The sequence below is a fragment of the Nothoprocta perdicaria genome, unplaced genomic scaffold, assembly GCF_003342845.1.
Source record: "Nothoprocta perdicaria isolate Ctin4 unplaced genomic scaffold, notPer1 scaffold_46, whole genome shotgun sequence".
Classification (NCBI taxonomy): Eukaryota; Metazoa; Chordata; class Aves; order Tinamiformes; family Tinamidae; genus Nothoprocta; species Nothoprocta perdicaria.
Window position 1 is genome coordinate 2,156,527 of NW_020455710.1, and position 71,358 is coordinate 2,227,884.

At 47.3% G+C, this 71,358-nt stretch overlaps 2 protein-coding genes and 1 long non-coding RNA gene across 4 annotated transcripts in view; all 3 read right to left on the reverse strand.

Moving 5' to 3' along the window:
• Window positions 1–10,593, reverse strand: part of MMD (monocyte to macrophage differentiation associated) — a 14,727-nt gene extending 4,134 nt beyond the window's left edge. Inside the window, exons 1-3 of the mRNA XM_026046741.1 lie at window positions 10,406–10,593; window positions 5,852–5,933; window positions 383–543 (exon numbers count right to left, since the gene is read on the reverse strand). Of these exons, the coding sequence (XP_025902526.1) occupies window positions 383–543; window positions 5,852–5,933; window positions 10,406–10,434 (272 nt within the window). The 5' untranslated portion in view covers window positions 10,435–10,593. The remainder of the gene's footprint in view (window positions 1–382; window positions 544–5,851; window positions 5,934–10,405) is intronic.
• A 30,672-nt stretch (window positions 10,594–41,265) lies between these two features.
• On the reverse strand, window positions 41,266–58,196 carry LOC112953701. The gene is made up of 2 exons (XR_003250603.1): window positions 58,140–58,196; window positions 41,266–43,550 (listed from the first exon to the last, which is right to left on the reverse strand). It is a non-coding gene; the product is annotated as an uncharacterized LOC112953701 (long non-coding RNA).
• Window positions 58,197–64,864: 6,668 nt separating this feature from the next.
• On the reverse strand, window positions 64,865–70,364 carry TMEM100 (transmembrane protein 100). 2 transcript variants are annotated; one of them, XM_026046917.1, is made up of 3 exons: window positions 70,312–70,364; window positions 65,774–66,759; window positions 64,865–65,422 (listed from the first exon to the last, which is right to left on the reverse strand). In XM_026046917.1, the coding sequence occupies exon 2, from the start codon at window positions 66,695–66,697 to the stop codon at window positions 66,293–66,295; it is 405 nt and encodes a 134-aa protein (XP_025902702.1). In that variant the 5' UTR covers window positions 66,698–66,759; window positions 70,312–70,364; the 3' UTR covers window positions 64,865–65,422; window positions 65,774–66,292. The 2 variants fall into 2 exon arrangements, with proteins under 2 accessions (XP_025902702.1, XP_025902701.1); XM_026046916.1 differs by having other exon boundaries at window positions 70,308–70,355.
• Between the last annotated feature and the right edge of the window lie 994 nt (window positions 70,365–71,358).

Consider the following 71,358-nt stretch of genomic DNA (forward strand, 5'->3'; position numbering starts at 1 on the left):
GAAAGAGAGAGAACAAATCACTAAGATTGAATTCTTAACATGAGCTGTTTTCTTGCATACTTTGGAATTATTTTAGGAAAAATGGTGCCATTTCTGCAGCCCCTCAAAGGCACTTTGAGGTTGTCTAGCTGCCTTCAACTTTTTTGGGGGGTGCACCAAATACATCACCATCTATATTCATGTTTAGCTTACTATTTCTTGTAAATGGCTTAATATTTCCTGTAATGTTTTCTTAACAATTCAGTACAAGCTACCACTCCAACCTCCTTTAAAAACCATTAGTTCTTGGCTACTTAAGAAACCTTAATAAATAAATCATGGAACATGAAAAAAAAAATAAAAAAAAAGAAAATAAATTATATAACAAAAGCTATTGTGATACCTTAAGTGGCTCTTTTTCCAGGAAACTATATGGAACACTGTGGACACGATGAAGAGCGCGCAGAGGCCCATGCCATACATCCATGCCGTTATCTTCTCCCATCGGTCATCAGAAAGGCGGTGGAGAAGAGCACTGCCCACAATGGCAGGAACAATGAGGAACTAAGGGAACAAAAGGCTTTTGTTAAGGTCTTCTCTCCCAGCCACCAGGATACCACCCACAGGCGAGCGACAGCAGGGTAGTATGCAATATAAAACCATATAATAATATCCAGATGGCATGCTATTAATTGGATCAAAATTTTTGTGTTGCTGTTTGTTGATACTGCCCAAGTCTTTAATATCTGTGTATCTTAGACACCTGTTTGTGGGTAGTTTCTACTCCTACTGAGTTTAGGGTAGGTCACTTGCTTCCCTAGGCATTATACTTTGCACAAACACAAGCAGTTGCTAAGTCTTACTAATTTATTTTCAGTGTGCTTCACATTTTAAAAACGGCTTGAGCTTACTTTAGGCTGGTATCTAGGCCATCTCTTTTGCATAAAGACTGAGCAAGGAACTAAACAAAGAAATTTAAAGCTCCAATGGAAAAAAAAAACATTTAGAGCATGCAGGTGAGAAAAGAAAAAAATAGCAAAGGTTTGCAGATCTTGGGTTTTAATCTGAACAGATCCTTAATGCCTTAAAAACCATAACCTTCATGTAATGTATCCCAGTCTGTTTTCCTCACCACCTGCCTCTCAAAGCAGTTCTGGTTCACGCTTTCCTTAGCATGCTCGTGGGAAGTGGGCTGCAGGCTTTGCATAATTACTTGGAAATGCATGCAACACCACCACTGCTTTCCAGGATACAGTCATCTACCTTTGTCCCTTCAAAACAACAAACTAGGAAAGCAAAACAAGAACATCCAACATGCATCTAGAGAAAGGAAACTGCTGGCTCCAACATTTCTACTCATCCACTAGGAAAACAGATCTTTTGCCAGTTTTCTAAGTTATAGAACTCTAATACAGAAGCAATTGAAAGGAAATTTGTATGTTTGAAGATGTTAATTAGTTTACTTGAACTGTAAATAGAATCCATAGTTTAAACTATGCTTGAGTCTCGCATGTTTATTAACTATAAAGGTAGACCCGGGAACATGTAAATGAGTTTAGCAGTTCTGCTTTGCATTACAGGTCTGATAGCCAGGAGTGCAAAGTTCCAGCCTCAGCTGCACTATCCCTCTCCTTTATTTACTTGGAAATGAGAAGATATTGATGTTCTGCTCAGTTACAGCTTAAAAGGTGTAGAGTATACTGAATGAGTCTGAAAAGCTGCTGGTTAATCCAAAGAAACAGTTAAAAAACCACTTTTTCTTCTGTATGGTTAAGTGCATCAACTGTAGCTTCACACTGCTGTTGCATCTCCTTCCTTTTTTGCAAAGTTGGGTACATAAGATGCAGAACGATACAAACAAGAAACATGAAATCCCTAAAGCTGCAGTAACTGGACCAGAAGCAAAGACTTGAAGCTTTGCAGCTAGACCTGTAGCCTGCAGACAGGCACTTTTTTCCCCCAGCACATCTTCCACATAAAGTCATAGCATTAAAAATGAACAATTGTTCTATCACCTCTTCCTTCCCACCTTCAGAGAGAAGGGTGAAATTCATCTCTTCTCTGCCTTCTTCTGAGTCTAAAGAAAATTTGCTTCTCTAGAGCACCACTCTACTAAAAAGGGAGAGATTTACCGTTTTTTTTCCCCCTAAGTATTCTATCTGGAAACAAGCATACTTGGCTTCCATGTCCTGATATGCATCGTGGGAACAGTTAGACTAAACAAGAGATGTTTTATTACTCCTCTTCTGACCAAAAAAGCTGAATTAAAAACAAAAAGAGAAACAGAGAAAAATGGTCTGTCCAGCCAGTTTGGTGAAAGTTCTTCAGATATTAATGCCATACCAGATAACATATGATACAGAATGCACTCCATTTTAGCTACTATAGATCTTCTGCAAGTCAGATAACATTTTAGTGAACAAGATAGATTTCCCATCTTCATTTGATAAAACATCTTGAGCGCAAGACCAGAATTTTCATCTTCAGAATGGAGAAGCAATCAATGGATCATTTAGAAGAAAAAGTAATTACCAATAAAGCAATCAAATAATTAGAATGACTCAAATGAGTGATAGCACTGTGCCATTTTATAGGAATGAAAGAGTATTCCTAAGCTGCCAAAATTCCCGGCAATAAAATTAGCTTAAAGTCACAAAAAGCTTTGCTTATTTCATTATGAAATGAGAGTGTTCCAAATGAATACTGTCAATATTAATATGCTGTGAACAAAACCAGAACTACGATGCGCCAATTTACTAATTCTAGCACTTTCATTAATACTTGCTAACTAAGAAATGGAGTTGGCAGAGAGATTTACAGAACATGAGAATAAGGCAACAATTTCACTGATTTTTCTGTAGAAAAGCCAAAAAAAAAAGAGAGCCTTAAGTTATAGCTTCCCTTTGCAAAACGTAGGAAGGCAAAGGATTAATATATATTTATGTTCCTATTGTATTTTTAAGAGGTGATTTAGGCACCACCTCCATGTGATTCAGTTTGGGAAACGGACCACCACTATTGCAAACAGCTGCTGTAAAAATAGCCTTAATGCACAAAAAATGCTGTAACAGTAAGCCCTAATTAACCTGATCAACCATAATTCAGTGAAATTGCACTCTCTGGTTATTATCTTATGGCTACGTAGGAGTACATTTCTGACATCTTTGTTCCAATTATTTGGTGTTGCCGGATATACAGGTGCTTTACTCAGTACCCTTTTCTCACCTCGTGGCTTAATTATCCATAAAATATTTTGCTTTTGTGTATAATGACAAGAGCAAATTAAGTTATTTGGTTTGCCACAGGGTTATGCAGGAAATTTAGTCACCAACGTGACCTTTGATGTGCAAGCCACTGTAGCAAAACCCAGCATTGCCCTTCCCTTTCATGTGCAATTTATTGAGGAGGAAACGCTAACAGCAGAAAGATAACCCTGCACTTCCTCTTCGGAGCAGGAAGGCAGTGGAAAAATCAACAAAGCACCAGAATCCCACGTGGTGCTAGAGGGAACGATGGAGGAGTGCTCGGCTCAGGGGATCTGCTCCAGGAGAGCAGCCCTGAAGCCAAGTTCAGTGTCTGTGTCTGCAAATTTTCTTTTCTTGGATATGGAGACAGGTATCATGGAGCAGGACATCTGCGGTGCAGAAGAATGGAGAAGCTGCGAGTATTGGTCAGACAAAGTGGAGAATTGTTACTGCAAGTGAAATACCTGTGACATTCTGAGGACCCTTCCTTCCACCCTTCAATGGAAAGGGCCTCCTGGTAAATGTCCAGGTCTCACTCCGGGAGCATTTAATGCCTTTTTCCCCCCTCCTCGCATGTACTACATGAATCAATACAGATCATAATTTATTTTAAGAATATTCCTTCCTTTTAAGGCAGAAAAAAAGAAACATTTAGAGCTGTGAAAAACAAACTGCAAGTTTTAATTAACATAACAGAGCATGTCTTTTGTTTGACAAGCCCTACGGGTACTAGGGAGCTTTGGATGAAATAGCCACCCCCACACACACTTTGCTTTAGCTTACCTTACAGCTCAAATGGTTATGACTCCTGCTTCTCATACGCAGTTTCCTTCCTGTTCCTCTAAATAGAGGTGTCTTTTCTGTCTCTACATTCATCTGCTTAGCTGCCCTTCCTGTCTCCTAGTGTCTAAAGATGATTCACTGCTTCTTTTAAAGCTAAAAATCAAGACATTTTAAACAACTTCACATTTCTACCTAGAAAGGCTATTTTAGTACGCTACATGCAATTAGCTTTTAAGTGATGTGACAGAAAGCTAGACAAGATCGCGTATCCTAATTTCTTAACTAGTATTTTTGAGGCAGCTGCCAACACCGATGGCTGTGTATTTCAAATTCAAAAGCTAGAAGAGACAGACACCTACCCAAGGAGTAGAGCCATGCTCATAAAAGAACAAATTGCCTGCTTTTTGAGCTGTGAATAGGGCTTTGAAAAACAGCTAGAGAGCAGATTGCTAAACACTGTTTTGTTGAAGTCGCATCAATGTCTAATTGAAAACTCATACTATAATCTAGCAGCAAGGACTCAATCCACAAGCCTTTTTTTTTTTTTTTTAATCCCCTCCCTCTCTTCTCTTTTCTTCCTCCCTCCTCTCTCCTCCAGCTAGATGAGGCCTAGAAGAGTTAAGGAGGATAGAAACTGTTGCCAGACATTTTGAAATCTAACTCTTTGGCCAGAGCAAACAGGATTTGCACAAGGATTAAAAGATAAACTATGTATTTGTGCTAACTAACAGCAGGTTGCTTCATTTCAAGCAAGTGTATTTTTATCTAACGCTGTAGATGAGACCCCCTGGCTTAAAAATACACAGAAGCCTCAGTTATTTTCTTACGCACAAACCCAGGCAATTCAGTTTTGCCAGCACCAGAGCTATGCATTGATAATTTATAAGATACACAAGAAGAATCTTTAGTTCTAGAATGAGATCTACTTCTAAAGAGCCCCATCCCATGCAGTTCCTGGAGAAATCATATTTGCAATTTGCTCTGGAGACACCAGAGAAATCAAAGAATGAGGCCAAAGTCAAACATACTCCATATGTTTGGAGTTAAACACGAGATCAGTGAGAAGCACCCATTGCCTGTATAAAAGGGCAAATGTCAGTCTAAAAGAACCCCCCCCCCCCCATTTTTAGAGCCCTTTGTCTAAGTGCAAGACTGCAAATTAAGCCTCCCAATTAACACACCAACCCCCACACCACTGGCCTGTTTTCATTATTTAGTGTATATATCACATGTTCAAATATATGGGTCCTTATATTATAGGAAGGAGGGCAGACTAGGTTTTTTAAAATGGGGCTGTTTAACATTTGTGATCAGCATTGTTAGCATCCGTCTCTGAAAAATTTAAATTGATCCTTTGCGAGCACTGATATTATTAAACATGAGAATTAAGCCCGTATAGCTCTGCTAGCTGATACCCATAATCTTACATAAAACTTTGCCCCTTTAATGTGGGAAAAACAAACTCATACTTCCATTAGAGAATTCCCACAATATATGCAAGCACAATCTTGCAAAACTATTACATGCTCACGTTCATTTTCTTGTAGTTCTCCTTTGACTGGCACAAGGGAAAACCATCCAGCGAAAAACAGGCAACTAACTTTGGTAAAGAGGAACCTTATGAAGCATTTAGAGGTTCTGGAGAATCCAAACATGGACTAGCTATCACTAAACATCTAATTAGTGTTACATTTACTGGTTTTTTAATAGCTGAAGCTTGCTGAACAAAACTAGAGAGGTCAAAATATGACTGCACTTGGGCAAAGGTAAGCATTTAGTCATCCAAACCCACAAGAATTTGCCAAACATCTAGCTGAAAAAGCAGACAAAAAAAAATTACTTACTGCGTGTGTGTAGCAGTTAGCAGCATGTTCATAGCAAGTGGGTTTGTAGCGGCTGTTTGCTGGAGCTGGGTGGTTCATGAACCTGTAGAATAATTAAGGAGTACTGTTAGGAAACAGGATAAACCATACTTTTAGTGTACCATAAAGCTGTAATTCCAACCTAGTAATATTAAGTACAGACACGTTTAAGGTAGCTGTTACTTAAGTTGTAAACTCCCCCAGATAACCTCTCTTAACAGAAAAATGTTAAATAAATTTCTGAGACTGTGTGTAGTGAGTGGTCATTTTCAAACAATTAATGCTACTCAATTAACAGAAATTGTACACAAAAAGTCAGGCCATTTCTCAGTCAAATCAAAGTCAAAGCTATAAACTATTCCAGCTACGGTACCATGTTGTCCCAGCACAAGCTGCTGGGAGACGAACTCCTACTGTATCCCAGTCCACGTCAGACTACGATGAGATTATTCACTGACAATTAGGTAAACAACTAACACACAACAAATTTCAGAATATATTTGTATGCTCAAAATGACTATGTTAACTGGATTAATGCACAGAGACTATCAGGAAAAAAAGAAAAAGAAAAAAGGAAAGAAAAAAGCACTTTAAATCAAAACCAAGCCTATTTTTAAGACACCCATAAAATGACCAGGGCAAAGCCAGGGTAAAAGCAACAGCCAGAGTCTCATAATTTGAGGAAACAGTTCCTCACCTCTCCGATACAAGATACCTAGCTTACAAATCGGTCAGAAAAGCTTGGTTTTTCTAAAGTAATCCGTAAAAAATCATTAAAGTTTCTAAAGGGTCCTACTAAAGTCACACAGCATCACAATCTCCAATGGAGTTGTAGCAATTTCAAGTAACAATTCCATCCATTACTGATACAAAGGGTAACAAAAAATGCAAGTTTTATTCATAGAGGCCACATGTCGCTGCTAGCAAACAGATGATTTCCAAGGGAATTAATATATATTGTCAAAAACCAGCAGCACAGGGTTCAGCAGATTTACACCTTGCTCTCATCTCGAGGAGGACAGCAAAAAGCAGCCACATTCATGGGCTTGCAGGACATTGGGCTGCAGTTTTGCTGCCCAGCGTGCACCGATCTTCAGCAGCTCTCACGAGGGAGAAACATCTGAGCATCCAAAAATGGAGCTTTCAGGTCACTCGGCTCTGCTTCCAAGTTAGGAAATCGGTTAAAAATAAAAGCATCTGTTGGCTCAGTCGAGTGGCCAGATTTAAACTGCACTTGCTCAACTCCATAGCCTGGAAGCGGCAGGAAGCCTCCCCCCGACCACAGACAGGTTCTCACTCTGTTTCTCCAAAGGCTCTGGGTTGGTACCCTCCAAAAGACATAAATTCATCCTCTATATTAGCTTTACAATTCCAGTCATTCAGATTTTGTGTAAGGTCACCATCTGAAAAAGATAACTAGAAATAACTGAAGGTTGTACCCTAAGGGGACATGCTATTATCCATTAGAAGATTCCTTTAAGAAAGTCTTTTTCCTTTTCATTTAGATTTATCAAGCACAGAAGATAATGGCTCTTTCTTAAGCTGTCTCAACAGGACCTGGGGTAAGATTTTAAGACCAAATGACAACAAAACAGTTCACAAAATTCCATTTATTGTTTGGACCTACGATTCTCCCCAATTTAAAGACAATGTTACTAGTGGTACAGCAGAACATAACGATATCAACAAAGCTATCTTTTTTTTCTCTCTGATATCAACACAAAGAATCTTTGTCTTTTTTCCCCCCTTTGCTTGTTTGTGCCAACATAGGAATGATGCAAACATTCACGCATCTGTGTCACAACTTCACCCCGGCAGAGAAAATGCGCAGATTATTTCAGAAAGCTCCAGTGCTGATTATTTACTAAAACAGACCAATAAAAATTAGCAACATGATTAGCAAAAGGAGAATATCACTAGAATGGAGGATATTACTAGAACCCCATAAGAGATGGGACTTGCTTCTCCTTCACCAGAGAACCACTGTGGAATGAGACTATTAGGAAGAATTCATCTATCTCCTTCATCTAAATCATAAAAACAAAGACTGACCCCCCCACAATGTTTCCATTTTCTGCAACATGATTACAGCAGCACAGAACATTGTTTTCCCTCCTATTTAATAACAAAGGAAGGTGAGACTATGTTCCTTAAAGGAAAATTTGATACACAGTTTTCAGATACTGTTTAAACCCAAATATTCTCTGCAACACATCAACTAAGGCTATTATCAAATGCAAGGCAATCTGATGAAGTCCCAGCGATACAGATGACAATTTACAGGAAACCTCTTTAACCAAAGGCTTTCATTTCTCTAGCAGATTCATAAATATCTGCCCTAGGGAAGCCAGAGCCATTCACCCGCAGCTGCAGCTCCCCAGAAAGCACAGACACTTTTCCATTTACCATTCTGAGGACTTAAGAGCCTCATCTTCAGCATAAAACATTAGCTCCCGCAGTCCCAGGATACAATACGGCTACAGTGGCACATCCACATCTGCTGGGTAGATTTAACTAGTTTGAGCACCAAAACGAAGCCTTTTCAGCCCAAGACGCTCAGCTGCCACACACCAACACACACCCCGGGACCCGCCACCGCTTATCCCAGCTCTCCACAATCAGCTCCTAGCACTTGTTTTATTTATTTTTCTTTCAGTGTCTTACTGAGAATCACAAAAAAAGAAAAAGATACAGATGCCTCCAAGTTTCCTTACTTATTTCATAAGCTTGATGTATTTTAATTTTTCTGCACTAGAATTTGAGATTTATGAAGCTAACAGAGTAAAAGTAGTTACAGAAAGACAAGGCGAGGATGTTTTTGCCTATAAGGGAGTCAGGTCTCAATCCCAGTGCATTTTTAAAGCTCAGGATCTACTTGAGCCCAAGAAGGACCAAGTGCTTTATAATTTCAAAGCATAAATCATTATTATTTTTTAATAGGTATGTTCCCAATAGAAGTGGAAAAGGGATATTGGGAAAGATGCATAATTTCATTTGAAACAAAAAGAAAACAAACCAAGAAGGTGATCCTAACACTCCTGCCTTTGCAGTGTTTGAACTTCGATCTTGAAATACACCTAAAAACATCTACATACATCTAAAGATACAGGCAAATACATTTTTAGGGTGAGATCATTGAACCTCAAACCCCAGCTCATTTCCAAGGGGACAGGGGCTCTACGTTTCAAAGCAACTTCTGAATTAAGAGATCACAGGATTTAGGAGAAAAAGGAGCAGGACAATCTGAGAGATGATTCATCTTTGTTAGCACACCTAGCCCAGTTTAGAAAAGTAAATAATTAAAATCCCCATCTAATGCACACATTTGCGTGGCGCGTGTTTTCTAGCATCACACCACTAGTTTCTACCGTCTGCTGAACGAATTATTCTTTGGAGCATGAAACTAAATGTCTATTTCTTTTCACCAAAATGAAAAACAAATGCACAGAGTCTCAAGGATCTGGATTTTTGAGTCTTTGCAGGATGCATTTTTCCCTTATTCAGTTCAAAAGGCCCCATACTTCCCTTCCAACTTAAAAAATACATTGCTTCCTTTCGTGCCATTTGTTTTTGTGCTTTCCAGCGGCAGGAGAAGACATCTAAGACCCCATCAGCTATAAATAACAGCATATGAAACACAGGGGGAAGACAACTCCACAAAAACAACAGTAACATACACTAAAGGGGGTGACACATTTGGATGTCAAACTAATTAGTTATATTGTATGCTGGCTTTGTTTTTGAGGGTGTGGGGGAGAAAGCAAATTAAGAAAATTAAGAGAAAAAAAATCAGTACTGTGTTTTCACGATGACCACGCAAGTAGAATTTTGAAAAGGAACAAACAGGCTTTGAAAAGGCTTAATATCTTCGGCCGAAATATTTCCTCTTTGCAAACTGGACCACTCGCAAGGCGAAGGCACGTTCCCCAAGAGGGGGTATCTCGTCCCCGTTAACAAAGCCAATCCAAACGGTGCAAACGCCGCAGAGCAGAGCCCAAACGCCCCCGGGGGGGCCCGGCGGGACGGGCAGCTCCGCGGGGAGAAGGTCCCTGCAGCCCCCCAGAGCTCCCCGGGCAAGCCCCAAAGCGGAGTGAACCCCGAGCGCAGCCCTGGTTTTCCCCCCATTTTGCCTCCTTGCAGCGCCGTTTCCCCCCGAGTCCCGGCGCGCGGCACGAGGGGAAGGGCCGGAGTCCCCTGCGGGGCAGCCTGCCACTGCAAAGCCACCCGAAACACCTGAAAGCCGCTTAGAAATATATGTTTTATAGACACCCGCATGTGTTCACGCGCAGGTTTACGCGAGGACAAGGCCGCGCCGCCGAGCCCCGCACGAGGAGCATCCCCGGCTCGAGCTGCCGCCGGATGCGCGAACCTTCACCCAGTTCAACATTTAATAATAAGAGAAATAAAAATTAAATTAAAGGGAGACCGTGGGACAGAACCCAAGCCCTGTCTGCCGCTGCGGAGCCCTGAGGGAGCCGCCCGCCCGCCGCGATGGCAGGGTCGCCGGTGCCGCGGCGGGGCCCGGGGCCGCCTCACCTCCTGAAGCGCTCCTGGAGCCGCCGCATGGGTCCGGGCCGCCCGCGCCCAGGCGGCGGCGGGCGGGGGGTCTGGCCGGGAGGCTGCGGGCGGCTCCGGAGGCGGCGAGCGCCGGGGTCCGGGCCCTCATTGGCGTGCGAGCCGCGTTGGCGCGCAGCGTCCCGGCCGGCCGGGAGAGCGCGGGAGAGCGCGGGGGCCGCCGGCGGGCACGGGCCGCTTTAACCCGCCGCCCGGCTCCCCGCAGCCCGCCCGGCCGCCGCTCGGGCCCGCCCCGGCCCGCCCATGGCGGCGCGGCCCGCCCCCCGCGCGGACATGGCGGCGCCGCCGCCGCCGGCAGGGGCGCCATGTTGTGGCGCGAGGGGGGGGTCCGGCCATGTTGTGGCGCGGCCCCCGCGGCCCCTCTCGCGCCGTGCAGAGGGGTCTTTCCGTCACCCCCGCCGCGGAAACGCCAGCAGCGGCGCCGCGCTCGATGCGGGGAGAAGGACAAGAGCGGCGGCCGCGGGCAGGGGCCAGTGGAAGGAGAGGAGCGATGGCCGATAAAGGCCTTGAGAACCGCACGGAGTGGTGGACACCATGTGGCCCTGTCCACCCTGCGGCCTGGCCTGTGTCACCGGGAGCCCACAGCCTCCCGCACCCATCCCAACACCGGGAATGACAACACATGGCAGCACCCACCCTGCTTTAAAATCAGTGGCCTTGGCCACAGTGGTGCTGATAACGTGGCCGCCCCGCTCACACCAACTGTGAGCCGCCCAAGCACCCAAATCTACTACATCTATAAGTACATATAGTTATCTATAAGCTCTTGCAGGCAAAAGACCGCTATGTCTGGGGAGAAATAGCACCAAACACATTGGAAACACAGGAGGAAGAGCGTGGTGTTGCCATGAAGGCCACAATTAGAGCATTAATTAGAATACTGTGTCATAGTCCAGCTTCTGCCCTCCAACCCAACATCTGTTTAAAACCCAAGAATCTGTTTAAAATGGGATTTTGTACAGTTCCACTCCTTAATGCAAATAAAGTCCATCTGGTATGCGTGTACTTTATGTGATGACCGAGGCAGATGGGATGCACCAAATGTCCCTGCAGCAGTTGATAACAATAGTCATACACAAAAACATGATGATTAGGCTAAATCCTTGCAAATGTTTCCCCCTTTACAAAAACCTCCCATTTTGGAGGCAAACAAACCATCAGCTGGTAACAACTTTCCATATTGCCCCAGAATGGCTTATCCCTCCATTCCCCCAGTTTCAGGTCAGGCTGATCTTTTTGGCTGTACATTGCAGATGTTGGTCTCGCACAGCGGCCTGCTGCAATCCCAGCTGGGAGCCGGCCAGAAGTCTGCTGCCCACAGACACTTGCTCAACTTCATTTATAGGAGAAAGGAGAATTTGCTGCTGAGAAAAAGGAGAGCTCCTGAAATGCAGAGTCAAGCTAGTTTCAGGGCGCTTTTCCTGAGATTTAGGGTACCTAAAAATACTTTCCATTAGTCTCAGCGAAGTATCACTGTTTACATAGATGGGTACAGCGTGTTACCTGATTTAACAATGTCACTGCTAATTAAAGTTTTGTATTATAAGGATATGTCCCGCTTACGTTATCTGCTAACCTAAAAGGAGCAAAATTTGAGACTCCACTGAAGAGCCCAGCCAAACATTCCTTGCTGTGTTTGCACCTCCGATGCTTCCGCAGCGAGGCTTTGTGTTGCGGTAGACCTTGCAGGAGGACGGTCACTTCCCTCCCCAATATTGCACACTCTGTCTTGTGTTCCTCTGCTGCTGACCAGTAATTTGCTCTCTCAGGCTGTAAAAATGTCCAGGAGCTTAAGATGTTACAACCATGATGGAAGGCTGACTTGTTTGTGGTTCTGGTAAAAGGCAGGGGTCTGACTCGTGTAAAATGAATATACTGAGACATGGAGTCATTGCTCTTTGCCTTCATTTCTCTTCTCTGCTCCTCTTTACCCATCTCTTATCTCTCTCAAACCACTCTAATTTTCATTTCCTTCCCTATTGCTTTTGATGTTTGATCTAGATCCTGTCTGCAAATGTGTCACCTACTTAGACCTTGTCTGCTCAATGTTTCCAAAGCCCATTTCTCGTTTTTTTTTTTTTTTTTTTTTTTTTTTTTTTCCCTGTGGTCACATGGCACTCCATGTTTATGGTAGTACACGGATGATCAGCATTGCTTGTGCTAGCATCTGGACAAACACGATCAGGTACAGATCCCTCTGAAAGGAGCTTGGAATCTGAAGGAGTTAGGTTACAGGCTAGAGAACAGCGGCTAGGGAAATAGGAGCCATAGCTGGATGCATTTGATCTATTTTTAATGGTTTAAAAATAGTTAAATTGCTAAGAATCTCACTATGCTTCATTGTTTACCAAAGCACCAGTGACATAACTAAAATACACCTATCTTAGTATGCTTTGCATTATACGTGGTCTCAATTTAAGGTTAGAGACACTTTATCTTTGCAAAACCTATGCCTCTACTTTCAGATGCATTCCCAATTCCAAGCACACACAAATCATGACACCTTTAAAACAATTTATGTAGCTTCCTGTTGTTGGAGCATCGAAGATTTGCAGGTTTAAGATAGAATTTAAGTCCTGGCTTAAAACTTTTTAATATAGAAATAGCATTCAATTCATAATGCATGACCAAGTGTATAGGTAGACCACCAAACACCGTGGAAGCTGCGCTAAGACCAGAAGATTGTGGCAATATTTGTATTGAACTGACTGTCTGCGTCTCTTAATGACACCACTAAATTACTCAGCATGCATATTTTTAAGTGGTCCTGGCCAATACCACCTTTTTAGTACCTGTGACTCTTGCTGGACTCATCTCTGTAATTGCTTTTTATGATCTAATGACTCAGAGCTTTTTTTTTTTCCTCTAAAAATCAGAACAAATGAAACTCCATATTATAGGCTATGTGGCTATTAAATTCTAAAAATAGCATTAAGCTCAAAATTTAAGACGCAAAACTCTTGTTAGTTTGATTACTTACTTACAAAGTGTAAAACAAAACAAAAATCTCATATACCAAGTGATCATTTGATTCAAAAATATTCTCAGCATTAGAAATGTGTCATGTTAGGTTACAAGAGTCAGGTTACAAGAAGGTGGAAGAGCTTTCCTTGCTGGACGCATTGCAGCTGTGGGCTAGTTTCTTTTGGAGAAAGATGCAAAGGGTTGAAAACAAACACCCACGGGCTTGTTGGTTCAAAATTAAACTTATTACGTTTTTGTTGGGTGAAAAAAAAATGTTGTTCTGGTCAGTGGTATGAAGTATTTCTGAGATGGATCATATGAAATGAACTAGGCAACTCCCCTTTAATCCCAATGGAAGGTGTTTGCATGACAAATCTGCTACTAATTGCAATTCTTGACGGTCTCAGCAGGGTACTCAGGTGCTACGTGAACTATGTGATTTGCTCTTATTATTTCTAGGTCAAATTTTACCCATGCAGAATCTCCTGCAGATCCTTCTCGGGTACTATCGACTTGTCTAGCGATAGAGAACTTTGTTTTCTCCTCTCCTATTCCAGCATTTCGCATGTGTTTAAACTGACAGGCATAAACACACAAAATTCTCATCCATACATCAAATTCTTTTATGAGATGATAGCCACAGGGACACAGAAATGGGCTCTGTAGTTTGAGTAATGGCAGTTTTCACTGCATTGCAAAACTGTCCTCAAACCACTCCAATGAACAAACAGAACTTGCCCCAAACTTCCTTTTCTCCAGCCAAGACAAAATTTCCAAGTGCCACATGAGACATGAGCAGCAACTTAAATTCTTTGGGGAAGCTATAGTAATAAAATGAAGTATCTTGTACAAAAGCCGAAGTTTCTTCTAGCTGTTCGACACAGGTTATTATTATAAGCCCACATGATAACTATTCTCCTCATTTGTTAAGCAGGTGACAGAGAAGCAAACATTTACAAGCAGCTCCGTGTGTGTGTGCCACGACGATGCTGCCAAGTGCTCCTAGGTACTTACTTGCTGAGCTGCCAGGGGGAACAGGCTCCCTTTGGAAGCAGTGGGATATCAGGCTACAGCTCTGGGAGCTCTTCGGCCAGCAAAAACAGCCCAGAGATGAACAGAGGAGCCCGGGTCCCTTAATGAAACCTGGGGAACGAGTCTGACGGGTGAAACTCCTCTCCACTCCCAGGTTGCATGGGAGGAGGGATGGAGCCTGTCTGGTAAATGAGGGCAGGCAGAAGAAATTCCTTTCTGCCTCTTTGTTACTGCCTTGTAGTTATTAGAACATGAGAATGTGGCCTATCTGTTTTTAGAGTGACCACACTAATGGAGGAGGATGGTGATTTGAGCGAGGTTTGATTTGGAAGCCTTAGAATTAAATCTCTTTCTGTGCCTTGGATGGAGAGAACGAATATAGGGAGCTGTCCTCCTCGGTGTCATGCTGCAGAAATGCAGCTCATGTCTTTTTTCTTGCTGCAAACTGACCTAGATTCCTGCTTTATCTGACAGGTCTCCCTGAATGTAGTTCAAAGGAGAAGCTCCTGTCTTAAACACATAGCAATGCTCCTGTGAAATGAGCAGCCCTCCCTCGCTCAGCCTTCCTCCAATCTCATTAATAACGTCATCCCACTAAAGGCAAGCTCATAAATAGCTTTCCAAACACTAATGGAATTAGTTCTGGCCCAGACACCTTTTGCAGAGGGACACGAGTAGGAGAGACAGGCTGGCCCTTCGGCGCGGACATCCCCCCCGCACAGGAATTAATGTTCAAACACTGACTTACACCTGATGTCACAGCACTCCTGCTGCCAGCACCAACCTTGAAATGGGATTAAAATATTACCTGGTAACATAATAGAACAGATTTACTACAAGTAAAACAAGTGATTTTAGAGAGATGGGCCTTGCACTAGATTAGATTAGGCTAGATAATGACATTTCAGATAGTGCTTAGGGTTTTTTTCTGTCAGTATTTCTGACAAAAGTATATTTTTTCATGACCGCAAAGCCACAAGATGTTGTAAGGTCCATAAACAATTATCCTATGGCATAATGCAAAGGCCCTTGAAGTCAATAGGAATCTTTAACATGAGAACAATTTGTGGGGAACACATAATATTACTGTCAGGTCTCAGAAGACAGAAATATTTCAGAATTATTTGACTAAAACATCTGTGAACTGGCCCACTACATCCCATTGAGATGACGGGCTGAATTATCAACGTTTAAAATGTGGTGTGAGAGCTAGAAGTGTATAACAAAAATAAAACGTAAACATGTCACAGGATGTAGGCTCTGATGGTTAGAAAACCTGAACTAAAATGTAGAGAGAACGGGCACTGGGTGTGTTCAGATTGCAGGGCTTCAAATCAGTGAGGGTGAAACTCCAAAACAAGGGTCAGGTATGATACAAACATGTGATATAAACACCACACAGTGTGATTGTCTAATTTTAGGTGACTCAGGAAGACAAGCGTGCTCTTGTAGGTAGTAAAATTAGGTGCATTTCAAATCAACCATTTTGAAAATCAAGGAAGGTCAATTGAATTGACCTCCAACTTTTCCAGCACAGAAGAATGCTGAAAAGATGCTTATTTTTTTGTACATGCAACGTTGTTACAGCCCCATGGCATACTTGGCTTTGGGAGCACAGCTTGTAATACACGAGTTGTTGCGACTGTTTCTAAATTATTGATATTTCTGCTCTGTTTGATTAGAAACCTTGGGTTCATCTGGATTCTCGATGTTCTGCAAATCTATTTCAATCAGCAACATTTTCTAGAAGGGCTACAGCAGCGTGTTTGTTACAAAGACAACTTTCCCTTGCAGTAAGGAAATCAAATTTGTCCTCGTTGAATGTTACATATTCAGCCTTTCCCTGAGATGAAGAAGCTCATCCAAGGCCGGTGGGCACTTTGGCTACCCAAAACCAGATCCCGTCTTTGGAGGAGGAGGAGGGAGAAGCGGCACACGGGAGCCTTCGTGCCGGCCTTGGCCCTGCAGCCTGAGTCATCATGTGAAGCCAGTCCCTTAATGAGCACAGAGAACTTACATTTCAAAAAATATAGAAAAATCCAGCATTTGGCTATTTCTTCTGCAGTATTTCCCTGGGGAAGCTCTAGTCATAAAGGCAGCAAACCTCAAAGCCACGTAGAAAGGATGAACGTCATTTTCTCCAGCCTTTAATAGTCATACTCCTGATCTCTAGAGGTCCCTTCCAACCTTAACCATTCTGTGATTCTGTAATACCTTTAAAAATGATGATGAGGGATTTTAATCTGGCCTTCAAACCTGAATGGTATTCCCTAGAATAGCTACTTTCCTCGGATTGAATCATTCATATAAGCTGTGCCATCAGGCAAACAGGAGTTTGCTAAAATTCTCTCATAAACAGAATTTTCTACGCAAGGTCAATGACAAACTCATAATGAAGTAAATATATGTTTACCTCCTTTCCACAGGCAAAGCAGACCACCTTTAATGCACATATAGGTCATTCCTATGCAAGAACTTTTATCCTTTTTTTTCTTGCTGCCGTTGCTATTTCTCCCTGTGAATGTGCGTGTTGCTCGTGCTCGCTCTCAATTCCTCATCTTTGGCATCACAATCAATGAAGTGAAATAAGCTCTTACTTAATGGGACTGACATTAAAATCCATTTAAGTTGACGGAAAGACTCTCATCGTTTCCTATCAGCTTTAAGCCTGAAGTGAGCAGAGGAAGCAAAATCTAGTCCATCATTTGTCAGCAGAGAAGAAATGATTTCCTCATGACATTTGAGCTACATAGAAATTTTAGACATATTTAGCAAACAGAACCAATTGATTTCTTGTCAGTGGTTGAATGATTAAAATTCTGCTCTAACTGGGTAGTCTCTTCAGGTAGCTATGAGGAGGTTGCTTGATTTATGTCATCTTTAACTGATTGTATTTTAGCTTACAATAGAACCTAGTGATGTCGATATTGTATTATTCTAACACAGAGAAATAGAGAAATCAAATACAATCTATACAAATCAAGAAGAATGGGAGTTACCTGGCTTGTGAGTTTGATGTGTTGAGATAAGGTTTTCTTCAGGGTATTTGTAGAAGTAACGTGGGGCTTTCAAGGATAAGACCCAAACCCTGTGAGCTCTTGGTGGGAAGCACTGGAGAGGTGCCAGCTGGTGGCCAGGTTGAGGCGCCAAGAGTTTTATTTGCTCAGGTGGCCAACACGATCATGAAATGGATGTTACTGCAACTGGTGACCCTCATGAGACTTTGCTTCACCAGCCAGGCACCTTGCACCCAACCTTACAAGCGCGTTATTAACTACCTTATCTTTGGTGGAAGGAATACACCTTCAGGATGACCTGGTTGCATTCAGCAGGGGTTAGCTTGCTCCGGAAGGCAAGATAAGGGCCACATGTGGCCAGATGTGCGTTCACACAGAGGGGGGGCTGCCAGCTGCACTGTGCGGGCTGCGGTCATTTAACAGAGGTTGGAATTTGTGCTGTGGCCACTCTGACCTTTACCAGGATGAACTGCTGAAAGGCTGTAGGAAACCAAGGCCTCACAAGTGAGGAGGTTTTAGGTGCCAGCTCGACGACGAGTGGGTAACCAGCAATCCACATCCCTCGGGCTGTTTCCATAGCCCAGTGCAAATTCCAGCCCTCTGCACCCCCGCGCTCAGAGAGCAACATTTTCAAGGAAAAGATAAGCTAGCTTAACAAAACCAAGGAATAAGCAGACAACGTCCATGCCAGAGAGCTGGAGAGGAGATATCTCTGTGTACAGGGCAGGGCTCTCCGAAGGTCGCCCGCGCCGAGCCCACCCCAGGAGCAGGGCAGCCCCGGCGCTCAGCCGGCTCCTCCTGCTCCACACACCCCGTGTTTTTCCCTGTGCCTCAAGGATGCAAAATCGCAAGGCCGCGTTTTGGGCACTGGAATCCGAAGCCTTGGACGACGGCCACAGTTTCAAAACAGGCCTCCTCGGGACCTCTCCCGGGGCTGGGACGCGGCGCGGGCGCTGGATGCAAGCCCAGGAGCTCCCGGGCTGTGCGGTGCCCGTGCCCGCTGGCTGAGCTCCACGCGTGTCCTGCTGGGTTTTAGCGTGGGATTTATGTCTCACCAAACACTATAATGTTACAAAACACCAGAATTAAAGTTGGCTCTCAGTTTTTCTGGGTATGTCTAATATAGCATGGTGTTCAATATCATAATATTGTTTTTTTCCCTAGGAAAAATGTTGCACTGGATGGACAGTGTTCACTGTAGCAGCGGTTATTCCATCTTTCATTGACTTTTTGCATTTTGATAGGTAGCCTAAGGTTTCATTCAAGCTGGGAAGGAGAATTCTTACAAATAGCACCATGATAACTTGATCCTGGGTCCTAGATGAGCAGTCCTCATCCAATATACGAACTGAAAATCCTCCTGTGACATTCTTTGCATTTGGAAATCGTTTTTCCTCTGGAAAGCGCAGTACCTATTGTAAAACTATTGCCCGAGCAGGGCACATTGCAGGACAGGAGGTCTGCAACAACAGCAAGGCAAAGCTGGAGCAAGCCTTTTGCAACAGGGCAGCGGAACCTTAAATGGAGATGTTGATCACGCTCATCCCTCTGCTGCCAAGGAGCAGAGAACAAATATTTATACAACCACCTTCACAAAGCCCATTCCCATAACCCTGCTCTCTCTCCCCATCCCCCTGCAATAAAAAACTGCCAAAAAGCTTTGCTCTGCACTAAACCTTGCTGCAGGAGATAAGCCCAGCTGCAGGGGCAGTCGCGCGCTCAGCACCACACAGGGCAGGAATGACCCGGCCCTTCTGCTCGGCTGCGCTCGCAGGTGATGTTGGCTGCTGAGCGGCGCAGCCTTGCAGCCCAAATCCTGCCTTTGCTGCGAGCTGAAACGGGAAAACCCAACCGGAGCGGGCCAGAGGATCCGCTCAGGTCACAGCTGACCCACTGCGGTGGGGCTGGGAGGAGGAGAGATGGTGGTGAGATGGAGCAGGGATGCAAGGGATAAAGGAGGGATGCAAAGGATAAAGGAGGGATGCAAGGCATGGAGGAGAGATGCAAGGGACGGAAGAAGGATGCAAGGGATGGAGGGAGGATGCAAGGCACGCAGGAGGGAAGCAAGGCACGCAGGAGGGATGCAAGGGGTGGATGAGCGATGGAGAGGGTTGGAGGAGGGCTGGAGAAGGCCTTCACAGCCCGGCTGTGCCCGCGAGCGCTTCCCCCTGGCACCAGCCCAGGCAGATCTGTCCGGCAGCGGCTCCGCGGGCTCTCCGCCAGCCCGACCTCGGCCGGCCCCCCGGCTCCAGCTCTGCAGGCTGCCCCGGAGCAGCAGCTTTGTCCTCAGGCCTCGTTTTGACCATGGTACCATTAACGCGCCCAGCTCCAGAGCTGCAAAAGCCCCGGGGGGATGAGGCTGGCGTGGCTGGAACTACAGGGCAGCCAGGTGAGCGCAACCCTCCTCCTGGCCAGGGAATGCTTGGCTTGGCCACCGGCTGCAAAACGCAGCTCTTTCCCCAGGGCAGCTCATACCTGCTTTGAGAAATGACACCCGCTCTTCCTGCAGATTTTCACCTGGTTTCATAAAAACCTGTCACCGTTTTCACCTTGCAGCCCAGCTGCTCAGCTCTGCATTGGGACGACTCGCTGTGAGCGCCTGCAAATGCGCTGGAGCAGCCCCAAGGAAACGGTGTCTCTCCCAGACTGCAGTGTGGGTTATTTTTTGTTCATTTCACCCGCTATCTGGGCTAATAAACCCTGCAAACACAAAAGCAGAGCCAGACTCTTTTGTATGTGTATTTGGCTTTGATAGAATAAATTACATTTCCTATAGATTCCCAGCGATACATCAGCTCCTAGCATGTGCTGTGCTAGGCAGGCATGCAAAGGGAACGTTTACTATTACAGCCCTTTGCAAACACAGTTCTCTTCCAAGCTATCTTTCTTGCCACTAAATAAATATGTGTGCAAGATAGCACGTGCACGTGTATATTACTGCAAAAGGCCTTTAGCTACGTAATACCCAGGCCTGGAGAAATTCTAATAAATGGAATTGTTGAATTCTTGAAGAGAATAAAGGTTTTCTAAGGCTCAGAACTGCTGAAACCAATGTATTTTGATGCTTATTGTTAAGAGAACCCCCCAGCTGAGCCTTGGACAGGGCCTGAGGGCTGCTGCTCCCCAGAGTGTCCATGGCCTGGGTGACAGGAGCTCCAGGTGACACAGCTCGTCGTGGCTCTGCTGTTCATCTCCCCATCTCCATCCAGGGCAATGGCTCTAGAGGTAAATATAATTAACCTGGCATTTTTACGGAGGAACCCGGTTCCTTTTTCAGGGATGTAACGGGACCTGATTTAAAACCCCTTTAAAACCCCAAGGTGCAGGAACTGGGTAGTCCCAGGGGCCTTCCTCTCCATTTAGGCTCACAGAGAAAAGGGAGACTCCCAAAATCAGCCCCTCCTGCCCCTGCTCCCTTCTCACACACCTTTCCTTGCTGTTCAGTGCGATTGCTCCCGTTTGCCCATGCGAATCCATTGCTGGTTTGGACCCAGCTCCCGGGAACCCTGCAAACACCCACGTGTGTCAATAAACGCCCGTGGTTTCCTACCCAGATCGTTGCTGTTTGCTGCAGAGGGCATGGAGGGGAGCGAGGGCGGTTTGCACCCGCTGAGGAGCTGCTCTGTGTGTTGCAACACCCTTCGTGCGGAGCAAACAGGGCATTGCAGCACCCAGCACGGGAGGCAGCCAAGAAACAGCCCAGCTGGAGCAGCCTCTAACTCAGGAGAGCACAAGCCCATTCAGGTAAGAAAGCGTGGTATCAAAAACGTGTCCTGACATATCCACAAGAGGCCAGGAGGTATTTTTGGAGCTGAGTTTTCTCTTGTAACTCCCCAATCCCCTGCACTCATTAAAACAAAGACACTAATTTCCACGAGGAGCGGTCAAGAGAGAAAGGTCAGGGAAGGACTTCTTTGGAATGTCGGTTCTTGGGCTCCAGTGAGAAGGAAAGGGGTGCTTTCGTTAAGCTCTTGACAAGTGATAATTATTGTGTAGCTGAAAGAAGGGGAGGGAAAGAAGCTGAATGGGTTGTTATTACCTTATGTGCAAAAAGTAAGGAAGAGAAGATCTCATGATTTATAGCTGGCGTTCGCATTTCCCGTCCTTGATGCATGGACCAGCGCATAGCTCTGCCCAGGGGCACCTCGGGTCAGCACAGAGAGGCTCCCGTTACCTCCAGCTGCCAGTCTGGGTGAGGAGCAGCCAGCATCGCTGCATCAGTCCTCTGCACGGAAGGGCTCACGCGGATTACGTCCGCAGCAAAGCAGTTCCCGAGGTGCAAAACTACCCTGTGAGGATGAGCTGTTCTGCCAGACACCAAGGGAGCTATTTTTATTGTTGCACCGAATAGTGCAGGGATAACACGGAGACCCTGGGAAGTCCCTGCTCCAGAGGGGGTTCAGCCCCACGGGGAATGATGAAGTGATCGAATTAAACGGGATGCACCCATATCCCAGGATGGTGGTTTTGGAAAGACGAGGTTTTGGATAACGATTGCTCCTGCAGCCACTCTCCATGCCCCTACCCTATCCCCTGAGCATGTGCCGGGATAGGGAAGGCCAACGGGAGGTGAAACAGGAGAGCCAGGCTAGGGTGACTCCTGTGCTGCATTCCAGATACCGTAACACTGGATTAAAATAGATACAACACCAGATTGATAAAACAATTATGTGCACAAGGGCTGGCGCTTCCCTGTGCGCAGGCGCGCCCGTGTAGCATCCACTAATTACAGGCACAGCACGCAGAGGAGCCGCCGCAGTTGCTTTTTCACCCTGTGTTACCTTCTGTTATGAGAAGCAGAATGGCTGCTTCACATCTCCAAGTCTTTGGTGACCTTGCCCTCAACGAGAAGCCACTGAGTGCTGAGCGTCACTGAGTGTCACCCATACCGAGTGACTGTATGACCAAGGCTCCAACCATTCCTGTTCTCTTGCTGCAAACGCTGGACCTGGGGGTCCTTTTTTCCCCAACATGCAAGCACTGAAGACCAGATAGCAAAATAAAACTACGTGCTCTCCTTTAGCAGATCAAGTGGGCAATGTGTTCTCCTGTTGTGAAAAGGTAATAGCTGTGGGTCCTGCTCCATCAAACAGCTCATGTTAAAATCTAGTGCACTCCTAAGGGCAGTTTAACTGTTATCTCTTGAAGCATCTGGACTTCTGCCACATTGAGCATGCAGAGCTGTGAGGAGGGAAGCCCAAGGCTTTGCAGTTTTGCAAAGCAGGTGAAAAAATTAGTGGGAGAGAAAGAAGGATCTTTTTTTCCTTCAACAGTGCAGAGACAATAATAGAATATTAGAAGCGGTTTAGCAAAAAGACCATGCCAAAAAATTGTAAAAATGCACAGTGCTTGACCATGCAAGCTATAATTTCCCTTCCAGGTATGGTTTAAGTTTCCTACTCCTCCAGCTAGTTCTCTGACCTCTATTATCCCAATAAATCAGTCCAAAACTTGAGCTTCCCAAGGAACTTCAAAAGCTGGCACATTTTGCACCCAGGCGTCCCATGTTAACACTTCACAAGTGTTTTTGCTGTGCCAGGATGAGCTAAGGTGGGCGCCTCTGCATTGAGGTTGAATTTCCTGGCTTTCCCCCGCCTGCGTCACAGCGTAATTCTTTCCAGAGAGCCTTTCCCTGGATGTTCAGCACTCGTGCGGGAGCCCCGCCAGCTCTCCTTCCAAAGCAAACACAAGCCCTCTCCATGCCAAGGATTTGCCTTCGATTCAACACCCCAGGGAGAAAACGCTTGCCTTTCCGAGCATTGCCCTGCTCTTCAATTCTGAGGATGTGTATAAATAAATACACAACTTTGAGAGATCCCTGTTTGCACTGGAAAGGACTCGGTGGCATGTCCCTGCAAGCTGTCTCTCTCCATCTACTGTAAACAGAGCTTTAATTAATGAAGCAGTTCTTTACCAGGTTAGCACAGATCCTTGCAGGATCCTTGCAGGACCAAAGTCACTTGTTCCTGATACAGCTGCTTGTACACCCGAGTTTTTGCCAGTATAAAAATCACTCTCAAGTGAGTCTATTAAACCACTCTGGTTCTAGTGTCAACCTGCTCTGGAGCTATTGGAAAACAATAAAACACGACTCCCTTCCCAGGCCAGGAGCTCTTCTTTACTTCAACGTCCCTGGGTTGATGTTGTACCAGCTCCCGTAACCTGCCCTGGATTTTCCCTGAGGAGCTGGGAATTGCAGTGCTATCCGTGACTGATTCAATGGGAATATTGCCACCAGCCCCAGAGCGAGCAAAGCAGGTTGCTGCACTGCCCCATGCAGGAAAGCAGCTGAAATTCAGAGACCTTTCTGCTGTTCTCCTAAGGAAGAGGCTCTTTAGTCTTAGGACAGGCCAAGAGTGAGTCTTCCAGCAAGCCATGACTGGGGCCATCTCCAGTAAACTGTGCTAGTTCCTCCTGTACCCAATTCTGCCCCCATCATCTCCACTTGTTGAGACAAGAGGCCACGTTAGGTGTTTTGAAGGACAGTTAGTGCAGGAGGGAGCAGAGTACTTGGGGTCCTCTTGACTCCCCTGTAGGTTGGAACCACCTCACCCTGATCATGAAGGATCTGCCTGGGGGGCAGAGGCTCTAACTGCTGTTTCTCAACACTTGGCTACTCCTCGTGTCAACCAAAACATTTCATGATGCACAATTCTTCCTTTTGGAAGATGAGGAGAAAATGAGTAGGGGACTTATGTTAAGAACTTGCTTAGTAAACTGCTGCAAGGGGAGAACAGAAGAAAGAAATCCTCCTGTGATATATAAGCACTATTTGTATTCATTTGTATTCATATTCAGCCTGGCTTGGGCTGAGGACTCTGAGAAATGGGTGCTTCTAAATGGCCCAGCACGTGCAGACACTGTCTCATGTGCTGCTACTCAAAGACCTTTCCTCAGTCCACCGTTCCTGCAGCCAATAAATCTGATTTATGAACACCCAGATTCCAGCTATAAATTCAACACGACTCATTACTTGCAGACATCCAAACTTCAGGGACTCTCTGTTGCGCCCTTCGCAGGTGACATATATGGAAGCACGTGCCACACTCCGGCCTTCTCTCCCTTTTCCCAGCAGCAGCTGGAATTTGTGCATTTCTTTCTTTTAAGAGCAGCAGAACAATGTGCTAATTAAAAAAGAGAGAGATGATTTTTCTCTTTTCAGATTCAAAAGGCTCAGTGCATGTCCAGGAATGCTCCTCTGCAAATGTGGTTTAGTCTGTCTGGAATAATCCTCTATTCATATGCAGTGGTTTATTAGGGATTTCAAAAAATCTGAAGGCTTAGACAGTATATTTACAGTGAAACAGGCTCACGCTGAAGATATATTTTCTTTAAACAGTGAATTTAATGATATATTTGATTTGAATTAATATTGGAGAAATCTAGAAATCTCTCTTTTTTTTTTTCCCCCTGTGGAAATCCTTTAAAAAAGGCTTTACAGGACACAGTAAAGTACAACTTTAAAAGGGCAGTAAAGCCAAATGAAAAAGAGCCAGCACAGGATGAATTCCCTCTTCCTGCAGAGCGGAGCAATAAATGCTCCCACCAGGTCCCTTCTAAGCACGGAGCTGCAGCTGGGCAGAGCCCACGAAGAGCTGCCATAGCTCATGGCAAATGAGGGGTTTAAAGGCTCTTGCAGCTCCACGACTACCAGATTTCCAGTGGCACCTTCCCCAACTCCTCTGCTCCACTTGCTTTGGTCATTAGCTGTTGTTGGAGCACGTTTTGTCACGTCAGAACCTGCTGGTGCCTTTGGACCTCAGGTGCCTTTTGGTTAAAAATCCCCATTAGAAATGCACAAATGACCAACAGGAGAGAGGAATCTCAGGGCAAAGCAGCAGAGAAAATTCCTGTGGGTGAGAGAGACGTGGTGACACGTCATGGATCTATGGCAATCACCTAAGGATGCTCCACAAACCACGTGCCAGCCTGGGAACACAGCACCCTTACCCAGCCAGCTCTCTCCAGGTCAGCCAACTCTAAATATATGTTAAACAACGTTTTTTACCTGCATCTTTTGGCACCGACTAGTTTTAGCATGAGGAGCAACGTTGCATTAAGCGGGAGCCAGCAGCCCCTCCAGAGCCCGCGTGGCTCCGTTGGGCAGGACTGGCAGCGCCGCCGCTTTCCGGACACCTTTTGTACCTTGTGGACCCCGCAAGGGACAGGAGCCTTCAACAGCACCACACACATCACAGAGCTACAGGGGAACTCGTGCCCATGAGCAACTGATGCTTCAGTCCCACGATGGTTTCATGGTGCTGCTGCAGAGCACAGGCTGAGGGCAGCCCCGCGGTGCCCACGCACGGGCCCTTGGTGACACTCCTGCACAGAGAGGGCTTCCAAAGGGCAGCTGGGCCAAAGGCAAAGCTCGGACACTTTATTCCCTGGTTCCCAACCCTGAGGGATTTCCCTCCTGTTGGGAGGGAAACGTCATCAGCCGCTTTCAGCTGCGCATCTGAGGGCAGAGTCCTCCAGCTCTGTGGCCACTGGTAAGTCTCTGGAGGACCGAGTGTGGTGCTCGCGCAGGCTGCGGAGATGCCCAGAGTCTTACAGGCACCACGGGAAGCATTAAACACAACGGGAGCAGCAGCTGGCCCTGTCACGATTCCCGGGATATTCCTAGGGACGTTTCCATCCCTATAAAACGCTCAAGTGTGGCCGGTCTCACTGCAGAGGCGAAGGGCCGGCGAGGCCGCCCGGGCCCCGCGAGCGCTCAATGGAGCTGGATGCCCCAACGTCCCCCCGGGGCGACGGCACCGTGTGGGCCCACGGAGCATCCCTGCCTACCTGGCGAGCGCGCCGTCCCGCTGCCGCCCGGCAGCGCGCATGGGGCCGCGCGGGCCGAGCAGCGCCGCGGCCCTCACACGGCCGTAGTCCTTTTCCCTGGCGCGTCGGAGGGGTTTCCGTAGGCTGAGACGAGTCCCTTGGCCCAGCGGGTGCCGGGGGCGCCCTGCTGCATCACCACCAGCCGGATGGGGGGCTGCGTCTCCGTGGGGATCTCGGGAGCGTATTCCTTGCTGGGATCCTTGCCCCGGCAGTCATAGAGCACGCAGGAGATGAGGAAAACCAGCAGCAGGATGACGTAGCTCGCCACCAGAATGATGAGATTCAGGGTAACAGGGTCAATCTCCAAATAAAACTCCATCTGATCCCATACCACCGCCCGCAAACCCGGAGAAGGAAGTTTCATGTGCACGAGTGAGCAGCTGCTGACTGGTCAGAAGAGATGTATTGGCTTTGCGGTAAAAATACATTAATCCTCCAGTCTCCTGTAGCAATGGATTTCCCCGAACTGCATGATTAAAGCAGCTCAGTTTAATAACTTAATCTCCTTCTTTTAATGCCACCCTGCCTATAGTGGCAGAAGCTAAATTTGAATGCTCCCCTGGCAGCTCCCCCCTCTCTCCAGCAGGTCCCACACGTCAGGTTTCCTCAAAGGACACGGTGCCTCTTCACCTTCTCCGGGGGATTTGGGCTCAGAATAGAGTCCTTAGGGCAGAAGGAAGCAGATATCAGCCGTGCAAGCAGTAAATGAACATGGAGATAAAATAGGGGTAAGTCATTTGCAAAGCCCATTTTATGGGATAGAGCGAGCCCAATTCCCATCTTGGCTAAGGTCTCTGTGCTGATTATTGTGCCCTGGTGCAGTAAGAGGTGCTTTGGATGGATTAAAGCTCTTATTACACACCCTGTATTGACATTCCTGGGATGCATCACAGGCTGCCCCACGGTGCTTGTGCAAACAGCAGAGCTGAAGCAGCCGGGGCCCACGGGCCTCTCCATCCTGGCCAGGTCAGGTCTCCCATGCACGAGAAGGCGCAGCACAACTCCAAGTGTCCATGGCCCCAGGAAGCTCCATTTCTTTTTCCTAGGTGAACTTGCTGCTTGCTAAGCAAAGCTCAGGATGATGATGCAGCTCCTCTCTGCCGAGATCAGCGCTGGGTTGCCTGGCCACCAAGCCTCCCAGAGCTCACGTCCGAGGTGCCACCTCGCTGACACACAACACATGCAGCCACCACGCACAGAGCCTGCTGGTTTCCTTGGAAGACCATGCTAGGAAGGCATCTTCTCCTCCAAAACCCTGTGTCAATGCCCACGTCAGCAGCAGCACCAAGGGGCAGGAACACGGGCACCCTCTCCCCATCAAGCCCAAGGGCTCGGTCAGTGTTACGGCGAGGACGGCCTCAGGACGAGATTAGGCTGGCCCAGCTCTTGGCGCTGCCCGCGCGGGTGAAAGGGGCTTTGCGGGGCAGCGAGGAGACGACCCAGCACCTCTAAGCTGCAAGTGAGAAATATGTCACAGGGCCAGGGCGCCGGAGCAGACCTGGGCGGCTCAGGCCGAGCCGCCCTGCTGCCCTCCCGTCGCCTTAGCTGCTAAAAGCGATTGGCGTCAGGAAGGCAGAATCCCCAATTTGACATCAGCTGTGAGCAGGAGGCACTGAAGTCTGCATAAACTGACTTGGAAGCAACAAGTACAATTGAAGGCAAGGGGGTTTATGGATAAGTTGCATCCGTGTTTTACTATGCAAAAAAATCAGTACCAAAAATCATAAATTCAATATTGTATTATTATAAAATCAGTATTTGTTTCTCTCATATTTGTAGAGATCTGTGGTAGAACTCCCTTATTTTGGAGTATACTTTGGGGATTTTATGCTAGTTTAAGCCATTTAGAGTAACCTTCATATGGCAGCCTAGAGACTGAAAACTCTGCTCTGCGCTTAACAGAAGAAAGTTCATGGGATTTTTCTCTCCCTCTCTATGTTTTATCAGTAAGTTTTCCAAAACATAAGCTGTGTCCTCCAAAGTCCTCCACACGGATAGCCTGGTTTCATATTTCTGCTTATCGCAGCAATTGGGAAGTATATGACATTTTAATTGTTTAATTTAGATAGGCATCTATCATAAAGCCTATCAGTGCATCTCCAGCGAAGGCCTGTGAGGGCAGCTGCCCTCGAGGCTGATGCCAGCTTTGCTGCTCGGACCCACACGTGGGGCAGCCTGAAATGTCCCCGTTCACCCTTCCTGCCCCGAGGACAACCAAGGTCTGTCACCACCAGCCCGGTGCAGGAGCTGTCGGTGCTGCAGGAACCCCGCTCTGCACAAATTCCCAGGCTTTTTATGGCTTTTAGAGTCCCACTCCAGTGACCTGGCAACTTTCCCTGACTCCAGGAGCAACCTCCTTCCCTGGCTTCCTCCTGCCCGTCCCGTGTCCCCACCACCAGCCCAGGACAGCCCTCGCCATCTCCTCACACACGCATTTTCCCCTTGGAAAAGACTCCCAATCCCCATGCGTTTCTGCATTTTCCCCAGTGGGCTAGCAGCAGCGCTTCTGGCTCTGCAGCAGGAGGTCATGGATTTCCCCGGAGCAAGAAGGAGCTGCAGAAATTTTGGAGGGGCTGGGAAAACACCAGCGAGTTCTGCTTTGTGCTTCCTTAGGTGGTGCCCGAGAGGCTGCTAGCTCGAAGCGCTGCTGGGCACTCACTCAGACTCGCTCTAGTGGCCACAGATGAGACCAGGGGTCTGTGGGACCCCTTCTCCTCCGAGGTCTCCAGACCCATCTGCGGTTTAAGTTGCTTCAGATCCACTCAGTGAACAGCTCGTGTCAGGGAGCAAAGGCAACAGGTAGCACAGCTGCCCTCTGAGAAAATACCTTCAAAAAGGGCATTCACTGAAGTCCGCTGTTTAGCCCACTGCTCCATCATTTAAAGCTTAATTTAAAAAAGCAAGTCTTGTGTGAGAAACAGCACCCCAGACTGGACACAAGAGACCTAAGGGCCAGCAGCCACTGCTGAAGCAACTTGAGATGAGAACAGAGAAGCCAGCAGCATCTATATCACAGAGACCAAAGAAGTGATGGACTGCAAAGTAGAGCCAAAGTTTGAGAGTTAAAAATCACAAACACGCCAGCAGCCAACCACTCCTTGTGGTCAGAGCATAACTGAACTTAAAGTGAAGGTTTTGGGGAGAGGCCCTAGAAGAAGAGGTCACAGATGTCCCGTTTGCTTCATGGGGAGCTGAGGCACATGATGCAGAGGGGTAAAATCCATCTGCAAGAAACTGCGATATTCCGTTCCTCTAACCTAGGTCAGCACTTGTTCCATTTGAGCAGCTCAAGCCACAGCTCATTTGCACTAAAACAGGTTAGGGACGATGCCAGCAGGGTTAGCGGGAGGATCCGCGGCACCGCAACGGAGCTCTGACCCAGCAGGTTAGCCAAGAGGCTTGAGTGGCTTAACTGCGACGTCGCTGCTAAGAATAGCTGCTGTTGGATAAACCTCCGCAACCCCGGTCCAAAGAGATGGAAGAAGGAAACAAAACGCTAGCGGATTCAAGTGGAACAGAGAACCAGGATCCCCCACCAGATAACTGAGTCAGGCTGCAAGCAAGCCCCCATTGCCTGCTTATATCTATATTGTCCATTGTTTTTTACTATAGTTGACAATATTGGGCAAGGTGGGCTGGGCAATGCCATCAGAAATTAGAGGGGACAAGGGGCAGATCCTGAGCCACGCAGCACAAGAAAGGGCAACCCAGCAGCACTGCACACCCTGACACACTCACCCCACATCTCCCAATGCCTGCAACAAAATACAGGCAGCTGCACGACGCATGTAAGAACTTTACACCCCTGTGTACCTATAGATCTCTTGCAGCTCCCTTACACATGTCTAATACGCGCCGGCCACACGTAGGTGCTATTGCTTTCCTCATGCAAGCACCTCAGATCCCAAGGATGCAGTGGGAAGCCGCTCGGCTCGGCTCAGCCGGAGCCAGCATCGCGGCCCGGCAGATGGCACTGGAAGATCAGCAGCGCTTCGGGGCCCCAAAACGGCCAGCACACCAAGCCCCAGAGCAGCACGGGGACCTCTCCTCTTCACAAAGGTGCAGGAATTCAAGAACAAGAAAAATGTCAAATAATCATTGTGACGCAGATTTAATCTATTTAAATATCACCTATTTGTATTCACACTAAATATCATGTTATTTGTATTGTGGATTCCTCCAGGAACTCTGAAATATGCCTAAATTTCAGGCTATCAATAGTGCAACAGAAGTGAAGGAAACAGTTAAGTTTAAGCACACACCAAGGCTTGCTGAAATGAGAAAGAAAAAACAGAAGCCCAAACCAGAGACTTAAATCTTACCATATGAAGCACCGGTCACAACTACTGTGTTTGCCTGGTGTCCCCCAAAACACCAGCTCTGTCGATGCAGAACCCACAAGACCACCTTGTCCCCACTGCCATCCAGGCATGCTGACTTAACTCCTGTTCCCGTATTTGCAATCAAGGCCCAAGCAAGTTCTCACAGGGAGAGAATTCAGGCTTCAGTAAAGCAGCACCAGGAATTGCGAATTGTAATAGGAATTAGGCACATAACGTTCCCCTTTCCCTCTGGCCCTCTTGGAGCCTCCATTCGCCCAGGCCTTATGGATTCACCTCCCTTGTTAGACTGCAATGGGGCTACAGGCTTAGGCACTTCCTTGAATTGAGATGGGTTTAGGTACAGATTTAGAGTTCAGCTCAGACACATGTGCTTGGTTGATACCGGCTTGATAGTAGCTGCCAGAAATGGAGATACAAACATAAGCAGTAAAACGCTGCATCTGGGAAACCACTCCGAGAGCTGTATTACTTGCTTTATTACTTACAGACATTTAAGGCTCTGTTCTTTCCTTTTCTTTCTTTCCAATAAATCAGGATCTGCTCATTCTGACTGAGGCACACTAGCAAGAGGCACTTGGTGGGCTAAGGCCACCGGCACTGCTGATGCTGCTGAATGGTCCTCCTGGGCCACCTGGCACAAAATCCACATGTCTTTCCTCAGGATGACATATGGGTATTTGCCTCTCTTTCTGTTTTCCTTGAATAAATCTCCATCGGGTGGGATGTGCAAGTCATACATCACCATTCCTGGTGCCTGGGTGAACAGAGCTGCGATTGTGTTGCAATGTCAGCGGGCAATAAATCAATCTGCTTCTGAATCCTACCCGCTTTATTTTTTTTCTTTCTTGATTGGCTCTCAAGACTGTGTTACCTTGGGACAAGCAGGGACAGGTCGCTCATTTTCTAGGAGCTAGAGGACTTTTCTGAGCAGAGAAGTACAGGCTCTTTGCCTGGGGGAGCCTCACAGACAGAGTAAAACACAACGATGGTTCTCATGGTCCCAGCAGCCCCGTGAAGCTGCTCCCAAAACCAGTTGCCCCCAGCTTGGACTCCTGAACTCCTGCAGGGTGAAGGCAGAGAGGAGCTGGAAGATGAAGAGGGAGGGCAAAGCAACCCAAAGCAACACTTGGTGAACTCTGCCTGTTGAGACCTTTCAGAACTCCCCAATAATGCAGCTGGGTGCAACTTGAGAGAACAGATTAGAATTTCTCTTTTTTTTTTTTTCTTTGCTTATTTTGTTTTGTCTCAGGCTCCTTACTAGGATCTCAAAGCTGTCATGTCATGTATTCCAAGACAGCAGGTAGAGGGAAGTCTGCCTGGATTGATTTAAGTCTTTTAGACTTTTTTGGGGAATAGAAGCCTTGTTCCAAAGAGGGCACTTCGATATCAGGACAACATCTGGAGAACAAACCCAGCTGTTCACAGCTGTTCTTTCCATCTCACTTTTTCATTGTTTGCAGAAACAATGAAGTGATCAAGGACCAAGAGGACTGAGCTGACAAAAAAAGACCCAAGTGCCAAGCTCTTTAGTGCTCTTTGTAAAACCCAAATAAATGGAAAAATAAATCAAGCTTAGACATCAACAGGAAATTGAGAAGTTACATCAATGGAAGGGCAGAAATGTATACGTCAATCATTTGTCTGGCGACACTGTGATGTAAACAGATTTTTATCACATATAGCTCTCTATTCAAATAATTACGTCCTAGATTTATCTTGTAAAAAGTACACAGGGTATGAGCTTTCCAGTAAACCTTCAGGAATAACTACGAAAAGCGGAGCAAGGCTGGCTTTGCTGTCCCTGATTCCAAGCCGGCAAAGCTTTTAAGCATGAGTTTAATTAAGCAGAACCTAAGAGGTTTACCCCTAATCCTCACTGCAGCCTGCAGGACACATCAGGGACCTGGAGCATGGATTCAACCATCGTGTGCTTGGTTGGATAGCAATGAGCTCCTTGGGCGCCGTCCTTCCCGCTGTGCTCCAGATTAACCTGCACTGTCACCTCCTCCATGCGCAGCCTCATTTCCACCACTCAGCTCCGCTGCCCGCGGAGGGAAGGGAGACAAGAGCAGCACATTGGCTGCTCCATCTCCCCCAAGGCGACGTGGTGTCACCACGGCCGTGCTCCCTGGCTCGCAGGCCCCAGCTCACAGCTCGTGTGGACACCACGGCCTTCCTCTCGAGATGCGAGATGTACGAGCAACAACAAACAACCAACCCTGTTGGTCCCGACTGAAATGTTCCTCAGTCTCCACCGCTTCAGGCCTGTTTACCACTATGCCTGTGTCTTCTTTTTCCCTCCAGTCCACATCCACCTTTTTGTTTGGAGGGCTCTGACCTGGAGCAAAACATCTTTCCCAGGAGTTTTCCCATCTCTGCCAGCAAGGGAACCAAGTGCTGTTCCATCGGGATCTTTGGGCCTCCAAAGGCCTCCTTTCAGCCCTGCTCCTGACGTCTATCCGGGTCACCCTCCTCTTGGGCAGAGCCCTCTGCAGCGCTCCGGCCGCTCCTGCCATGCTCCTCAGGCTTCCTCCTTGGCTCCAGGCTCTGCACTCTGCTGCCCGTTCAGTCTCAATTTCTGCATTGTTTTCAGCGGCCGCTATCTTATCGCTGTTGCATTGTTCCTTTTGGCTTCCTCTGGGGTTTCTATCTCTCTCTTGGCTTTTTGTATATCACTTTAGGCTTAGCTTCAGATAGGTTTTGATGTCATTCATGGGCGCTCTTGTTTCTGTTAATTCATAACTTTCTGGTTCCAGCCTGTTCCTGTCGATCCATATCAATCTCCCTTAGTGATAGCTCAGCTGAACTCAAGTCAGAAGTGGCCTCCAACTGACCTAAAAGCTCTGAGCTGAAGGAAAAGTCAAGGTTGCGTGAGGGAGACCGTGCAAACGCTGACAGTCGAAAATTGAAATGAGAGCCCATTTGCCCTGAGCTTTGCTCAGGGTGGATGAGTTTTGTTCGGTTGGCTGAAATCCTTGGAATGCTTCACAGACCTTGCTTTGTGTGAGCATCTGCCAAGGCCTGGTTCCGTATGGAAATACGTTCAGAGGTCTGCACATGCTTGTTGAAAAATCCATTCAATAGCCACAGTTCTGGCTGTGTTCTGCACTGGCATTTTGGGTTGCTTCTCCCAAAAAATGATAATATTAACACTTTCTTTGTTTGATACTACACAGATGCAGCAGCTGAGATCCACTCCAGGCTGGAACTGGGGTTGAAATGCAGTCGTCAAAAGAAATTTCAGCTCCACAGAAACGTAGCCAGATGGCTTCATTAGCACACAAATCAATATATTGAATCCAACAGAGTGATTTCATAAAACTTAAGTCATGCAAATGGGTAAATGTTTGTTTGTAAAGTCCCTTGTCTGCTGCAGTTCCAACTAGAGGAATATTCCAGTTTTAACTGGCATTAAACTGACATTTAACCAACATTTCCTGTCTCCAGGTGGCTGTTAAGAGCCACAGCTCTTCAAGCAGATGGCCAGCTTCACACACACAAGTCAAATTATTTCATTTTATGCCATAATTAGCTACCCAGTAGCACTAACACTTAATTGCACATTAGGTCATTCAGTAGAGACAATCCAGAAGCAAAATTGACATGTGAAATTTTGGGAACAGTTTTAACATTTTTAGCTAATTGCTCAGCAACATGTCTTGACGAGCAGCACACTCATAAGCCAGTGATACATTCCAGTAGCCCTGCAGCCGTTGACCACACGAGCCCATTTTGCACAGGTCTCTTATTCTCTCAAACAGATGTAACCAAAACAAAGGAAAATTCTATGGTACAAGTCAACCTCCTCCCTGGTGTCACTTATGTGACTGCACCCGGGTTATGTGAGGGCTAAATCTGGTCAGTGATATTTGACCTGTTCCCGGCAATCAAAAGTCTGAACCCCGCCGTTGGTGTTGTCCAATTTTGGGCAGTACCTCCATAAACTAAGTGCAGCCAAGTGTTGTTTTTGTTCTTATTCTAGCAGATCATCTAAATTAAAGAGCAAAAAGCATATTGTCATGTTTGGCAAATCCTTTTGACTTTGAAAGAACTGGCCCCTTCCTTTTTCTTCCCCTTCCTCGCGTAGACATCATGGAGACCTAGTGCTAAGTGACACAAAACAAATGAAATATCCTATTTCAAACAGTTGGCTCTGGCCTGGAAGTACTTCAGTTGATTGCTGCAATTCAAAGGAGAAAACACGATTTCTCTTTGAATACGGTAATGCTTTTTCAACAGCACATTGGCTGACCCGCCCTGGAGAGCTTCACATCCATGTCCTTGAGAAGTTCACGCCTGCCTTATCAAATGGACACTCAAGCACCTCAGTAGTGAAAAAGATCTTTGGACATAGCAGGAGATGAGATACTTGAGCCCAGAGAGGGGATATTTGTGCTCAGAGGTGTGTTTTAAGTTTCACAGGATCCACCACATACCCCAGGTCCACGTGGACCACCCAGTCGCATGGCAAAATAACCTTTTTTCTCATGGTTTCTGCTGGTCAGTCTTTGGTGGGCTGCTGCTTTTACAGTGCTCTTGTTTTCCCAGCTGCTTTGTGTGCCTGAGATCAGGTCACTGAAAGCAAAGGACTTGCTCAGAAGTAAAACAAAAGCTCTTTCAAGTCAAGAAAAGAAAACAACCCTACAGAGAGCCCCCTTCGCAGGGAAGGAAGAAGTTGCTCTGGAGGCTTTTCTCCAAGAAAACCACAGCAGACCTGGCCCATGACTAGCACTACCAAGGTGTGTGCATGTTGTTGGAGGAGGAGGATGTCTGTTTGACTGTTTCCCTAAGAAGAAAGGATTTCAGGAAAAGATCAATTTAGGAGAACTGGCAAGAAAAATACATACACAGAATGTAAAAAGGAAGGAATCAGCTCTCTTAATTCTGTTTTTCCTGAGGTATGCCTCAGGACTTAAATGGGTAGTGTCACCCCAGAAAGCTGCAGAGCACCAAAAGTCATTGGTCTAATTTTAGCCTTGGACATGAAGGTCCACGAACTACTGCTGTGAGCAGATTGGAGCTCATCAGACCAAACTTCTAGCAAGTGATCTCCTCTCTACCAGCTTCCTCAAGGCCAGGCAGAGCACGAGGATCTCATTCCATGTTCCCCAGCCCCGTTGCCCTCAGTGAGCTCAGGGAACTGGTCCTGTGGCAGCAAAGGACTTGCATGGCCCAACCGAGCACAAGGGAGCCAAAAAAGAGACACGTCAACCTTCCATTTAACCTCCAGGAGGAAGCAGCTGTCCTAGAAGCTCCAATGGAGCCAGCCACACGTGAAATACAGCCGTGTTGCCCAAGCAAGAGAGCTGCTTCCATTGAAGAGCTGCACTTTGGCGCTGAATAATGAGTTAGAGACGGTGAGGAGGGGAGTTTCCCATAATGAACCCTTTCAGTTTTACCGCCAGCCAGGTTTCCAGGAGCCAGACACTGTAATCAAGTCATTCAATGGCAGCTTTCTCTTCGGCTGCCCAGAAATCCAGATCATCGTCTTCCTGCCAGGAACAGAGCAGGCTTTGAAGGAATCAGAATTACTGGAGAAAAATGTAAAGCCTTGAAAGTCTTGCACAAAACATCCACAAATCGCAGCACTCTGTGGGCACTGGGAGTGTCACAATCGATCCCCTGATATTTCATGCGGTTTTATCCACACTGTCTTGATTTTTAAACAACTGCAAGAGCAGAAATTTTGTTCCCATGGAAGCTATTTTTTATTGCACTCCTAAACCTAAACTTAATTCCTCCAAGTGTATTTTGGACCACGGCCAGCACGTGCACGTGTTGTAGGAGTCTCCCAGCAAAATGTGAGCACCGAGTCCAGAGCCAGGGACTTCTGCAGGATAGGAGGGAAAAGGCAGCGGTACCAGCTGAGATATGGCAAATTGCATTGGTCTCTACCGGCACTGAGCAGAGTTATGGTAATTGGGCAGAAAAGCAATAGAAAGTAAAAAAGGAAAAGAGAGAATGAGAGAACCAGCTACTTTGATAGCCTTAATATCACAATCAGGAGAAACTTCCTGGATTCATATTTTCCATATAAACACTCTCCACTGGATAAAGTTAATGGTTCCCTGCCTGCAACACAGAAGGGCTTGATCAGTCCTATTGACGTCACAGATTGAGTATTTTAATGAAACGTGCCCTGCTTCCCCCATTTATATGTTTGACCCTAACCTCTACCAGATGTTCCACGCAGGCTCGGGCGCAGACAGCAGAGCTCTGTGTTTTGGAGGCGCTCAGAGGTCTCTGCTGGAGAGGAAATCAAATCCTCTGACATGAGCCCTGCTCTTCGCCTCGCTCCCCGCCGCAGGGAGGGCTCTGCTCCCTATGAAAGCAGGGCAGAGGCCTGCAGAGACACAGCCAAAATGGGGCCAAAACGGCTCATATTGTGCACACAGTCTGCTGGTGCCAAAGAGCGAAGCTTTCCCATGTTGCTGCACAGGGGGACGGCGGCTCTCCAGCAGTGAAGGGTTATTTCACATCTGAGGGTGCCAACCAGAGCCCGAAACACCAGTTTAGTGTTTGGCTCTGCTGTGTCTCCTTGGGTAAACTATTCCTTCTCGCGGCCTCATCTCCCAGTCTTGAACTGGGATGGTGCCCTTTGCCCAGTGACACACTGGGACAGGGCTGGGCTTGGGAGAGGACCCACGGCTGGGACCATCGTGAACCTCACACTTCACTGGTGCTGCTCCAGACACAGAACTGTCCCACCCAGGAACCCAATTCTAACATTTTAGCTCCAGAGCAGTTTATAGCTGAGCTTTGCCAAAAAAAAAAAAAAAAAAAAGAAAAAAGAAAAAAAAGGAAACCAGCTTGAAATCATCATTAAAAAAAGTACCTCACCTCCCAGCAGGGATTCAAAGACATGGAACAGACCCATCCCTCTGCTTCTGAGCTGGGAAAACGAGGCAGGAGCAGATCCGCCCGACGCCAGGGAAGAGCATCGCCCTCCAGCCCTGCTCATGCTCGGGGTGAAGCAGCAAAGCGGGGTCCAACAAAACCTGGGTGATGGCAGCACTCTAACCAGCTGCCATGAAAACCTTTCTGTCATTTAGAGGTCACTTAAAAACTCCTGCTCTTCCTCTCTGCAAGGAGAAGACGGAGCAAGAAAGGGTTAAAGTCAGGACCATGTTCTCAGCACTCCACTTTGGTTTGAGATCATTTGATTTCGGATAAATGAGAAGCTGGATGGAAGCCACCCTTTAGTTCTGGGTTTGGATTAGCAAATTGAAAGTCACTGATGAGGTTTTGCAAAACCAAACCCATATCCTTCTTGGCCCACTCCTAGCTGAAACTTAACTGACCCCAAGCAAAAATAAGTGAATCATTCCTTAAAACGCAGAAAAAAAACTGCTGAACAACCGCAAATTGAGAGAAGAAACACACGAAATTCTGCATAATGCACTCATTCCTCCTAGCCCAGGAAAGGCTAAACTTGCAAGGCTGGCACTTTCCAACAGTGCAAAGCTTGGCACTGTTTAATAAAAATATTTTTTCTTAGTCATTCCACACATACATACACACTGTCCTGTGGCCAGTTTGCATTTGCCTTTAATCAGGTGATGGGCAGCTGCAGGGTGGCAGCATGAGACCTGCTGGCTCTCCAGTTTGACATCAATTCTGCAAGCACAGGTATGAGGATTGAATTAAAACGAGGGAGAAGACACCCCTTGTGCTAGGAGAGCAGCATCTACCGCATGCACTTGGAGTGAAGGCTTCAGTCTCACAGGTTGCCCATTCCCACGTGTGTCCATCTAGGAATGCCGCTGTTTGCAGCTCTCCTGCCGTGGCCTCTGTCCACCCAACTTGGCTTCCAAAGCAAGCCGCTGCGTTAAGACCTCACCAGGAGGCTGCAAAACCGACCGCTTTGAGCCCAAACACGCGGGTGTCCTGGCCCCGTGCAGTCCCAGCAGCGCACGCAGCCTTCGCAGGTCCCCAAGGACTCCAAGTAGGCTCCAGCGCAGACAGTGCCACCCTGTCCTCACCTTCCCCGAGTCCCTCCCGCAGCCTCGGCTGCCTCCAAGCCCCATTGCGGGCTCAAGGCAGGCACAGCCTCTCCTCTGCCTCCTGCATTTGCAGCAAACAGCACTCAAGAGCAAACAGTTAAGAGCATTTTATAAGTGTGGGTGAGATGGGCAACAAGAGGGACCCGAGCAGAGCCAAACACCATCATCATGGGGACCAGGCTTGTGTGCTCAACCAGGCCATCTCCCTCATCATCCCCAAAGATGTATAGATTGCAAAGGACATTTTGCAGCCAATTCAGAGCCGCAGCCACACAACCCACAGGGTGTGATAAGCAGCACACACCTCAGTCCCCTCAAACACCCCTGCCCTGCACGTGAGATCCTTGAAGCCCCCTCAACTTTGTTTTCCTTTAGGTACTAGCAGGAAAAGGTCCCATTTCTCTTTCTTCATCAAACATCTCTCTTCAGTTTGGTTTTATTTGTGCTTGCTCAGGAAGCAGGGAAGCCTCTGTCCAGGTTTGCTGGATTAATCCTGGGAACGGCTTCCCAAAACCCGCTCCCACCCAAGCCCCACGAGACGCCTGAGCTGCAGACTCAGCCCTGTACAGACAAACACACGTTCTTGTCAACACAGCCCAAATGCAAAGCACCTTCTGAGGGATCCCAGCAACCTCCCATTCCCGGTTATGTACTTTGTTCCTTCATTAAAAAAAACACTGAAGTCAATAACCTGGGATGCCAAAAGTGCCAAGATCAGAAAGGAGATTTGGCGTCTCAGTCAAAGCTCCTCTTCCAGCAACCTTCCCCCTCTATGACTCGACTCTCAACGCGAAAGGAAATTGCCTCAAGTGAAGGAAAACAGAGCCAACGAGCCAAACAACATGATATTTTCTCTCTTCTGCTTTCCCAAGCGGGCACAGACCTCTGACAGCTTGGATGCACAGCTGGGGCTGGAGCTTTGCTGTCCCCGGCAGCTGTTGTGCAAAATCAGCCACCACCCCAAACAAAAATCCCAGTTGAGAGGAAAGTACAGCTAGTTATTAATAAAATTAATCATTGAAATAAAATATCTTAGAGGAAAACCCATTTAGCATGTTTTGGTCCAGATGAGGTGTGTCACTCTTGTTTGTATCCACAAAGGCACAAACATTCAAGATCTGCAGCCTCTGTGTAAACTTCTCATGCAAAAGCTTTGTAGAAAACAGAAATTTGGGGGGAAAAAAAGAGGGGTTGCTAGCACAGACAGAGTGGGGTTGGATATGGGGATTAAACCATGGTGTCCAGGGAGGAACTTAAGGATGGGTGGCCAAAGCCCATGGTGTATCCTGAGCGTGTAGACCCACAGACAGACCACAAAAGCAAAACGTTTGACCCCTCTGAACTCAGCTCTGACTCAGGCAAAAAGGAAGAAAAAAGGCAATTTGGGGATGGCTCTTGTGTTGGACCATGTCGGCGCTGACTTTAGGCCAAGGAAGCAGCATCTGGTGCATTCACTGGTCTTGGCTCCAGCTCATAAAGGCTCTTAAAAAGCCGCTTAGCTTCAAGTATGTGCTTAAGTGCTTTGCTGAATCGGTCCATTAGCGTGTCGACTTGTCTGGGAGCCTCCGTAGAAGCCAACTGCAGTCGCTGGGACCTGGCTGGATGCTCTCAGCAGCTCTCACATGGGACCACGAGGAGCTACCACCTCTCCTGGATGGGGTCTCACAGGCCTTGGGGATGGCAGAGCTGCTGCCTGAGCAGATGTGGAGTTTTGCTCGTTTTCTCTGGCCGTTTTGGTGATGCATTAAGGCAGTTTTTGTAATCAGCTCCATCTTGTCTTTGCAACTGCTCCGCACCATGTGGGAACTCTTGGCTGTGTGAAGCAGAACTCAGCATGTCCTGCCAGAAAGGACTTTAAATGCTTATAGTTTGAGATTGCTTTTCCTCCTAACCGAGGCTCTGAGCCTCAGTGATGCTTTTCCTTTAATTTAATTAGGGGAAGTTTCTTTTCCAAGGAATCCTGCAGAAAGCTCACATCAAAGGGCGGCGATGGCACCCCTGGATGCAGCGGATGTGATTCACGATGGCCCAGGGGCCGGGCTCCTTCTTGGCCCATTGCTGACTGCTTCAGCAGTTGCAGCACCCTGGTTGTCATCCAAGCTCTGAAATTGGGGAACAGCAGCATGAAGTCCAGAAATGGGTCAATGGGACCAAGCACTCATGCCATGCCCATGGTCCTTGTGCCAAAGCACCTACCAAGACACCCTCTTTGTGCAGCATCGGGGCATTTGAGCCCTACTCTTGCTTGAATCCCTACATTGCTCACACGCAACATAGCGCTAAGAGCAGCTGAATTTCTGGTGAACATCAAACTTAGGTGCAGTTTTCTCAGCTCATTAGGAGCCAGGCTCATAAGCCGGTTTCAAAGGAGCTTGCAGCCAAATGAAGTGCTGGGACAAGTTACTTATTTGAAAGCTGGTGTGTGGCACAAGATGGGAGGACTGGCCCACATGCCCCTTCTCTTCAGCTTGCCAAAAAGCAGCAAATATTTTTTCCTTCACTTTCTTTCCATGGAAGGTATAATTCAAATTCTCATGATGTTTGAAAGCTGAGCAAATCCATCCTTCCCCTGAATGACTTAGGTTTCCCCCAGGGGAGAGCAAGGAGAGATTTCATGGGGCTGGATTTGCAGAAGGAACCTCAGCTCCCTGCGTCCAGCGGTGCCACCAGCAGCAGGGCAAATGCAGCACCAAGGTTCCTAAGCTGGGGAGCAGGTCCAAGAGGTTCCTTCAGGAGACCTCTCGAGCAAGGCACTTCTGCTGACTGCAGGGGACCCAGGCGTCCGGCGATGCCCCCAGCTGCTCTGCACAGCTGGGCGCCACAGCCCACAGGCTGCACTGCCTTTTGCTGCCCTCAACGAGCCCGGCATCATCTCCATCCCCCTTTTTCAACTTACAAGTGACTAAGGTGCTTCCTGAACAGAGTTAGGGTTTTGTGTTTGATTTCTCCTTCTCCATTTCTTTTTCATCTCCTGTTGTGGACAGTTGTCCACAAACACAAACCTGCCATTGACACATAGATGCTCAGAAAACACCCAGAAACTCCTTCAGCTCAAGGGGCAGGACCAGCAACCCTCCTCAAAGCCCCCGAGCCCGGAGACTGAACAGACCCTAAGAACTGAATTCCACTAGAAAGGAGGGGCTGAATCCTGCACCAAGGGTCTGCACCAGGATCCCGGCCTGGACAAGAACATCTGAGCCCTTGAAACCTGCCCCAGTCCCAGGGGGAGCACCCGAACCCTGCATATCCCTGCCCAGAGCTTTTATTCCTCCATCCCATGTCCTTCTCAGGCAGCTTTAAGGACTGAAGAGGATGTGGAATGAAGGGAAACTCGTATGAGCTACTCAGTGCAAGCTGAGTTCACCTATGGAGCTGGGGAAGAATTAATGTGGCCACAGCCTCTTGTCCCAGCAGGGGAATTAGGGCAGACTGAGGAGCCTGGCAACACTGACATTGTATTTAAGGCTGACCAAAAAATTTGCTCGACAAATCCAAATATTTCATTGGAAATTTTGTGGCTTTAGGGTTTTTTTTTTTTTAATTACATGATTGAGGGAAATGCTGAAGCTGCTGTTTACACCACCCCCCATCCCAAAATGTGGCAACAGCTTCATTACGAAAAGGTTCAAGGGGAACATTGAAGTTATGTTTAAACCAAAAACTCTAAACAAAAACTTCAGTAAACACCACAAAGGTTCAGAAAACATCCTGGCGTGACCAGATCTGCAGGGTTTTTTTGCTGGGAAAAGCTGCATGGGAAACATTTGTCTGTGTTTATGGAGAGCTGGTGGGAACAGCACGCTCCAACCTTGGCTGGGGCCAGTCCAGGTTGGGGCTGTCCCTGAGACCTGGGTTTTCATCTCCATAGGGATGAGCTACCAAGATCCATAGAAAAAGGGTTTTCTCCTCTCATGGTACCCTGTTCCTGCCCAAACCCATGGGCTGCTCTATCCCTGCCAAGACCAGCCTGGTTGGATGAGCACTCATCCCTTCTCTGACCACAGGAAAGAGCCAGCACCAGCAGAATCATCCTGTATCCGGTGAATTCCCCGTATAAAATAATTCATCTTCAACAGAGCTCCTGCTTTTTACTGTTTAGTAGGACAGACAAAATAAAACAGTTGGGCTGCACCAGCACTCGAGCAGAGCCTTTTTGCCAGGACAAGCAGCTTCTCCGAGCGCACCCATCAAAGCTACCCTTCGTGCTTGCTGCTTCTACAGCAGATGGGACAAATAAAGATTCATAGCAAAAAGAGCTTGTAGACCTTGCACGAACACAGCAACGTCTGCAGGACAAGCCCATTCCAGCGGGGAGCAGGGTGTGCTGAGCTTTCCAGCCACATGCTGGGTAATGGGGAACAGACCCCAAGCTCTGGCTTACTAGCAACAACATACATTGAAATTACGTTCTCAGCATGCAAAGAGCTTGAGAACTTTGCCCCCCAGTTATGGGAACAGCAGGACTGTGTCCCTACTCACAGCTGAAACTTCTGCACAAAAAGGTTGTCATCTGCTAGAGCAAGTGAGGCAGAGCAGGTCGAGAGCATCTCTGGAGCCTCAAAGTCTCTTAAAGCAAAGCTGGACACAGCACCCATAGGAGGGACACGTGTGCCCTGAGCACAGCCTTAAGCTAGAGATGAGCCCGAGATGATAATGCTGCCCTTGGCAGCACCGTGATGGATTTCAGGAGTCACAGGGATGTTTCTTGTTCATGTATCATCCAGCTCCTCCATGGCGAGGTCGCTGAAGCCGGATTTGATTTATTAGCACGTTCATTAGAGCGGAGACTGTTTATACTGGACTTCAGGAAGAAAACCCTTAATGGCAGAGGCAGCTACTGTGGGCTGCGCCGTGCAGGGCCAGGTGGCTCTTCTCCACCAAAGCGGTGGTTTCTGGCACGTCCTTGAGCCGCACAAGCCTGGAGGCAGAAGAAAACATGGGATTCAGCAGCACGGAGCACCCAGGGGAAAGCTGTCCCAGGCTGTTAACAAGAAAATGAGGAGTTATAGGGATCTATGGCCCGGGGGCCAGGCTGCCCCCAGCCCACTCCTGCACATCCCCAAGCAGCCCTGTGTGCTCCTGCAGCTACAACAGCATCCCTGCTTATCTGCATCCTTCCTTCCAGCCTTTCAGAAAGCAGCTGTTTGCTGTAAACCCGCCTGCCCCAGCAAATAGGTTTCTCCATCCTTGCTGAGGACCCAGGACGCTGCTCGCAGCACAGCTTGCCAGGGAGCAGCAGCTCCCCTCATCAAACTGCCCTCCGCGCCGGGGCAAACAACCTGCCCACACAGCGGCAGCGATTCGCAGCATCCAGCCGCGTGTCTCGGGCAGGAAACAGCCGCCCTGCTGCCCACTCTCCCCACGCTCCCAGCGCCGAGCAGCGCAGGATCTGTGAGCATCGAGCAGCCTGGGGAGCAAGGGGCTCATTGTCATGGCACCAGGGAAAGGCCCATTCCAAACCGCCAGAGAGACCCGGGCTTTCGCCAAACCGCCAGAGAGATCCGGGCTTTCGGCAGGGCATTCCCGAGGGTGGAGCATGCTCCCATCCTTATCAGCCCGGCAGATCTTTCCCAGCACTGCCCTGGTGCCAGGGTGTCCCCGGGGCCGCGGGGCGCTCGCCTGGGCGGAGGGAGGATATTTACAGGGGCCGAGCGGAGCCGGCGCTTCCGCGCAGCCCCCGCGGACAATGCGCGCCGGGCGCCGGCCCCCAGCAGCCATTGATACGGGCCCAAGAATGGGAAAATATTGTGTTTAGATTTGTGATAGGCAAAGCAAAACAAGCAGGTTTCCCAAAGGGTTTTGCTCTTCCCTTCCCTGGTGTTTGTGTTCGCGAGGCTGGCGGAGCCGGGAACCTCCCTGCACGCGGTCGGCCCCATGGGGCAGGCGGCCCCCGGGCCAGCGCCGAGCTCCCTAGTCCCAGAGGGGATCATTGAGCTGAAGCCCTAGGGACCTGGAGCACAAAAATACATTTAATCAACCTAAGAGCAGGCAGAGTTCAACACCAAGACCACCACACAACCTGAGAAGCTGAGACAGTGCAAAGCCCAGCTCAAGAGCAGGCAGAGGAAACAGCAACATCCCCCAGCCTCATCCCCAAGAGCCAGACCTAACTTATTCCTGGGCAGGGGGAGCAGATGGGACTCCAGGCACAACCTTCTCAGTTTCACAGAACTGCTTAGGTCAGGTCTTATTTCTGCCCTAAGTTAGGCTTACACCTGCATACACACCTGGAACAGCAGTGGGATTTAACTCTCCCTGGGCTGATGGTTTGATCTTTGGACCAGGGCTCTGTTACTCATTACGCTGGGAACAGACCTTGAGTGAACGCACTGTGAAGGCCACCTTTTCCACATTTGCACCACTTTAATGAAAACCAGGATTTGGCTCCACATCTTAAGAGATAACGCCCTCTGTACTCATGGCCAACCCAGTAATGTCTTCCAGCACTAGGAAACCCTCTCCAAAACCTCAGTATGCCTCCCCTCACAGGTTATCCAGGGATCAAGGTCTTAATGTAGAAAATCTGTAAAACAGACTGGCTGTGCAAGATCTGCATTTAATGGCATAAGGATTTTCTTATCACCAGGCCTGCCTGTTTGGAAGAAAACCTCCATTTGATATCAATTGGCTTAAGAACATTCAACAAGGAGAGGCAGGAGGGGCAGACTCTATCAGTGGGACTTCAATTCTGTAAAAGGCATCAGCAGAGGTATCAGAGCAAACCAATATCAAACTCTGGTCCAGAGAAAGAGTATGAATTAGTGAGAACTGGGTTCCAACCAGCTGCATTTGAAGCCTGTACTCTACTTTCCTCCCCTCACCCTGTTAATTGACTGCAGGCCACCCAGGGTATTACCAAAGATGCATGACAGAAATCTAGTGTATATTTATGTTGGCTCATCTTGCTGTAATCTCCCTCAGGGTATGACCCAACTTTAATAACTCAGCCTTACCCTACGCCTTTCTGGCTTATTTCCTTGTGGGCTTTAACATATACAGTGCTTTTCAGTTTATTCCTACAGTTCTTTTGGAAAAAGAAGAGAGACGGACAGAAGCTGGCTACAAAAATTCATTAAAACCAGTCTTGGAGGCTTTGCTTACACATCCCATCACCAGGGACTCCTACGAGTGTTTATTGGCATGGGTCACTGACCGAGAGTTTCCCCGTGGCCAGTTCCCTTCTTTGGAGAACTGGAAGATGGGAGTGCCCAGCATCTGGTCCACCTTCCACATCCTGGGAACTGTGAGCATTTCCAAGGACAGGCCATTTATCATTTTGACCATTACCAGACTTCACAGAAAAAAAGCAGGAGTTGCAGTAAAGTCAGGTTATATTGTAGGAGGAAATCTGACTGCAAAAGCAAAACCAACATATCTAACAGCTTCAGCTTTCCCAGTGGCTTGCAATCTCTTGCTTTTATTGTTGCTTCCATATTTCTGGTGTTTCTAACCCAAATCTTCAGGTGATATTATTGTCATGCTGCTAGGATGAGCTCAGGAAAAAAGTATCTGATTTTATAAAGTTTTAGATTTGCTATACAGGGATAAGGAGCACCAAAATCTTCAGAAACTGGGTTATTTGGGACACAAAGCAGACATTGTTAGGGAAAGTCAAAAAAATTGTCTTCACCTCAACATCCACAACTGTAAAGTAAGAAAAAAAATCAGCTCCTGAACCAGCTGCACAAATTCACCAAGTTTTGGGATGCTTCTGCTCAACTTCTTCATTGCAAGGGAGAAAAAAAAGATCTTGGATGGCACTGAAGGAAGAAACTACTGCAAAGCCTGAGGGTTTAGAAGTGAACTTTAGGAAGAAAAGGAGCAGAATCCAGACCTCTGTGCTGCACGTGATGTCCTGGCAAGGCACTCCATCACAAACTGGGAGCACCAAGAGGCCCGGGAGTCACATTGCATCAGTTGGAGAAGTCTCACATTTCGGAAGCGGAAGAGTCATAATAGCTGAGTACGAACCGTGCTCAAAGACCTCACAGAACCTCAAGGCTTCATCATATGGTTTAGAGAGATGAGACAAGAAAGATTTATTACCTTCTCCCCACAGTTTATTATGCATTGACATGATTCTTTCCAAATTTCAGTTTCCAATGACTGTTTTTAGTGCTGAAAATAGGAAGTGCAGAATGATGCCAGTTAGTTCTTTTGTGATTTGTTCTCAACTTTGCTTTTCAGCCATTGCCAAGTTGTTCTATATACAGTTATAAAATCTGATCTTTTTTTGTCCAGAATCAGAATTCTGTTCATTTTCAAGAAACTTCACAGTTCTATAAAAAAAACGAAGTAGAGTGACAAAGACCTGCCTGTTTCCTTTGAAATAGGAACAGATTGGGAAAGTAAAAAAAGCTACACCTAAAGCTACTGACTGTGGTTGTGTCACATAATCCCTCAAATTTACCAAGCTCAGTGTTAAAGGAAATTCCCAGTTTCTTTCCCACACTCCTGGAACTTAAATTCTCTCTTCTGATGACTAGGAGCCTTCTTCCAAATCTCGGGATTCCCAAGTATATTTATGGTCAGCTTACAGTCATTTGTTCTCATGCCAACATTGTCCAGTTTAAATAGCTCTTTTTCCTCCTTGATGCTTATTCCTCTGATGTGTTTATTATCCTCATGATATAGTTAAATGAGGATGGTTTATATTCAGAAAACAATGGGCAATATCTAGACATATTCTTTCTTAGTGACAGAAACTAAGTGCTTGTACCAAGCCACTCAAATGGAAAATATGGGATAAACTCAATGCTTGCTGCACCTGCTGGCCATCTCCAAGCAGGTAGCTTGGCAAAAACTGGCTGTTCAGAATAAATTCAGCTTACAAACAAAATAAGAATTGTTCAGTCACTATTAGCTTCTCTGAAAACAGGCACGGAGAAGAGTCAGAATTTTTATCAAGTTACCACTGATAAAAATGATGAAAATCTAATGGCTATCAAAATATCTGGTCAACAAAGCATCAACACTGCTTTAGCAGCTATACTGTCCATGGAAGTGGTCCATACAAATGTATGCTATAAGCATGCCTTGACTCAAACACCACTTAAAAATAAAACATTAGTTTTATATCTGGAAATCAGCCCCTACTCCTGAAGATGAGATTGGGGCTTGGCAGAGTGACGTTATAAAGTGTAACGGCTGGCTATTCAATGTTCAAACAATATTCAGGCTCCAAGACACAATTTTACTAATGTAATGGCATTTCAGCAGGGCAGAAAAGGGCATGTCATCCTGGCAAGAATTAGGATATAAGCATAATGAAAGGTGGCTAAAAAAAAGTCACACAGGTCTGGATATTGACTCCGATCACCTCAAGATGTGAGGATGCTCCTTCCTGAATGTTTTTGCTCAAGCTGAAATTGGAGAGAATTTAGCTTGGCACGGTCATGCTTGGTGCCTTTTGCAGAGATCCTATTGTTCTGCAGCATAATGGGGAAGAGTTTTCTATAGTCCCAGTGGGACTGTATCAAAATCGACATGAGTAATGAAAAGCGTGCTGTGTAATGTGGCTGCCTGCTCTTCACACTGACTCCAGCCAAGAAACACTAAGTTATTCACATTTACTCCCAGTGAACTGGAAAGCCTTTTTATTGAGGCACCACATAAAATTTCAGCTGCCCAAACCAGCCTCATTCTTATTCAGGTCAGCACATTTGACTTCTCTTGCTTGTGTGGTTCCCAGGACAGTTCAGGCCTGTAGGAGCTTCAAGGAGTCATTTTTCCACAACACTGATATCTGGTAGGATGTTGATTTTAGGCAACGTTTTTCTTTAGACATTCAATCAATATCCAACGGGCCAGTCTGGAAAGCAAGCTGGGCAAAGACACAGTATTCTTTAAGTTCTGAATTCTTATCTGTATCCTTCCTCACCTTCGGCATCTTCTAAAGTCCACACACCAAGCTGGAGTTGATTTAAGGAGCTCATGTCTGTCTTTTTGCCAGTAATATTTACTCACAATTGAAGCAAGCATTGCAGGAAGTCAAAAAAATGAGCAGAGAACGATAAATAAATACACTTCAAAGCTGCACATCACCAAGTATAAACCTTCTAATTATATCTTGAATAATCCATTCTGTAGACCGCATTTCTCCAAAACAGTCACTGAAGAATTTGTTCCGAATGTTTACATTGCTAATAGTCACCGCGCTGAACTTGGGGACCAAATTCATGGCAAGTGCTGGAAGACTGAGTAACATCAGAAGCTTGGGGAGGACAGACTCCCATGGGAAAGTATTCGGGACTGATATGAGAAAGACCCTGTTGAGTTTACAGAATTCCAAGTGTTTTGGTTCTACATAGATTTAAAAATAGGAATCCAGGACAGACATGTTAAGAGCTAAGAAAACTCTAGAAGTGACCACCTTGCTAATGGCCAACAAAGCCTTGAAAAGGAACTATTTCCTTTTCCATGGAAACTCTGCCACTGAAAAGCTGGAAAAAGAGAGAGTAATTTGGAAATGCCTCAGACAAACATGCTGCTTCTAGAAATGACTGTAGATAAGACATCTTAGATGAACATCTCAAAGGCTGCCCAAGATGCCTGTGCCAATGGCTGAGTATCTTACAGATGGCCACATTAGCCTCAGCATAGCTAAGCCAAGCTGAACCTTAAGTACTGCCCAACAAAAAGGCACAGTTACAGACAAGCTTGATCTCTTGTTGCTTCATACTACAAGATGGGCCAAGCATTGCACAACAAGCCTGATGCCAAGGACATGTCTCTATACAGTACAAAGGGCAGGCCACCAAGAACATGCCTGTAGTAACTGGTTCCTCTCAGATTTGTGGGTTGGATTGTCAGAAACGTTGGAGAGAAGATCAATGTGGAGTCTGGGGACACGTTGGCACCTGTTTGTAAACGCAGCTAATCCAAAATTAGCAGGGAAGAAGTGGAAGAGTCATTTGTCAGCTCCTGGTCTCCTCAACCATCTTTGAAAAAATGTCACAGATACATTGACACTTCTGCTGTCGATTTAAATAGCAGCCACTGTCCAGATGCAACTGCTGGGTGAGGGGGCAATAAGTAATTTTGGTCTCAGGCTCCTTCTATATCAAATGACTCACCAACATGCCTGAGAAACTCCCTTACACCACAGCCTCCAGTAGCAACCCCACAACAAACACTCGGCCAGGCGTCCAGTCGTCCTTGGGGGTTAGGACCTAATCCCAGCAGCGCTCCGGGAATCAGCGAGCGGGATGGCAGCTCTTCCCAGCTCCCTTCTCCTGCTCACTCAGGGCCATGTTGTTGGACTGGGAGGCAGAGGACATAGAAACCCCAGCCTCACCATGAGGTCATCTGCCCTCCAGTAAAGTCGCTTGGTCTTTTGGTCATAGGGAAAGGAAAACAAGGATAAAAACTTGCTCCCTGGTTTTGCTGGTTAAACCCTGAACTACTTGAACAGAAGGATACCTGGCCTAGGTCCACATGGACCACATATTACACACTATACTGCCTGGACCACCACATGCTGCTCCATTTCTATAGAATAAGCACTTTTGTGGAACCCCACTGGAGCACCAAGTCCACTCCCACAAATGCATGCTCAAAAACCTCTACATTTGTAAAGCAGAGAGGTTTACTCCCAGCAAGCTCCCACAGCCATCCGGTACCTCCTGTCAGCAAAACAAGCTCCTCAGAGCTGCTCTTCAGCCAGTAACTTGGCAGCGCGATCCGCCAAGTCTGCCTTTTTAGCAAGAAAACGCGGAGCTCCTGGGAGTGCCTTGGAAAGGCATTTCCCCTCCACCTCTCCTATCAAGGCGAGGGCAGGAGCCTCCCGCCCGAGCCCGGGGATGGCGGCGCTACCTCCGAAACGTGGGCCGTGGTGCTCGGGCTCCGGGGAGGACACTCCTACATAAACACTTCCAGACAAGAGAAGAGGAGAAACTACAGAGCTTCCTGTGAGCTCATTGCGGTCGGCACGGTGACCCTCGCAGCTGCAGCAGGGCCACCTTCAGCCCCGGGCTGCAGGAGCCGAGGTTGGCCCATCTCGACCCATATCGCTCCAACCGCACGGTCACCTACGAGCAGGTCTCTGCTCCACGTCTGCAGGATCAGACCCTGAATTATTTAAGCTACCTGAGAAAAGATGTTAGAGCACCATGTATTTTCTCTTCATCTGTGATTCTGTTATCAAGTTTGGCTGGATCTCGGGCTTTCTCAGCCACAGCAGGAAAGAAACAGCTGGAGGCACAGATGATGGATAGTCTTTAATGCAAGAGTGAAAAATATTACATAAGTAACTTCAGGACATTGATTCTTACTGGTCCTATGCTATTCGCACAAAAGTTTCAAAATAGCTTTTGCTCTGGTCAGGCCACTATTTTTCTTTTACATAAAAGTGACTGCAGAGCATCACCTACACTTTAACGAGACAAGTTATTTTGATAGAAACCCAGTTGCTGGCATAAACATGTGTGCAGTCCTTAGAATATAACCACAAGGCTAAGGGCTATGACCCTCCTTAGTGTCAGAAAAAAGTTGTCTTTTGTAGGTAAGATGCATTTTATACTTCATTTCATTACTGAACTTCTTCAGCTCTGACTTCCTTTGTAAGATTTGTCTAGATTTGCTTAGAAAACCAATCTGCAAGACTTACTGCTCACTCTGCTTTCTGGGAGACCTTCACCAACCTCTTGCTACCCCCAGGCCCTCCAAGAACAGACCATTCACACAGGCCAATATTATCACTTGAGTATATTTTGGGTGGCCACTTAAGTCACTCGTGTACTTTGTTGATTGCTCCTTCACATGAGTGAAGATCAGTATTTGTGGGGCAGACGCTCAGAGCAGCAGTAGATGCAGCAGCCCATGCCCTGGCAATTTGCATCACTCAAGAGACCACCTAATAAATATATGCGCACAACAACCAGGAGAGCATCTCCTCAGTGCCTGCAGGTCAGAGCCAAGTGCCTCTGATGACAGTCGGCACCGGAGCCTTGGGAAAGAGCGGGCAGGAGCTGCAGTCCAGGATACCCGGCTCCCTATTCTCCCACGTCCGCACACCCCGACGGAGCCGCAGCCCTGCCGCTATCTCCATGCACATTTATCAGGGCGTACAGACCACTTCCTTCCCAAAGCCCTCATTGAAAGCTGTACAATAAACAATTTACCCAATTGGTTTTAGGAAGCCCTCAGCCCTTTTCCTTCCAAAGGGAAACGAAACAGATTTATTTATCAAAGAGGAGTGGGTTGGGCTCTGGGGAACAAGCGAGATGGTCCCACACTCTGGATGGGCATGAGGACTTGGAGCTGGCATACCCGCCCCATGGGGCTGCCAGCCTGCCAGGGTTAAGAGCACCCACCCCTCCAGCACAGGCACCAAAAACCAGCAGGCAGGGGCAGATATTCCCAAACAGGAAGCTCCATTTGCCAATGTCCTGCTATAACGAGCACTGTTTCCAAAAACCACCCACCAGCTCAGGGTCCTCATGTTCTCTGTACCAGGGTCCCAGTGCTATCACAAAAATAAAGCCTCCGTATCAAGTGAGGTAAGAGCAAAGGCTTCCTGAAGCCTTTGGGGCTTGGGGTTACGTGTCACCTCCCTGCCCCGAATGCTCCTCACTGCACAGCTGAGCATCGCTCTGGTTGAGGTGATGAGAATAGCGCAGAGCAGCCACTTGACATCCACCTACAACGCTCACGAGTTCTCAGGCAGTTTTTAAGAGCTTTCAGACAATTTGCTGAACATGGAGCAACCAGAAGCTTTCTGCACTGACAACACCCAACATAGAGCAATTCATATTAAAAAGGCCTTTACTTCTCTTATGAGCGAGATATGTGGGTCTAGAGCGTGTTGGGACGGAAGGAGTTAACCAGGCAGCACCGGACACATTGCAGACAGAGGGGAGAAGTCGTGGACGGATGCAGTGGTAACAGGCATCTATCAAGCAGGAGACTGTTAGCACTCAAAATGCACCCAGAAATCAAGGGTAGAGCACAGGGTTTTTTGCTAGAGTGTTCAAGTAGGAAGCATCACAGCTGGAGCCGGGACAATTCCATCTTGCAAGACTGTTTGTGCTCTCAAGGCAATGAATACTAGCTGGGCAAGCCAAATACAATTAATTCATGGTAAAAGTTGGCAAGAACACTTCCAGCCCCAGATTTCCACCCTTCCCTTCCATCGTGTCACATACTCGGCCTCCAAAATATATATGCTCATTAGGAAAGCAAGCGCAGAGCAGTGCCATGTCCCAGGCTCCGACACAGAGATTCCCAGGACCAGGCGCTTGTTTTGGCTGCCACCAGCTGCTCCCTGGGAAGGGGCAGCAATTCAATTCACAACCACACTTTTAAAGCACTTTGCTGCCTTTCCAGACAAGAAATACTACAGACATCAAGTGTCAAGGGTGCGCATTTAGAGGCGGTGATTAAGCACCTGAAGGTCACGGATGTCCCCCGTATGGAAGGAGAACTTCCTTTTTCTCTCCCCCTCCATCCCTTTCTTGATAGCACAAATTCAAAACAAAGCCAGCTGTTCGTTCTGGAGTGACTTTAGCTCAAATCTCTCCGTTCCTTGCTCAATAACCCTTTCATTATAAGCTTCCTGCTGGGAGGGCCTTTGAGCCAAGGCTTGCTACCGAACACGCAGCACGCTGCCTGCCGGGGCGGCCGCCCCGCCAGCCACAGCCACATCCCTGCCCGATTGCTGCCTCTGACGAAGCAAATCAGAGGGTGGGTATGGCTTTTCTCCCCCGCCCCCCCCTTTTTTTTTTCCTTTGGAAGGAAGAAACAAGCTGTTCTCTATGGGAAACTAAACACATGCTGGAAAGTGCTCCAGCAGCTTGCAGAGGCGGCCAGCAGCAGAGCGGAGCAGCTCTGAGGCTGCCGTTTACCTGCTCATTACAGACATAAGGGGAGCAATTTGCTCACCTGTGAGGTAGCTCCAAAATCTGCAATGGCCTATAGGAAACTCCCAAGATCTATGGTTTACATGAAGGAGACACTTGAATGCAGGCATAAGCCCAGCAGCAAACTCAGAACATCGACAAGCACTTGATTTTCTGGAGGGAAGGCAGAGAACTAAAATTGGTCCAGAGAGCTAGCAGAGTCTGCTGAAGGGGTATATACAACCTACCACGGCTGCAGTCCTTATCTAGAGCACACAAGTCCCTTATTTAATCTGCAAACACAAGGAATGTCCCAAGCTGCCTCTGAGGCCCCTTCTCGGCGCGCTCTGCTCCGGAGCGGCAGCCGCCCGCGGCTCTAGGCGCTCGGCAAACCCGGCCACGCGAGCTGCCCGTGCCGGGCTCCAGGGCAGGCTGTTAACAGGGCACCACGTGCCCACGAAAGCCCGATGCCTCTCGGGCTGCGAGCACCAAACCCTTCACATTTCAAGTGCCTCTAATGCAGCTCTTGCTCCCACACCGCCACAGCCAAAGTCTGTGACCTTTTGGCAGCTTTGGAGCAGCCACACCAGTTACTGTGTTTGCAGATTTGTCAGCAATTGTCCTGCTCCCCGGGGCTGCACCCCAGCAAGGACACGGGCAGCCCTCCTCCCTCCCCAGCACACGCACCCAGCACATCAACGGGAGCAGGACACCCAGCACAGTTCTCCCCCAGGACGAGTTATGCTCTGGTTCCTTCTGCACCTTCGCTCCCCAAGGTTTGGTTTTCTCCCCTCAGCCCCTGGGTTGTCATGTATTTATTTGCTTGGCATGGGGACAGGTGACACCTGATGGGGCCAGGGCAGCCAGCAGGACATTCGACTCCTCAGGGGGTCACAACCCAGACCCTCTTGCTGACGAGACCCTCTCGCTGCCTAGACCACACAGGTGGCTGCTTGTTTTAACACTAGTGTCCAAACAAAAAGTCCTACTGCTCTTTCACTGATAGGGAGAAGTGAAAAAATCTTCCCCACAGAGTGAAATTAAATGTTTTAAATCATAGGGAAAAACATTACAATTACGGATTTGCAAGCAATTGCAAGGACACGATGCTGCACCAGAGCCACACCACCACCCTGGGGACAGGGTGCTCAGATATTTCCAGTGACTGTCGGTAGCCCCCAGGGCTCTGCTTCCCACTCTCGGGGAGGTCATTGCACCCCAACCCCAGGTGCTCTCAGCTGAGCCACCCTGCTACGCTCTTCCTGGGATTTCTCCCACTAACTCCTTCCGTTTGCCAACGGCCTGAGTCAAATCGCATCTTTGGAGCTAAAGCACATCCAGAAAGTTTCAGAGCAATAGAAAAGTCTGCTTAATCCCATGCCTTAGAGGCAGGAGTGTTGTTAAACAAGCTGGTAATGTGCTAATGCAGGGAAATGCCTTTTTTTCCAGCAGGCCTTAGTTCCAGAGGAGTGTTGCTGAACACGACCAGGAAAACAAGCCAGTGGTGCAGAGGCTCTGCACGCTCGTGACGACATTCCTGTCCCGGGGCTGCCACCGCGGTGCTCTCGGACAACCCGGCATATGGAAATCATAGCGCTCGCTCAGCAGCTGTGTTTTTTGGAAGTGACTTCATATTTTTGGATGCTGCCTACCCCATGGAATCTAACATCTTCAACAGCAAATAAAGCTCTTCCTTTCATCGCATGCCACGTTTCCTCCATGCAATAAAGGTGGCAGAGGATTTTTAACTCTCCAGTGACTCCTTTTTACCTCTTTCCCTTCAAGTGCAGGGGCTGAAAATGCATTTGCGAACTCCTGGCATTCCCAGCACAGGGATTTGCACAAGCCTGGAAGGATTTGTCCTCCCACTTGCACCCAGTCTGCACTGACGTGGATCCAGTGACTCACACGACTACTCACTCCTAAGTGAGCCCCTTTCCCAAAGCTACATGTTTCACAATGACAATCCCACCGCTATCCATGTGGCTCTTCGCTATCACCGTGTGCGAGGGCTTGCCTTGGACAAGCCAAAACTCAGGCCTAGCCCCTGCCCCGAGGTCTGCAGGAAGAGCAGAGCTCAGGTCACAGATGCCAACAGCTGCTCCTGCAGCCGCCTGCGATTAAAACACCCATTAGTGTAAAATATCATGAAATAACCATGAACTGCTCCAGGGAACGAGGCCAGGAGCGAGGTGCGGGCCTGGGGCAGACCCTGCTCATGGAAAGGAGCATCGCCAGGAGCAGAGCCTGGCCCAGCACCAGCCCCTGCCTGCACAGCCAGGCAGACATGGCCCTTTATCTGTTGGGGAACATCCTCCACAAATAAAGAGCGAATGTTTTGTCAGAAACAGCAGCCATGTGCACGCATGGCCACAGTGTCTCTGCCGGCCCAACTCCTCAGTCGGCAGCTCTCCCGTAGAAAACAGCCGGGTCTTTGCAAACACCAAGTGGACTTTCACCAAACATCACTAACGAAGTGCAGGGCGGCTGCTCCGAGCCCTCACGCTCAGCGCTGGCCCCAACATTTCCTTTCTTTCCCAGTTTTTTCTTTTCAAGTGTCACGCAAGCGAGACCCAGTGGTCTCCAGCACTTTCCCAGCTCATACACAGCAGATCCAGGGACCATATTTGCCAAGAACCAATACAGAAGCAGTTGATTTAATTATTTTGGAGTAACATTCCAACGCATGTCAGGGTATCCAGCTTGTTTCCATCCTTGCCTGGAGCTGAGACTAACAGCTGATTTCACAGAAGGGGCTGAGGGTCCAGATGCTCAAAATCGTGCCAGCTTCATATGGAGCTTTAAGGATATACTTGCTTTTTAAGGTCCCCAGACAACTTATTTGTGTCTTAAGGCATCTGTGAAAGTGGGAGATGTCCAGGTGTTAGTTATTAACACTCAACACCTTCATGCCAGATAGACAGACCTGAAATAGCAGCATTTTCTCCTCAAAATCTCCATTAAAGACATTCAGTCTCCAGTTTCCCCTACACCAAGAGCACTGCTTAAACCCACTTCTATTAACCAAATTGTGAAGCTCAGCATGTAATCATGGAAAAATGCCAACGTAATGATATACAAAAAAACCCAAAATGTTACAACATTTTTAACTAGCTTAAAATTCAAGGAGGCAAGAAAGCTTTATACAAAAAGATTATGAGCCCCACAAGGCAAATAAGAGTATCTAGCAGATGTGAGGTGATTAATCTCAAATACTTTCCTGACAGTGAGCATTGAGGACTGGGGGGTTCCCACCAGCAACACCCCAACTGCAGCAGTGCTGGCCCAACCAAAGCAACAGCATTTTCTTGTTCACACTCCATCAGACTCAATAAAGCCTCAATAAAAGTCATTGCTTAAGCAAGCACAGAAAAAAAAATACACTAAAACCTTCCTCTATCTACTTAGAGGATACGCAGAACACCCACAGAGGGAACACAAGGCATCACTGAAGGAGCAGGAAAGCACTTGAACAAAAACCATTCTGTTTATCTGCAGGGGTGCACCTGATTTGCAGAAGATTCTGCTCTGACACTTTCAGCAGAGTTTCATTAGCTCCTAAATGGTAAAAACTCAAGCAAAGCAGATCCCTGAAGCACCCATGGGAGCTCAGCAGGCACAGGGACCAGGCAGCAGGAGCAGCATTGACTTCCCTGGGGATCGCTTGTCCACAGGGTCCAACTGCAAAGGCAGCACCTGCAGAGCCCAGCACAGAGGGCCACAGGACAAGGGCCACGACAACAAGCTCATGGAGCAGCAACTTGTACTGCAGGTCAAGAGAAAGCAAATGACACTGTGCAAGGTGCTCTTTTCCACCCACACTTCATGGAACACCATAAGGGATGGCTGGAAAACAGGCCAGTCCTTCCATGGTGCAACCTCCAAGTGCTTTCAGAAAAGTTACCCAAGGTGGTCTCTTTTCTTGGATAAGCCAAGCAGGGAACTGAAAAATGCACATACATATAGATATGTGCATGCATATATATGTATTTGTATGTATGCATGTACACTGTGGTCAGCCAAGAGGAAAGCAAACAAGGATGGCCAGCAGGGTGTTTCTTGGCTATCTAAGGTACTAGCAGATCCCATGGGCAGCTTTTTCCTGTGTTAAAGCAACGCAGTGAAATAAAGGTCAGGAGGGAATCGGGCTCTGCTGCTTCCCACAGGCAGGTAGGTGGCTGGGGCACAGCAGCAGCCCCCAGCATGGGATGCTGCAGCAATCCAGGTCAGGAGATGCCAGGATTGTTGGGACATTCCAGCCTTTCATCCAGAAAGCTAGACCCAGCTACATGACCCAGGCAACCCATGGGATAACCTGCTTAACCTCAAAGCTAGGCTCACCAGCTATTCTGTGCATTTGCTGTGATAACAGGAAACCTCCTATCAGAGGAAAAACAAATACGCTGATTAGCTCAATCCTAAAGCACACAATGAGCTCAAAGACCACCAAAATGGATGATTGCTTGAGTTTAACGAGAAGAGACCCAAGCTCCCTCCAGATCCACCTACATGCAAACTCAATACAGACATGCACAGAGCACACCTTGACTTTACTAGTGCTCCTTCCTAAACTGAAATTAAAACCAAATGACTCAAACATAGCAAGAACTTCATAGAATGAGCTTCCTTCAGAGAGAGGAAGGAAAACAGAAAATCTTGGTCTTACCAACCTGTATATTCCAGGGGCAGGAGAAGCCTCGAGTCCAGCATGAGCCTGGGCTAACTTGCAAATAGCTCCACCAGCCCCTTGAGCTCATTATAACTCCCCTGAGGTGGCCAGCAGCTGCACATAATTGAGTTAATCAACTGAGAGTCTAATCACTTTCATTCAAAGAAGAACAAAGAAAGTGGTGCTTGTGATTATAAAAGTGCCTTTAAAAATAGTAGCATTTCTTGAAGGGGGAATATTAAGGGTTTTTTTTTTTTTTTTCCTTCTCTCTCCCCTACATAGAACTCAGAGCTTTTTCTCTGGGACAGAGTCAGAAGCAGCTTTACCCTTAGCTGTGTTCTGCCTGTTGCTTTCTTAGTCTTCCATGTGAAGTCTGCAAAATACCTACAAATACCCTGCAGGATGTCCGAGGTCCCAAGCATATTATAACTTGCAGTGGGGCTCAGCTTTACGGTTTCCTCATTGCCTCCTGAAGTGCTGCATAGGAGAATGTGTTAACTGCTTGCTTAGCTGAAGTCCGAGCCCTGCTCTCACTATCTTGGGAAAAAGCAAATGTAGAAGCCTGATCAGAAGCTTCATGTTATTGGGATAGTCTTGAGCAGCGTACTTGCAACACTCGAATTTGTTCTGCTGTTGTTTTGGATCAAGAGACGACAATATTATGCTAAGGTCCAAAACGAATGAGCGATGCAATCCCTCCCTCTATTGTAAAACCCCACATCTTGCAAAATCCATTTTAATGGCTTATTTCTGCTCCAGGGATTTCAAAATGTATATGGCCACTCTCCAGCCCTTCCTTGAAAGTCATGAAACAAGCCTGTGTTATGTTTTACCTCAGAAACAATATCCTCATTGTATAGAAATCCCTTCCCAAGCCTGTGGGAAAAACCCATCAGAGCCACCGGGAGTTGGGAACCTCACGGTAAAAAGTCAGAGCTGTATCTGAGACAGGGCAGAGGGATGGGAGATGGGACAGTCTTTGGCTCAGGGCCTGCAAGCCTGGGTTGGGACAGAGCATTAGCTTAACTCTGGCTTAACTCTGAGCATCCCTGTGCTCTGTTTGCAGCGTTCTTAAAGATGGAGTCCTGGCCTCCGGGTTGGCTCAACGCATTATTGTGCTGCGTCTCGCTTGCGGCAAATGCAACTTGTTCCTTCACCCCTTGGGGCGAAAGGCACCAGAAAACCAGGGAGGTTTCCAGGAGGTCCAGACATCATGGCCTGAGAAGCTCCTCGAACTCATCTGCAAGAAGTAGCTTGCAGCTTTGGTGGTGTAGACTATATAAAATTTATTTACTCAGTTCTATTTATTTCTCAGTTTACATCGGAAAAAGCAATTGTCAACAGCTTGGGGGAAAACCTTGTTATATATGGGAAACCGTGAAAATAAGGAAGCTTTGTGGTTGTTGCCAATGAGAAGAAGGGAGCACCTGGGAAGCACTCTAGTTCCTTCCTATCCATGTGTGCTGCTCAGGACAGGCTTCTAAATTTGGAGGATTTTGCTTTTCAGCTGCTCTGCTTCAGTGCAGAAAGACGAGGGTGAAACGTGATGACTGTCCCTAGCACAAGGCTGATCACGTCATTTGAAAACAAATAATGTCTGAAAAAATAAGCGTGGGAAAATCAAACAGGAATCAATTCAGTTGATTAGGAGCAAATGGCTGACGAGAAGCGTAGCTAATTAACCCACAAGAGAAAAATTATAAATACATGCAGATTCTTGAGCCAGAAGCTTACACTTGGACATACACCACAAAAATGCTCTAAAATATGGTAAATGTGATGAAGGCGAGGTAGGTAAGCACAGCTCCTGCGTGGGGAAGCTGCCTCTGAGCACTCACTCACCAGCAGACCTCGAAACCCTTTTGCACGACCCAGGGCTGTGAAACCACCGTCCTCTGCCCCCAGCCCCGGCTCTCCTTGGTGCTCCAGGCCACCTGGGAGCAGTTGCTGCTGCCTCATCCCATCCCCACGCTCGGACACTGGTGGCGCTCAGAGCGATGCAGAGCTGATGTCGGAGCAACTGCAGAGCTCCACATCTCCCAGCGGCCGCGTTTCGTGTCGGGGACGAGAGACGCACCCGCAGCGGGGACAAGGCAGCAAAGCAACAGGCGAGACAAAAGCGTTTCCCATCCGCTTTCTCATTCCGCCTTTTCTTAAAATGCCGCGAAAATTAAACTCCTTGACCCAAGGGACACCCTTTGCTGCAAAAATGAATGAAAAGCAAAATTGTTGCATTGCTGCAAATTGTGCTGGGCTAATCCGAGCCCTGTTTTCCAGGAGAAAACGCCTCACTTGGGGGTTTGTGAGCAGCTGGAGCTCTGGCAGTGGGAAATCTCCTTCCATCCCGGGAAGTTGAAGCCGTGGGATGCTGGGCCCGCACGGGAAGTGCTCACAGCGGCACTGCACAGGCCTCCTCTGTCCCCTTTAGCATAGGCTGCTGTATGTGCATAGGGATATATGTAACAATGCTCTTACATATGCAAATAAGCAGAAAACAGATAAAACCCCGGTAGATGGCGCTCAAAAATATCCCAAATTTGCCTCCAGCAGCAATGTAGACCGGAGCGAAAGCTGCTGCCCTGCGATGGAGCCCGGGCTCGTGGGAGAGATGCAGTGCCCTGTTCCCCGAGGCGCCAGCAGCACCGCGGCTGGACCGGGCACCCTTGGGTGCTGTGGATGTGACTGCCATTCCAGCGCCCATCACACCGCAGCCGCGGTGCCCGGGGACCGTGATGCTCTGGCAGGGAAGTGAGTTTCCTAGGCTCTTCTATTTTAAAAAGCAAATGCAGATGCTGGTCTTACTGCAGTGAATTGCTCATCTTGCAAATGTTGACATGCAGTAAGTTGGGGTGGTGTGCTCCACACCCGGACTTTGCTCAGCGTTAGCTGCGCCGGTTCAGTTTCAGATCAGGAAGCAGCTCATCCAGACATCGGACTTTCTTACAAAACACCTTTACTTCTAGGGAAGAGCCTGGGAGAGCAGGACGCGTCTTGGCAAACTCAGCTCCCCAACGAGGTGAACGCTCTGAGCAGGAGGTGCCGCGCGAGGACTCGATCAGACCTCAAGGGCGCCGAGCGGAGCCACCACGCAGGGCGAGCGGCTCCGTGGCCGCGCGTCCCGCGGCGCCCGCGTCCCGGTCCCGCGCAGGAACGGGAGGGTCAGGGCCGCCGACACACACCGGCATCCTGCTGCCTATTATTTCCTGCCCGTGCTGGCGCGGCCCCAAGCCCTAACATGACAGGTGGATGGAGTTCACAAGGAAATCATGTCATGGGCCAGTTTTCCAGGAAAGCTGTTAACTCTCTTCACAAGCCCGCAGGTTCGGAAGGGAAGGCGGCGAGCTGGGAAGGGGGCTGCGCTGCTCTTATTTACCTTAAATCTTATTTATTGCCACCGCTCGCTGCAGTCTGGAAATTGCTTCCTTTCTGTGGGGTCTGCCTCTTCCAGGCTCAGTGCTGCACAAACTGCAAGAACATCAGGGCGCTGTCCCTGCAAGCCCCAAACGGCTCTAGCGTTTCAGCCTAACACCGAATTAAACAAATTTAACAAATTAAATATCCCCTTGTCGCCAGGTTGGCAGAGAGGGGAAGAAACAGGAGGTGAGATTCAACACTGATGCCAAACTGGGATCTTCAGGTAGTTTATGAGAATAAGTAGGATATAGTCAAGGATGTATCCGAAACAAGACTTATATGATTTGTAAAAGTTTCTATCATTCAACTAGGCAATGTACAAATTTGTGTAAAGTCCTGTGGTCCTGTGGTGACTTTATGCATAATGTCCAGCGTTTGCACTGTTATGTCCTTCTTCTGCCTTTTCTTCTGTTTTTCCTCTCAGTTTTTAAAATTTAAGACTTTTTGTCTCTTAGTCCAGAAAGAAGAGCAGAATAAGAGGTGGTAGTGGTCAATTCAAGAAAAGTGCTTTTCAAAAATGATATTTTTGCCACAAATGCAAAGTTCTGGATGCATCAGTAGGACAATAGACTCCAACGGGCTGCACACAAAAGGAAGGTCTAGGTCCTTTCTCATGTTAATAGTGACATCAACAACCTGAATAAAAGCCAAAAATTCGAGTTGATTCTGCAGTTTGAGATCATTGTTCTCTATATATTTTAGCCTGTAAGATTTAGTCCACACAGAAAGTTTTATTAGGATTTGCCTCGATTTTCGCATCATGCAGAGCAATTCTTTATCTGCTACTCTACCCCCAGCTATAAAGCACTTTAGTGGCAAGGATTTATACGATGTAGCTTAAAAGTCAGACAAGCTAGAGGTATCAGAGGGATCAGAAACATCAGCGAAATAGTGATGTTTGGAGATGTCCAAAATCTTTAGAGCTCAATGTAAAAATACATCAGGTGGGAGCTGCCAGGACACACATGGTGGGCTCCATTTCCAACATTTCCAAGGGCTGCAGCCCTGGACTTGGACTTTGGACAGACAAAGCTCAACAAGAATATGGGATATTGCAACAGCCTTCTTTCCGGCCTCCTCGGGATCTTGATGAGACTTTCGGGGCTTTCTAAATGTTTAGACCTCTGCTTTGTGCCCTGGTTCCTATTCCGTAATCATACAGCAACATTGCACATTCAGAGATCTTTGGTAACAGGAGCTCTCCCAAGTGTCCAGGGCAGAGAAATTGAGCTCTTTTGACACAAGTCCACAAAACCAACCTTTTCTCTCTTTTTTTTTTCCTTTAAAAAAAAAGCCTTGAAAATTATGGTATTAGAGCCACAGTCACGTACAACACGTGACAAATTATGTGACTTGGGAATCGTAAATTGGGTGTTTTGACTTGAACAAATATTAAGCATTGTCATACCAAACTGATTATTATTTTAAAATACTGTCCCAAGCCATAACCGGCTTTGTGTACAATAGCAATACAGGGTGTAGTTACAGACACAATTTCCTGTGCTTAGGTTTTGAAATTATTATTTAAGATCCCCGTAACATTTGCCCGGTGCACCAGCGCAATTCCCCTATTAGATAATTTTCTATCCTTGTGAGGGCAATTCTTTGTGCGCAACTACGAGGGCTTTCAGGAAGGGAGAGACAAGCAATTGCGACAATAAAATTTGCATCAGCTCCCACCCAGCCTCACCCAGAACCAAAATACCATTTGTCGCATTCAAAGCCCGTTCACACCAGAAGGGAAGGTGGTTCTGACCGGGAAAGTCATTCTGGTCTCCGCAGGGTTGCATCCTCCAGGCCGACTTTTGCCTTTCAGGTTCCCACGAAAAATACCGAGCGGCAATTGCCGAGTCCCAAATGGCTTCACATCAAAAACTTCAGGGATTGCGTCAAATCCAACCTGGAAACCACGGGCAGGGGCTGGGATTCCTCGCTGCAAATTACCATTTTGTTTCTCTGAATGAAGGGCAAATTCTTGCACGGATGTTCTCTCACCGTTTGGTATGAAGGTGCTTGTGCCTGGGGCCTGTCTCACAAGATGCAGCCCATGCTCCAGCTCAGTGATTTGAGCTGTAGAAGTCCTGTATTGTCTACAGGCAGTCCAGCCTGTCAGTTAGAGGGTGTTGCCGGACACCACAGAGGCATCTGAAGCTTTGCTGTGCCGGGGGATCAGTCTTAACATCTCTGTAACGCAGCCTAGCACTGATTCCCTGCTCTTTAGCGTCTAAAAGCCCCACAGTAAAGCAGAGGCCGGTGCAAGGCCACTGCTCTTCCCTCTCATGGATTAAACATGAGCAGAGATGAGGGAAGTTGCTGGCAGTTGAGTAGCCTCCAGGCAGCAGTCCCCAATCACCCTTATTTAGCCCTCCTGTAAACCTGCTCCCCAAACTCCTTCCCTCCGTTCCTCCAAGTTCACCTTGTCCCTTCTGGCGTGGGGCAGAGCCTCCCTCGCCCCTCTGCAGTCCCTGCACACGCGGCCCAGCACCCGCAAGGTGCCCCGTGCTCCAGCACAGGGAGCTCCTGCGAGGGGCCCGTTCCCAGCGGGGCCTGGGGATGTCGGCACGCGGCTGCTCCGCTCGGCCCTCCACAAAATGCCACCGGGCAGAAGGAAGAGAGACGGAGCCACAACTATTGTGTTCCCAGGGGAGAGAAAATAAACAGTCCTCTTCAGCATATCCACCTTTGCTGATGTCAATCACTTTTCTCATTTAAAACAGGAAAGACGCCACTTTAGTCCACCTGTCGCATTATTTATCATGCTGTGCATTTCCCATGAATTGTCACTCATGCAAAAGCTGTACCTCGTAAGGGGACACCCTAATATTTTTAATGACCTTAAGCAAAGTGATTGACATTAGACACCGGTGTCAGATGTTCTGGTGACGCAACATGTTCTCCCAGCAGCAGGAAAGCTTCCTGCCGTGATTAAGTGAGAGCTATGGAAGTACTAAAATGTGTTGTCAGCTTTCCTCTGATGCAAGTGATTTTATTATAGCGTCTGGTAACCATGGAGTGTGGCAACGCAAATAGTGACTCCAAACATCCCCTCCCATACATATAGCCAGCTCTATTTAAAACATGCGACGCACTTTGCAAATCCAGGGATAAGTTATGGATGTAACAAGCTTAAAGCACACAGGGCAGAGGAAAAGGCGGCACCTAAGCCGGGATGCCGGGTGATTTTGGCAGGAGACGCGCGTGGCGCGGGGATGACCTGCTGAAGGCAGAGCCCTGCTCAGCAGAGTGTCCTGCCACAACCGACCCGCTGCCGCGAGCAAGGGCAGACAGGAGGCTGTAACAGCGGGAAGCAAAAAAGAAAATAATAATAATTAAAAAAAATCACATCAGCCCTTGCAATTCTGGGGTGCGTAGGAGGAAGAAAAAGCAGACTCCAAATATCCCCTCTGCCTTTGGACACCCTCAGAAACACTCACTGAGGTGGACGCCTGCGGCTTAGCTCAGCTCTGCTTGTGCTTCATCCTGGAGATGATGAAATAGTTTGGCTTTGCTTCAGCTTGGGGTCAGCCCCTCGCTTATTCATTACCTGAGAAAGACTGGAAGACTTCTAGAACACAGGGTTTACAGAATCAAAACAGCTCGGGCACATATGGTGGCACCCGAGACTTGCATTTTCACTCAGATTCATAACACTTATCCATGAATGAATTTGCTTCCATGAATAATTATCATTAACTAGACAAAACCAACTATGTCAGTAAGTGTCTGAAGTACTGACCCTATTCTTTTCAATAATAGTTGTTAATGAAGCTGCAAGAAGAATGGGTTGTCAAATCAAAATCCATGGTCTGCTGAGGTTTGAGGAGCAGATCAGTGGTTTGTATGTTCACAGTTACTATCACAGCTGTTGTTCTACAAAAAAAGAAAAAAAATCATGTAGTCAAAGTTGAAGGTACAAGTTATCCTCATAGGAACTGAGAAAAAAAAGAGATTTTCTAAAGCTCTAGCAGCATTATTATTTTAATGAAATCTACTTTTTCATTTTATAGCAAAATAATTAAAAGTGCTAAACCTGGCCACTTTAATTTACAAAAAAAGTCTCACGTATGAAGCTATACTCATACCTCGTTATTTAGGTTAGACAATATAATTACACATTTCTACCTATTCCTACTCAATAACAAAACAAAATTAATATTAGTTTGTTTAAAAAAAAGGGGGGGAGGGTGAAGTACCACAGATGTCAGGGGGAGAGAAGGTTACCTAGAATCTAAGAATCAGCTTATTGAGCAATCTGCAGTTTGCCTGGGTGTTATTGCTTTTTTTTCTGAGCAATAATGTTCTATTATCACTGTCCTATTGTCACGGACAACCTGGACAAAAAACTTGCAGTCACTTCATACACTTCGGCTTCTCCCTTCATGAAATGTCACAGTATTTAAGGAGATCTCTGGCATTTTAAGTCAATTAAAATTATTTTCTTAGTTTTCACAGACTCCATTTCCAACATGATCAGCATGTTGCAGAATGCTCTGGGGCGAGTTATGATGACACTGTTTGCTACGAAGGAAATGATTTTTCCTCTGTCTTGGAAAGAATTACTGCTACGTCTGCGGTGAGAAAAATATTAAGAGCATTTAAGGAGTTTTTAGAGTCTTAATTCGTTCCATTTTCATTCAGTTCATTTCCAACGTTAAATTAAATCCTGCAGTCTGACCTACTGATAAATAGTCAAGTTGATTTACAAGGGCTGTCTTCTGCTCAGCCTCCTCCCGGGTGTCTCTACCCAAACAGGGTTCGCTGATGTGCCACGAGGGCCGTCTGGCTCTCCCGCCTCTTCGCTTTCTTACTTTGCTGCCTAATTTTCCAGCACACGGCGCTCAACGCCAGCAAGAGGAGTCCCAAGGACAAGAGGACCAACCCGAACACCGAGATGATGGACCCATGGGAATTGAAGCTGTAGGCCACGGCGGTGACCACGATGCCGGCGATGAGGATGACGACGCCGAAGGGGATGGTGCAGCGGTAGCAGGAGAGCTCTGCTCCCCCCGTGGCCGCCGTGAGCTGGCACTCGCTGACCAGGGGGATGGTGGTGATCACACAGTCGTTGTTATTGCTCTTCTCAACAGTTGTGGGGTCAGGATGCTTTGGCGCTCCCAGGATCTCTTTAATAGGCTCGTTTGTCATCTTGATTTTCTTGGGTTTGTCAATTCCGAACCTAGAGCAGGCTCTGCTGACCACGTGTTGTGCTGTGGAAAGAAGAGCATATACTCAATTAAAGAAGCATTTACTGTTACTTGACAAATTGGGAGGCATAAGAATCCACCTGGGGATCCCAGGCTCTGACCCTGCAATGGTTTATGTGTGAGCTTAATGTAGTGGATCTGAATCCATCTCATGGTAGTGCTAAGCATGTGCATGTACGAGCATGCACAAGAAAGAAGAGACTCCAAACTTAAGATACTGGGACCCAAATAGGGCTTTAAGTTATATGCTAAAGTCAGTATTTCTGGATACAATTTAGATTTCAATAGAGCTGCATCTTCTTTTGAAAAGGCAAAGTTCACAGGCTGCTTCGGTTTTAAATTCTGCTTCTCCTCACACACACTTAACAATAAATGAATGAATGATTTATTTGCAATAATAAATAAATGATAAATCAGTTGTGGATCAGAGGATGCTGAAGAATAAGCCTGGATATTATAACTTGCCTAATAGTACATATCATACACATCAAAGGATTGCACATAAACTGACTGCAGGAATCAATTTTGATTATACAGCAGATCCACATAGGCAGAAGTAGGTTTAATTGTGTTCCTGCACCCCGAGATGTACTCACCAGCTCCCAGGTGTGCAGAACTGGGACTTAACTAACTAGAGACGTGAGTCGCATCGTATTTTGCAGTCAGTTGTTTCCCTCACTACCAAACTATCTAAGAGTCCTCATCACAGAGTTGAAAGCTGTCCACGGAATAACAGGCATTGTTTAAAATTACAGTAAAATTATATACTTACTTATTAATCTGCTTGTTACCAAAGATGGCTAAAAGTCCTCCTATGAGTGTGCAGATTTATGTCTGTAAGTCTGTGTTCAGAGACCCATAACTGGGGCTGACGTCCGAGTTCTCCAAAGACCCGAGGGAAATCCCACTTTGGAGAGGGAAGCAGGCTCCGGCAGCCGGCCCGGACACCAGCACAGCGGGCAGGAGCCGCTGCCCTCGTTTCTCTCCACACGAGATGCAACAGGGCACAGCGTAGATTCCTGGGCCAAGGACAAATTCCCGGACACCTACTGTGTGACCATCATCCTGGAAAGGACAAACTGCTGCTGATGCTCTAAACCAGCCCAGTTCTCCTCTCTCATGTCTCTGGTCTCTGCTGCCCATCTTTTATGTCAAATTTGCCACCCGTGGGGACAGCAGAGCTGTTCTGCTGTCACGGAACAACAAACCCTTTCTCAGAGCAGTTGTTACTTAGCAAAAAATTTAGATGGGTGTGACTAGGTCTGACTAATCCACATCCACGCTGCTTTCAGGAGGGAGATGTTCACTAAGGGTCACCCATCCTGGTTACATTCCTCTTGTCTCCATACACACACTGTCACAGCCCAACTGCCTCTGCTTTACGGGGAGAAACAGCCTTTGCCTCCACCTGAGCCCCATGCAGCCACCCTGACAGCATTCGGGCTGCAGCAGGGGTCTCAGGCCAGGACACGTGAGCAGTGTATCCCAGTGTATCCCAGTGTATCCCAGTGTGTTGCAGGGTCTCACACTGGGATGCATGAGCAGTGCACCCCAGTGTGTTGCAGGGTGTCAGCTGGGACGCGTGAGCAGTGCACCCTGGCATGTTGCAGGGTCTCACACTCAGAGAGCAATGCACACTCTGCACACTCAGAGAGCAATGCACCAGGGTGCATGTGCTCACTCAGACACATGAGCGGTGCACACTAGGACACGTTGCAGGGTCTCACACTCGGACACGTGAGCAGTGCACACTAGGACACGTGAGCAGCACCCCAGTGCGTGCAGAGGCCGGGACTCTGTGGCCCAGCAGCCCTTCCTGCCAGGGGCAGCTCACGGGACGGCCTCCATCCCTCCCCAGCAAGGGCCCTGCAGCTTTGGCTCTTGTGCACTGTGCACAGCCCAGGGAACAAGGAAGGCTCTTGGCAATGTGGTCATGCTTTTATCACTTTTATCACCTTCCATCTGTGACTAGGAAGTTAATTGCCAGATACTTGTATTCTCCTTTTCCTTTCCCACCACTCCCACCCTTGTTGCTAAGATATATCCCTCCATTGTGGAGAGCCCTTGGGCTTGTGTCTCACCGTCTCCTATAACCGACTGCCCAGGCTCTGCGAGCGAAAGGATTTCACTATTTTTAACACACACAACCAGGCTGTGTCCCACGCCTAGTCAAGGGTCTGTATTCCTGAACCCTAATGTGAGGAGGAAAGCTGAGCTCTGGTTTGACAACACCTTTGTTTGACTGTCCTAAGGACGAACCTTAAGCTCAGGCTTTTACACAGATACCCCAGTTATCTTTGGGGCTCGGTCGTGCAGGGTGCTCGGCACCTCCAGGGAAGGGCAGCCTGTCCCCACCTAATGACAGCAGTTGGCACAGGATATTTGGTACCTCTAAGGGCAGCCAGGGAACCTGATCAGTGCTCATCAGACAAAGCCAGCGTTATCTGGGCCAGCACCTTGGTACCTCGTCCCTAGCTGTGCTTCAGCGCCCTTTGGATCAGCTGAGAGAAACCAGGAAAGCCTCGGGACTGCTCTGTAAGACTATCCACACTCTTTCCTGTATGAGGATCACACCAGGGTCATTATGTTGCTGTGTAACCGATCTGAAAAACACTACAGAAGTTCTGCGTGCGGGGAGAAGTTGACCCCGAAATGCCACCTTTGGGATTCTACCATTACTTGAATTCACTCTGTTCGATGTTTTATTACTAATTTGAAAGAATATTTTGCCTATAAAATATCTCTTTGTTCTAAACGTATTGTAATAATTATTCAAAGCCCTAAATATTTTCTTTACGAACGAAAGAAACAGGGAATCCTCCCACTAACTTGAAAAGGTCTGGGATTATGTATGATCATTTTCAAAGACTTTAACATTTAATCAAGTATATTCATCCTGTCTCCAGGGCCCCTGTCCCTCTGCTTCAGATATGCCCAATATGAATTATATCTCTGTTATCCCATGCAAAGATTTATGAAGAAAGATATTTACACAGCCAAAACACAGATTTAAAAGCCTCCCAAACCAACAAAATTAAGCCAATGGCAAAGTATCAGTGCCTACAATGGGATGCAAGTAGACAGATGCTGATGAAAATACATGTAACAAAGCTCTATTGAAACACTGCAAGTTAAACAAGCAACAGACCCTATTCAAAATGTGAATATTCATACTTCATATTTATATTTTGCATTCACCCCCAGAAAACAGGGCACTAGATCCTCACTGCATGCAAAGACACTTCTGACTTATGCGAACAGGTGACTTGGTTCAGGTTTCAGGGTAAGAAATTCAGGCAAAGATACCAGCAAACACCAGCATCCTCTCACTGACTGCATTAGAAATACTTGCTCAAGGAGCTACTTCCACTCAGAGCAGGAATGTGTTTCTGTGGCAAGCCGTGGCTAACGGATGAAGGTGGAAGTTTTCCCCTGGCTCATGCAATATTCACTGAGAAATGTAGGTTAAGATTTACTGAAAAGACCTTGCACCCCCCCCCCCCAAAAAAAAAACCAAAATTAAACAAAAAAAGCAGCCTCAGCACACACACCTACCAGGTCCAAGCAAAATCCATCGTAACAAATCAGCCAGCTTACGAAGCAGAGAAACTCTGGTTGTCTCTCAACTCAAGGCAGAGTCGGGCAGCAGAAAGAGCCGTCCCAGGCTTTGAAGTGTCAGATGCTGCTGGGCGATGAATCGGAGGCGACAAACTTCCAGCATGGACGTTTCCTAAAGAGGGAAGCATTTGGGGATTAATGAGCCTCTAAGGAACAAAACGCCTTTTGGAAGAGTTTCTGCCGTGTTCTGCCTCCCGCTTCCAACCCAACCAGAGCAGGGGATGTCCCACCTCCCGCTCTCCTGCTTGGCTTCTGCCTCTTTTCTTGGCAGCAGCCACTGATTTCTGGCCTTATGTAAGTTTTTCCTTTGATGATGTGACGTCTGGATGATGAGTGTCACAAGCCAGGCAAGCCCCCAGAAAGAGGGAGGCAGGATATGGGAGTTCACGAGAATTTCTGCAGTTAAAAGTTCATTTGGGTCTGTTTCTATTGCTCACTTCATCTAGGGGAATCAAACAACTAAATTACTCAGAACTCAGAACGCTTATATTTTGTGTCTTCTTTGCCTCCAGTTTCTTTAAGCAAATCACTTCATCACCATGCACTTAATTTTTCCTCGCTGTAAGTGGCAATGACAACATGCTTCCCATTATAAAACCCTTTTAAATCTATTCTGCTAGGTAATATAATCCCCCAAAAAACCTTCTCTTAAAAATCAAATCAAATTAAATTAAAGGCCAACTAATTGAATCCAAGAGCTCAGAGCAATAAACGTGATTCCCTTATATTTAATATCCATCAGCCTTTTTGTTTCCTGACTTTTTTAAACCAAGATTTGTAGCTCGGATAAAGACTGGGCAGAACCTGGAGCAGTGCAGAGTGACGGCTCCACAGAGAACCCAGGGATGGAAACTGTTATCAGCTGCAGAAACAGCTGTGAAATCACCAAGCAGCTGGGTAAAATTATGAAGCAGCAGAGATTTATGTTGCTAATCTTATTCAACATTCCCTTTCTAGATATGATATAATAATAAACTCTCCCCC

What these genes read in the sequence shown, in the direction of transcription:
- TMEM100 (XM_026046917.1), bottom strand. Translation starts at nt 66,697, where the DNA reads ATGACAAACGAGCCTATTAAAGAGATCCTGGGAGCGCCAAAGCATCCT.